The 72,089-nt window shown below is 39.9% G+C and overlaps 4 protein-coding genes and 1 long non-coding RNA gene across 7 annotated transcripts in view; 2 read left to right on the forward strand and 3 right to left on the reverse strand.

Annotated features, from left to right (window-relative positions):
- LOC131245831 (probable serine/threonine-protein kinase PBL26) overlaps positions 1-2,608 on the forward strand; it is a 5,656-nt gene extending 3,048 nt beyond the window's left edge. For both annotated transcript variants that reach the window (XM_058245550.1, XM_058245551.1), the window contains exon 5: positions 2,168-2,608. In XM_058245550.1, the coding sequence (XP_058101533.1) occupies positions 2,168-2,371 (204 nt within the window). In that variant the 3' untranslated portion in view covers positions 2,372-2,608. The remainder of the gene's footprint in view (positions 1-2,167) is intronic.
- Positions 2,609-4,757: 2,149 nt separating this feature from the next.
- LOC131247001 (putative disease resistance RPP13-like protein 3) lies at positions 4,758-6,120 on the reverse strand. Its single transcript, XM_058247449.1, has 2 exons — positions 5,196-6,120; positions 4,758-5,077 (listed from the first exon to the last, which is right to left on the reverse strand). Exons 1-2 carry the CDS (start codon positions 6,118-6,120, stop codon positions 4,758-4,760), a joined length of 1,245 nt encoding a protein of 414 aa, XP_058103432.1.
- A 3,391-nt stretch (positions 6,121-9,511) lies between these two features.
- On the reverse strand, positions 9,512-40,339 carry LOC131245833 (SNF1-related protein kinase catalytic subunit alpha KIN10). Of its 2 annotated transcripts, none has more exons than XM_058245553.1 (11): positions 40,209-40,339; positions 37,315-37,508; positions 29,813-29,997; positions 29,251-29,433; positions 28,990-29,121; positions 28,705-28,890; positions 28,099-28,188; positions 27,930-28,013; positions 27,592-27,732; positions 27,233-27,445; positions 9,512-9,972 (listed from the first exon to the last, which is right to left on the reverse strand). In XM_058245553.1, exons 1-11 carry the CDS (start codon positions 40,322-40,324, stop codon positions 9,859-9,861), a joined length of 1,638 nt encoding a protein of 545 aa, XP_058101536.1. In that variant the 5' UTR covers positions 40,325-40,339; the 3' UTR covers positions 9,512-9,858. The 2 variants fall into 2 exon arrangements, with proteins under 2 accessions (XP_058101536.1, XP_058101535.1); XM_058245552.1 differs by having other exon boundaries at positions 28,699-28,890.
- On the forward strand, positions 32,585-42,477 carry LOC131245834 (uncharacterized). The gene is made up of 2 exons (XR_009171006.1): positions 32,585-32,692; positions 42,100-42,477. It is a non-coding gene; the product is annotated as an uncharacterized LOC131245834 (long non-coding RNA).
- A 28,067-nt stretch (positions 42,478-70,544) lies between these two features.
- Positions 70,545-72,089, reverse strand: part of LOC131245835 (probable serine/threonine-protein kinase PBL26) — an 8,935-nt gene continuing 7,390 nt past the window's right edge. Inside the window, exon 5 of the mRNA XM_058245555.1 lies at positions 70,545-71,071. Within this exon, the coding sequence (XP_058101538.1) occupies positions 70,703-71,071 (369 nt within the window). The 3' untranslated portion in view covers positions 70,545-70,702. The remainder of the gene's footprint in view (positions 71,072-72,089) is intronic.

Consider the following 72,089-nt stretch of genomic DNA (forward strand, 5'->3'; position numbering starts at 1 on the left):
AACCACGTTATTCCACTAATTTTTCTAAGCCCTTTTCATGTTGGGCACGACTCCTAAAACTCAATAGATCAAAAGTTATTATCGAACTAAAACTTACTATAAATAGTAAAAATGGAAATAAAATGGATTTTCGACTGCCGATCTGATGGAATCTCGCAAATTCGGTGTGGGTAACCCAATGGGGTTGGTTGGCTAAAGTAGCTTCTCCTACCCATAATCATATATGGTATGTCGAATAACTCATTCCGGTTTGCAAGATATGCTTGTTTTAAGATTCTGATGGTCCGAATTACTTCCACCTCTGATCGGGCTTTCTCTGTTCCATCTTGGCCATGAAATTGTCTGTGACCTGCTTTACATCATTCATGTCCCTACTCAACATATCAATCTAGGTCTCTTTTAGGTCTTCCTCTCATTTCAGGCGCTTCAAACCTAGTCAATGTTCCCCTCCTTAGCCATTGCTGTTCTTCAACCAAACCATCTCAACTTGCTCTCCCTCATTTTATCTCTAGGACTACTGTTTGGCTGCTTCGCATGATCTAAGGCATCTGTTACTGAACTTTCATGAAATTGCAAAATTCAAGATTGATTTATCGATGCTTTCATCTTCTTGATAACTACTTTTTAAACCAACTAAGAAATCATACATCAATGGTGTTTACTCTGTTTTGTTCTCCAATTTGCATTTGGTAACATTCCAATTGCAATTAAAAGACAATCAGTTCACTGATTTGGTTTTGGGGTGGAGTGAATTTAGTAGTTGTAACTGGAGTTTGATTTTTGAGAGGCCATCAATACCTACTTCAAGAAATTGACAAGTTCTTCATCGTGAAGTTTGCTAATTCCACAAATGTCTATATCCTGGCCTCTCCCACATGCCAACACGGCACGCATTTGTAAGATCTCACACTAAGTAGTTGCCGTTGCCCAAGTACATGCATGTGGCATTAGAAAACCTTCTTCATCATAAAACTGAAACATGGGAAGTATTTGGGATCCTTTTTCTTCTTCTTCTTTTTAATTGATTCACATCACATTCTTGCCTTGTGTTGGTATTGTTATAGTTACTGTCATTTCTCCTGTAAACTTCTTACTTCTTTCAAATTGAGAAGGCAATAATCATGCCCCATTATCTCTCCCATCAGGTTAACATAGCAATCTGATTCATGGGCTTGCAAATAAGGGAATGGTCTAAGTTTAGCAGGGTCCTAGTCAAATTATTAGGATCATGCAATTGGGGAGAATTTTCAGGGTGTCTTATAAAAAGGGCCTACCATGTGAATGGCTTCGATCACCATAATATGGGTCTCACATGCATAATTTGCTAACTGTTTCCTTATAAGGTTTGATTGTAGCTTTTACAACTGAAACATTGGACTTTGAGTGCATAAATCATGAGGCAATCATGCCCCATTATCTCTCCCATCAGATTAACATAGCAATCTGATTCATGGGCTTGCAAATAAGGGAATGGTCTAAGTTTAGCAGGGTCCCAGTCAAATTTTTAGGATCATGCAATTGGGGAGAATTTTCAGGGTATCTTATAACAAGGGGCCTACCTTGTGAATGGCTTCGATCACCATAACATGGGTCTCACATGCATAATTTGCTAACTGTTTCCTTATAAGGTTTGATCGTAGCTTTTACAACTGAAACATTGGACTTTGAATGCATAAATCATGAATGCATGGAGAGAATTTTCCAGGTGTCTTCCACCAAGGAGCCCACGACCATACGTCTGAAATGCCGTTGTGCGCTAGCGCACATATGTTTTGAAGCTGAAAAACGTATGCATGCGCTCAGTAGTTTTTCAGCATGGCTTCAAAGCTTATTACATAAAACATGCTAGTGCCCCTAAACAATATTTATAGTCGTTTTCATGATTCGGAATCAACCTAACTTACTAAGCCCCTATCATAGAGGTGACCAAAGCCGTTCTGGTCACCAAAATATGGGTCCCACATGCATAGTTTGCTAGTAGTTTTATTTTAATGTGTGATTGTGGCTTTTACATCTGTAACATTGGAGTTTTGAGTACATGAATACTTCTTTTTTCTTTTGATTTTCTTAAATAACTCTCCTGCCTGAGTTTTGGAATTCGATTGTACCTTCCTTGAATAGGAGTCTTCCAATTTGAAATGAATTTTTTTGCATGTACATTGTACAGGCTAACTCCATTCTCAAAGACCCAAAGAGGTTCCCAGAGTTGGCTGATCCACTCCTTCGAGGGGAATTCCCAGAGAGTTGTCTAAATCAAGCAGTCACCATTGCCGCCATGTGTGTCCAAGAGGAATCCACAGCCCGTCCCTCAATCACCGAGATTGTTGCCTCACTTAGCTTGCTTTCAAATCCAATCAGCAATGACGATTAGATGTGAATGATGGATACCCAGATCAAAGGCCCCCCGAGTGCACGGTTCAAATTCGATGAAGAATAGTAGCAAATCTTGAAGTGGAAGTATTTTATGCTAATAAATGGTAGGCTCTCTCTTCTGATTTTCTCCATAACTACTTGTCCTTTTCTGTGTATCTGTGATTTAGTACAAGAGTTGTATCTTGGGTGGGAGTAGCATTCTCTTACTAATGAGCAGCGTTTTCAGGTTTTCTCACCCTTTCTATGCATTTTGAATATGTTTTGATACTATATATATATATATATATATATATATATATATATATATAGAGAGAGAGAGAGAGAGAGAGAGAGAGAGGCTCACCTGCTCACCTTCTTACGTGAGCACCCATGATCACCTTTGCACACGTGTCAAGGGCATGTAATCTGAACAGTACACGTGATGCCGCACCCCTTGAAACCTCACAGGCTCATCTTTCAGCCCGATACAAAACTCCGGTAGGCCATGGAAAAAGGAAACGGTTTCCTCCCTTGATTTGCATTGCTCTTTGCTATGGCCCACTGGAGTTTTGACAATAAATTCATACAATACCTTATCATATGCTCCTTCATCTACAAATATTCCTAGTTTTCTAAGATTAGTGAGCTTTCCCAAGCAACCCTCCATCCATTTGCCAGCCTTTGTATCTGCTAAAGTCTGGAGGCTTTTTATCGTGGAGTCTTGGATTCCCATCTATCACTGCCCTACTTCCCATCACACTTTGTCCCTTCACTTGAAGATGTCTTAACTGTTGCATCTTCCCAATTGTGCTTGGTACTTGGATGTCACCATCTAAAAAAGATGCTACAAATAGAGTTTGTAAATTGGGTAGATTGCCTTTTGACAATGGGCGCCTTCCAATCATAGTCTCAGTACACCCAAGGTATCTCAGGTGGATTAGTTCACCTATTTCCATTGGTAGATTCGCAATGAATGCACCGTGTATATATAGCACCCTAAGCAACTTAAAGCCTCTACTGAGAAACTTATCTTGTTCACTTTGAAGCCACGTATAGTGTTGGGTGTATGACACGGGATGGACGTGATGAGGTCAAGCACGGTCTTCGAGGATAATTATTCTAAATCCACGGAGCTACTCTGGACTCCTAATAGAGATACCTCAAATCCACAACGAAAATAAGAAAATAGAAATGATTCTAGAAATTCATAATAAATTGATTGATGATTTTAAAATTTAAAAAAAAAAAAATTTAAAAATAAATAAATAAGATAAAAAAAGAGCTTACAACCTCTTAAATAATAACCCTAGGAAGAACTTTCAGAAGCATACTATAACTAAAACTCCTAGAAATCGTGACTTACTATAAATAGTAAACTTTCTATTTATAAACTGTCATTATTACTACTAGACCAGTAAGTGTCTAACCATGCTAGTCTCCTAAGTTTTCTAAGCACTTTTCTCGTTGGATGTAATTTCTAAGGCCCAACAAATGAAGAGTTATAATTAGCGGCATACACAAACCGAGTTAGCTCAGTTAGCTCGCTCGATTCGGCTCGGTTCGAAAATGAGTTCAAGCCAAGTCGAGCTGATTTTTTGTGCTCGAAAAAATTTCGAGCCGAGCTCGACTCGACTCGGATCAAACCCCAACTTGAATTGAATTCGGATCGAACCAATTCGGTGACTCAGTTATTTTGATATTGATGTTGCTCAGCAAGTATTTGATGAAATGACTCAACAAAGTGTTGGCTGGTGGCGAGGAAGGTATGGATATGAAACAAATACCCTTGTATCTTGATTTTTATGTTGCCTGTTGAGTGTTTGATGAAATACCTGTAAACCGATGCTGTTGCTTTACATTTCATGAGAAATTGAAGGTGCACTCCATGTGTTTTAGAAAATGCCGCAGAGGCTCGATCTTGGCTCAAACTTGACTCGAACTGGCCTAAGCTACTAACTGAACTGAGACAAGCTAGCCAGTCAGGCTCGAGGACCGAGCCAAGCCGAGTCGAGCTGTGCCAAGCTCAACTCGGTTTGACTTGTGTACACCCCTAGTTATAATCAAACTAAAACTTACTATAAATAGTAAAAACGAAATTAAAATGAAAATTTGACCGTTGATCTGATGGAATCTGGCAAATTCGGCATGGGCAACCCAGCGTAGCAGGGTTGGGTGGCTAAAGTAGCTTCTCCTACCCAAAATCATATATGGCACGTCGGATAACTCATTCCGGTTTGCGAGATATGCCCGTTTTAAGCTTTTGACGGTCTGGATCACTTCCACCTATGATCGGGCCTTTTCTGGTCCATCTTGGCCATGAAATTGTACATGACCCCGATCTACATCAGTGTAGATCAACACAGCCCGAAGGTTTGGAGTGGAAGATTTTAAGGAAGTGTACTCACTTAAGTTTCTGTGGTGAATTGCAAGTCGACGAGCTCTGGTTTCAGGAGGATTTGCAGTCCCACAGTGAACTTCAAGAAACATACTTCCTTGGCTTCTGATAGGGAGAGATCCCACAAAAGATGGTGGATGCGGCAACTTTTAATACCTCCGCTTGAACTTCTTTCTGCAACTTGAACAATACTTCTTTGAATCAACTCCTTCAGATAATCCTCTCCAACCTCTTCCAATGTTAGCTCCCCTCTCTGTTGAAGTAACCCTTCTGCAGCCCTTATTCGAATCAATTTCTTGGTTTGGAACTTGTAGTCCTCTGGAAATTTTCCTAGGTAGAGAAAACATGGTTTTAAGTAATAAGGCAGCTCTTTATAGCTCAAAGATAATATGCCAGAGATTTTGTCTTCTCCCTTGACAAATTGCCAACTGATGCTACATTCTCCCACTCCCTTCTTTCCACGATAAGAGTCCCCCAATAACTACAATTGCAAGAGGTAGACCATGACATTTTTCCACGATCTCTGTTCCCAAGTGCTCCAAATTCTGAGGGCAACCATTATCTTGTCCTGAGAATGTTTTCCTACAAAACAGATCCCAGCTCTCTTCATTGTTTAGAAATGGCAGTTCATGAGGCGGGCTTCGAGCATCTGCATGTAAAGCTAAGTCTTTGTTGCGCATGGTGAGCATGACCCTACTTCCATTATTCATGTCCAGGAAAGCATCTTTGACGGCATCCCATGCTTGGTTTGTCCATATATCATCTAATACCATCAGGTATCTCTTCTCTTGCACATACACAGAAATTTGATGTTTCAGCTGAATGACGCTTGCTTTCTTGAGCTCCTCTTCTGATAGCACCATATGGCAATTTAGGACGTTCTGCAGAAGATCTCTCTCACCATACTCTTGTGATATAGAAATCCATGCACAAGATTCAAAATGAGTCTTAATACTATCAGTGTTATAAACTTTCTTGGTAAGAGTGGTCTTACCAAGACCACCCATTCCGATGACAGAAACAACACGATGTAGCAGCTGTCTGTCATCGATCAACCGCAAGACCAACGCCTCAAAGTCCTCAAAACCAACAAAATTTGGTTCTTGAAAATAAGGAGAAGTGAGCCTCCATTCTTGGAGGCTGAGGCCTGAAGAGCTCGTCCCCGCTACGTGGCCTGTATTTTCAATTCCATAATTCAACCTACTTTCGGAGGTGGCACGGATTTTATTCTTTATCCATTCAATCTTCGAGCCCACCTCATGTCGAGCTATCAACTCACTGAAAATGCAAGCATACCTTTTAATGCAGCCCACAAATCCACTTCCCCTTAAGGTTGCTATCTTGAAGACAGGTTTCGATGACGTCCTCAGCATTGTATGCAACGTCTCTCACATCCCGCACCCAGTTCTTTACTCTCCTATCTCCTTGTTTGGCGTCTGCATCTTCCAAGAAGCATTGCATCCACCTTAATTCCGCCTCCAGCCATACGACTTGATCACCAACGCCATGTAAGAAAATGGCTTCTCGAATGAGTGGGTCAGCTAGTTTTTGGAGACACCCTGATCCATAGCTCAAGTGGCAGACTGAGTGAAAGATACCTCGTTTCAACACTGAGGTCTTGGCATCGATCCCTAACGGGGGTGGCTAACAGTGGAGTGTGAACTAACAGTAGGGGTACTAACAAGCTAACAAAAAAAAAAAAAAAAAAAGGCTAGTTTTTGGAGTAGTAATTCTACAACGGACTCAACAACGGCCATCTTTCCTACCTCTTTTGAGTTCATGTTACATTTATCTCTATCAATTTTATAGGGGCCAACTTGGCCATTCATATATATTATTGATGGGGGGGGGAAAAGGATTTTTGAAATTTTGTAATATAAAATGCTTGCTTGATTCCCGCCAATGTCTTCAATGGTTGGAGATGTGAGAACATGCATTTCGTGGTGTTGAGTGGGAGCGCTGATGCCGCTGGATCAAGGGCTAGGATTTTTGGTGCATGTGAATATCATGGTTCGCTAATCATAAGGCCCACTTTTATAAAATGCAATCCCACGTGTTTGGAACCATCTTGCAATAATCCTTGCTGCTCCACAATTCACGTGGTTGTACGGTTGGTGAATACGAACCATCCATAGGTGGTGAAATCCCAATACGGTATTACTGTGGGCCCCAGGACCTTGGGTGACATCGTGCCACGGGAATATCCCGTGGCTGGTGCAACAGGCAATCCGCTTCCTAGAAAATACATTAATACGTATAGAAATCCTCTGTAACAACTGCCACACGAAGACCATGCGACACCCAAGTTCTTTGGCCCCACCTGATGTGTGTTACATCCACTGCGTTCATCAGTTGACACATCTCATGCTAGGATCTGCATGGAGATATCAGGCCGCTCATTGATTCTCTCATCCTCGAGAGATGCCTATCCCTATCTCACAATATGCCAGAAAATTCAGAAAATTATATATATTTTTATTCAAAAAGTCAATGTAGAACACGTAAATCCGGCAAAGGTATGTGGAAGAAATATCGAGATGGCAAAACTCAATACCATGGCTTAGGCCATGCTGTGCATGGCCCACTATATATGTCTTAGAATTGTTTTAGCACACGACAAGAAACTTAAAAAATGGGCAAAAGATACGTCCGGCAAGTTTCAGTGAAATCCTCTTATACATTGCTAAGCGAGGATGATAGTCCAACAGCATATTGGCGTTATGATGCTCCTCCAAAGATTGTGGGGAGAAAGAAGGTGCTAACAATAAATAATCTTCACAAGAGCAAGTTGATCCTTTAAAATGTTTGTTTTTTATGCCTTTAAGATGAGGAATTACTGAATCATCTTCCATACATTGTTCGTTTGCAAAGAGATTGTAGGATAAATTTTTTCAAGTTGTTTGGTGTAGCATGGGTGTTGCCAAGACCCATTGATAGTTTCTTTCTCATGTGGCATAGTGGAGGGAAAAATCAGGAAGGAATTTTGGCAGTTAAGCCTCTTAGCGGGCATATGGGTCCTATAGTTTGAAAGGAATAGACCATGTTTTAGAAACCTTAGGGGCAGGTTATAGAGGTGTTTAGAAGGGCTAAATTCCATTTAACCGAATGGTCGATGGCATTGGCCGGAGGTGCAAACCTCGTCTTGTATATTTGTAAATTTTAGGCTTTGGCCTTTTATTAATAATATTATCACGTTCCAAAAAATAACATAAAAAATTATCTTATAAAACACTTAAGTTTCGCAAGTTGCTCTACCTGCACACCACACAATGTCTGTGGCCACCACATGCAACCGACCACTTGTTATTTTCTACATAAATTGGGATTTTTTTAAAGGGGGAAATGATTAGCCTAAACCATGACTACTGAGGTGGAAAACACCATGCCATGCACTACTTTAAAATTGCAAAAAAAAAAGGGATAAGGAAACAAGAATTAAAAAAGAAAAAAGGGTAGAGCAAGTTCTTGTAATGATTTTGCAAGTTTTTGAGTTACCAATATATAACAGGTGCGTTTGGCTGCACTAAATACCATGAAATTTCATGATTAACCAGTGTGATTTGGTGTAAAACATAATGCAATTTCTTGATATTTGGTACAGCCAAAAGTTTCCTAAAAGTGGATCCTTGCTCTTGCTCGGGTGGTAGACTCTCGGGAGTTTCAACACCCGGTCAAGGGTTCGCGTATCCATAGGTGGTGAAAGCCCACTTCGGCGTGTGTGTGGGGGTGTGTGTGAAGTTCCCAAAAAGTGAGAACGCAGATTTTTAGAAGGCACTGGGCGTGTACCTCAAATCCAAACCACCCAACAATGGTCCTGCTTATTTAGATGTTGGTGGTATCCCCAAAATCTGATTAACGGACGTTGTCAAACTGACTGATTGCTCCTTGGAGATATTGACGGTCTACTACATGCACACCAATCTACAAGGTACGACCACAGTTTTAAGTGTAATTTTCAGATTATGACCCATTTACAGGACCAGTTCAGGTTATAACCCATTTACAGTGGGTCCCACTACTTGCACTGTCTGAACTCAAGGTGAGTCTCACACGATCCCCATAGGGCTGCTACTGTGGCACTGTAATTGTGGTGTAACATAGAAACCAGATTCTTCCAATAGGTGAAATGAGAATTTCCAACTAATAACCAATAGTGCATGCAACGAGGAGAACCTTGACACAGTGGTGAAGTATATTGGATGATACACGGGCACTGAGAAAGTGTATACATGGCATACAAGTACTTCAAATTAAACTGCCCAAATTATGAGTCCCATTTTAGATCATATCATAAACCAAAAATTAAACTTATTATTTAATAATACTATAACTATCGGATTGGTGAAAATACCCAACAGTTCTATAAAGGAAAAAAGAGTTCAATACACCGATCCATGTAGCTCAAGTGGTAGACTGAGTAAAGAGAACTTCGTTTCAACACTAAGGTCTTGGTATTGATTCCCAAGTGGGGTGTGGCTAACGGTGAGGTGTGTACTAACAATGGGGTGTGTACAGGTGTGGCTAACAGTAAGGTGTGAAGCTAGGATTTGCAAACGATTCTGATTTGGGAATTGTTACTCAGTTACATTGAACCCAAAAGTTTATGCAGTTTGATTTGAGTTACTATACATGCATACAACTCTCAGCGCCTGCATATCAAGCATAGTCTGTGGAAGTATCAAATGACCCCCCCTTTTTTTTTAATCAAGGGGCGCTAATAACAAAAGAAAAAGGAAAAAAAAAAAAAGCAAATAGAGAAGAAAATAAGAAAATTGGCATACGACCATTCGATTAATTTGTTAGACAGATTCCATGATACAATCTTGGAGAAGCCAACTTACCACAGCTCCAAGGGAAGGAGTGTCCAGCTCAGCAGCTCCGGACTAGTTGCTGTGTCCACCACAGAGCAACAGTGATGGCCTAAGATGGCTCACCTGCTATGGGTTCTTAATTCAAACACTACAAAGAGTGCAGAAAGAAAAAGATAAAAGCAGAACAAAACCCATGAGACTCGGTAAATAATTTACAGCATACAGCATTATGCACAAGTAGGTTATGGTTTTCAGCATCATGAGAAACAGGCTCAAAGAACTACAATTAAAACCAGAACATTAGAGGACCCGAAGCTGTGCAAGGAATGCGGCACAGAGATCAAGGAATAGAAACTGTGGCCCATTAACCCGCTGTAAGTCGAGGAGGTATTTCTCCTCCCTGGTCTTGTAGAGCTGTCAAGGGAGCAAAGGGGTATGCATTAACAAACACTAAAATCATAATAAGCAAGAAAAAAAAAAATGCTGCTAAAAAAATAAGCACCATAAACTGTTTTCAAAACTTCCCTATTAATATTGCAAATCTCATATCTTTCAATGATGATGATGATGATTATGAAAATCCCAAATCATTTTCTGCTTTAATTATTACTCCGAAGTCAAAAGGATCAAGCTAAATATTAAAGAGAAGAAAACAAAACAAAATTAGGAAAGCAGCAACAGAGCCGATCTAGAGTGATCCTCTTATCACTCCATCTTTAGCAACGGAATAAGCAGTTTCATTAGCCTACCTCAGGAAATTAGGAAAACAAACAAACAAACAAAAAAAAAAAAAAACCAATTGACCAAAATAGACCTAATTTTGGCTTATACAAGAAACGTATTTCCAAGGACCACTCAATTGTATTATGAGAATCACCCTTGATAACAAGATTGCCATATTATGAGGCAATCCAAATACAAAGCGCCTCCCTTAAGGCCATGATTCCACTTCATGTTCCCACCTCACTGGGCCCTTAGAATTTCACCCCCATCATTTCTCAGGATCCCTCCCAAACTAGAAAACCTGGTAACTTCCTAGGAGAGTAACCATCAAAATTGAGTTTCAAAAACCCCAAAGGAGGTGGCTTCCACACACTGCTGACCGCCCTTTTCTCCATAAGGAATGGTCACATTCCAGTAATGAAGAAGATCATTTTTTGTGAGTATCCTTATCTCAGGTCTAGCCAGTTCCCGCTTCATCATAAGACATTGCATATGGCCTATGGTACCATTTTCCACAGAATTTTACCTCCAATGAGAAACGCCATGTTCCCAGCTCTTGACAAGAACTCCCACCAAACCATTAAGGATCCATAAGACCCCCATAATTTCCAAAGAAATTACTCCAAACCGCCTTAGCAAACCTTCAATGGATAAAGATATGATTTGACTCTCTCCATTATTCCAAAACATAAGAATACAGACGTTTGGCGTGGAAACATTATTCTTCCGCAAATTATCCATCATTAAGATTCTGTTCCCCATTGCTATCCAAGAAAGGCCTCACTATTCCCTTCACAGAAAGCCATCGAAAAGGATTAGGAAGGCTGCCACTTGGGGTTCATTTTCCATATTTTCAAAGTTCGGAGAAGATGCATCAATAAAGAGATTTTTCAACACATTCAAACATACCCATAAAGTTCTCAAACTCATTGTCAATGAGGTTTCACCAAAGCTCAATATTCTAATTGTAGCAACTCCCAATTTACTTACCAGCTTCAAGAGCTATGAGCCTTTGCTTCTAGTCACCATGCATGAAAACCAACCTTCCTCTTCACCACACTTCATTGCGATAACCTCCTTGCATTAAGCATTCGACTCCTCTCAAAATCCATTTCCAAGAAGTGCCAGGTTTCTCTCTGATTCCTCCTATTCCAGTCCTTTCATCTTTAACTTCTGCACATCCCTCCAAACTAATGAGGTGAAACTTATGCTACTCCATTGCCTTACCAATGAAAATTCCCTTGCATATGTTCCAACATTTTAGCCGCCGCCACTGGGATTTTTAATTTTTATTTTTTTGGAATGGTAAAAAACTTTATTAAGAAAGATTGTGGTCGAGCCAAGATCTGTCTACGTTCTCCCAAGAAGACCATCTAGAAGCAACATGGAAGAAGAAGAAGATACTACAAAGCAGCCCATAAATCGGGCAAATGGAAATCCTCCTTTGACACTTTAAGCCATTCCACCACTAGCACCTTTGCTTTACTGAAAAATTCCTCTGCCCGCCCCTCACTAGCATCTCTAGGGATCTTGTTGAGAGCGAAAGATTGGGAAGGAGGGGTAGGTCAGTTCCTAGATGAAGATCTTATCTTGGAATGTTGGGGGGATGGGATGCAAATGAAAAGGAGGGCAGATTAAAGACTTAATGCAAAAGGCAGATGAAGATCTTTGCTTGTTCAACAGGACGTCTCCCAACTACATTCGTTGGCCTTCCGTAGTGTATTGGGAAGCCCCCAAAGTCTTTGTGGGATAAGGTTATTGACAGGTTCAAGATGCACCTAGCAAGATGGAAATGTAGATACTTATCCCTAGGCGGACATATCACTCTAATAAAGGTAGCGCTTTCGAATCTCCCCCTATACTTCATGTCAGTGTTCAAATGCCTGGCTTCGATACTGGCAACACTAGAAAAGTTAAGACGTGACTTCCTATGGCATGGGATGGAAGAGAAGAAGAAATTCCACTTGGTCGATTGGAAGGAAGTGTGCAAGCATGTCCAAGAAGGTGGGGAAGGCGTAAAAGATCTCAAAAGTATGAACCGAGCTCTGTTAGGCAAGTGGAGTTGGAAGCTAGGGACCGAGAATGGGACTCTTTGGAATATGATTATCAAAAGTAAGTATGGGCGCTCAAAGGGAAATTGGTGGACCAAGGACTCATCCAACTATAGAGCATCAGCTCTTTGGAGACGTATGGTATCCATAAAGGAGGTTCTGAAAGCATTTGGTATTGCAATAGGGAATGGCGAAAGCACTCGCCTTTGGGAAGACATTTGGGTGGGACATGCAGAATTGAAAGAGGAGTTCCTGCATAGCTTCCGTCTCGCCCCAAATCAGTCCATTGCAGTAGCGGATGTTACTCTGTAGTTGGGGGAGAAGTTGTGTGGAATCCTCTGTGCATAAGATATCTACAGGATGAGGAGGTTGAAGAATAAGTGGCCCTTCTTAATCGCATCTGTAATTGCCAACCGGACCAGCCCAGTGCAAATAGATTAGTTTGAAGAATTGATAAATCTTCTGAATTTTCGGTAAAGTCTTTCTAAGAATTTATTGGCAAGGATTTCTCGACAAGAGAACAAGCATTGACAGATCATGTATGGAAATACTGAGTCCCGCCCAAGATAGCGGCCTTTGGATGGTTGGTTAGCAAGAAGGTTCTCACAATGGACAACTTGTGTAAAAGGGGTATGATTATCACAAACGTCTGTCTATGCTAGCATCGCAAACGAAGAATCGGTAGACCACCTATTTGTACACTGTACTTTTATCAATCAGATTTGGCAAGAAATTCTAGCTCGGATCGAAGTCCTTTGGTCCTTCCTCTATTCAACAGGAGAGCTTCTAAAGGCTTGGCAAGGAGCAAGATTGGGCAACAAAGGACCACTTTATGGAGAATGTCCCTCCTGACAGTCTAGTGGTCCGTGTGGGAAGAAAGGAATGGGAGATGTTTTAGTGGTGTTACCAACCTGGCAGAGTCCATAGCTCAAAGGGCGAAGTAGTTAATAGTTGAGTGGGCTTCTAATGTCGAAAAATTAAAGGGTTGTAATATTCATTTTATAGGAGTGTAGATGGTTCGTTATCTTAGCAGCTCGGCTCTCTCTGTGTAGTCATTCTGTTTTTGTTTGATTAATAAAATCTTCGTCATCTTTAAAATAAATTTTAAAAAAATACTTAATGCGGAAGATTAAAGGCATAGATCATGTCCTTTCAGGAAACAATAGTTTGAAATTTCAACAAGATACTGATAGGCATTATATGGGATGTCAAAACAGCGAATTGGGTAGCTGTTGACACTTTAGTATCTTCTAGAGGCATGATGGTGGCCTAGGATTCTTTGGTGTGGTCTAAGGAAGATTGGTGGGGTGGTGAATTTATGTCTTAGTCAGGGTGTTCAGTAACGGCCGTGACCGTTACGCATTACAGGGTCATAACGGCCACTCCCTCTTTTTTGTGCCCACAACGGCTGTTACGAGGCCGTAACGGCCGTGACCGTTACGCGTTACGGGGTCATAACGGCCACTCACTCTTTTTTGTGCCCACAACGGCCGTTACGAGGCCGTAACAGCCGTTACAGTCCATAACGGCTGTTACAGTACCGTAACAACTGTTACGGGTCATAACCCTTACAAAAATAGGGAGGAAAAAAAAATGCCTTTCTTTTCATCTTCTTCTCGGGCAGCTCTCTCTCTCTCTCTCTCTCTCTCTCTCTCTCTCTCTTTTCTTTTCGGTTTCCCTCTCTTCTTTTCATTTCGGTCTTAGAAAAACAAATGGACTGCGTGGTTGTTTCACAGCCACACACTTCAAATTTCTTTTTTAAAATGTTTCGTTGTGCACGCTACACAGTGCACTTGCACTGTTTTGTTACATGGGCCCCACCTTGATTTATGTGTAGTATATCCATGTCGTCCACTATAATGTTTATTTTCCATCGACCCTCTTGATAAGGTCACATAGACTTTGACCTTAATGAAGGGAGAACACAAATAACAGCTTGATCCCAAAAAAAAAAAAAGTCTTAAGAAATTTTTAATGGTGGGAATTAAATCATTAGTTTGTGGTTCACCTAAGATTTGGATCAGCCTCATTTTTTGGACCATGCCCTAAAATAAGTTAGCAAAAAGGATGGACCACATGGATATACAACAAATGCATTGAGGTGGTCCCCACTTTTAAAGGGATACTCACTAGTGGTCCACTGAAGATTTAGATCTACCTGAATTTTTGGATCATGCCTTAAAATGAGTTGGCAAAACATATTGATGGCATTGATATACAAATACATCGAGGTGGCTCGCCCGGCCCACTAGCGGTCCACCTAAGATCTGGATTTACCTTTTTTTTTTCCAACGCCCTTAAATGAGTTGCCAGAATGGATGGATGGCATGGATATATAATACAAAATTGAGTGGACCCCAGTACATGGCCCTAAAAATTTATACGTGACGTACATATCAATTCAAAATTAACCAATTAAATTTTGGGATCATTGTTGCTAAGTCACAATCCCAAATTTAAATAACTCCTACAATTTTCACCATTAGTTTGCAAACACTTGTTTTTTTAAATAGGACCATTTGATATTTTTCATTTTTCACTGTCCAATAAATGTCCACCAATCCATTAGTGGGATAAGTGTCAGTAGATTGCATTAATTTGAGGCTAGTTTGGGGCATCAAATGGTCCCCAAATTAGCCCCGAATCGACAACACTATTTACCTCGATTTAATTTTAATTTTTTAAAGATTTATGGAGGAAAATGATATCAAATTGTTAGGTATATGAATTACATAATAGGATGCAAAAGTCCCTAAACTCTATATATTGAAATAAAATGCATGTGAGTCACTAAGTATGCAATGCACTAACACTATAAATAAAAGGAAAAGTTGAATATATAAGATGTTTTGGTATTACATTCATTATAGTAAATTTATATAGATATTATATAGTTAGAAAACTAAATATGAAAGGTTTGAAATTAATTCGAAGTTGTCAGGTTCATAAATCCATCAGACAACCCGATATAGCATTCTCACCAAAGAGTGGACCGTTACACCACCATAAACATATTCCAAATTATAAATGAATGCATATTTAGAATATTTAGAATATTCCGGATTTAATGGATATATTTCCATAATTTTTTGACCAAAAAAAAAAAACAAATTGCACCGTTACACACCCCGTATCGGCCGATACGAGGCGTATCCGTATCGGTAACGGTGGGCACCATTACGTCCACCAATACCGCAATGGAACGCCTTGGTCTTGGTAATTCTCGGGGAGACGACATCAGGATTTCATTGGCTCCTCACTTCTATTTGTGAAGCAAATGCGGAAGAAAGGAGAGAACTTCTGGGAGGAGCTATCGGCATCTCGATCCAGATTCATTGGGTCGTGGTGTATTGGCAATGACTTCAACATCACTTGTTTCACCTCAGAAGGACTGAATGGAGGAAGGCTAAAAGGTGGTATGAGGGCATTTTCCGACTGGATAGATTTCCACAAACTCACAAACTTGCCGCTGGAAGGAGGAAAAATTACATGGTCTAACAGTCAATCGAAGCCAGCTATGTCCATATTGGACTGATTCCTCGTCTCGCTAGGATGGATAGAGAAGTTCCCCCTGATATCTTAACATACTTTACCGAAGCCTGCTTCTGACCACTGTCCAATTCTGTTGGCTATCGACAAAGAAAACCGGGGCCCAAAGCCTTTCAGGTTCAAACTCTCGTGGAGTGGAGGGCTTTTGCCAACAAGTCAAAGATTGGTGGGACTATTTTCAAGTTGAGGGGTTTGCAGGTTTTAAATTATGCCGTAAACTCAAGCTCCTTAAAGAAAAAAAAATTAAAATCTAGAAAAGGGTACATTTGGGTAAAAGGGAAGATGATACAGCCAAGGTGTCCCGTATCCGTTACGATACGATTATATCGGCCGAAACGTAACGGTAACGGTTGACACCGTTACGCGATACGGGGTCGAAACGGCCGTTACAAAATTCTATGACCGTAATGGCCATTACGGGGCCGTTACGGGCCATAACGGTCGTTACAGACCCGTAACGGCTGTTATGAGCCTTTTATTAAAAAAAAAAAAAAAAACTTACCTTTTCCTTTCTTTTCTTCTTCTTCTTCTTTTTCCTTTTCTTCTTCTTCTCGGGCAGCTGCGGCTACGGCCCTGCTGCAGTTGCGGTTGCGGCTACAGCTGCGGCCTTCTTCTTGGTCTTCTTCTTCTCCTTCTTCTTCTCTCTCTCTCTCTCTCTCTCTCTCTCTCTCTCTCTCTCTCTCTTCTTTCCCTCTTTTTTCTTCTCTCTTCTTTCCCTCTTTTTTCTTTTCTTTTTTCTTTTCAGTTTCCCTCTCACTCCCTTTTTTTTATTTGCAGGTGTACCACGCACCAGCTGCTGTAGGTACGTGTCACGCTAAGACGAGCACTGACACTCCTTGAGCTTCGAGATGTACGAACGGTTCGAAGGAGATCAAAGTTACATGAGCTCCACAATGATGTATTTATTATATCTACACCGTTCATCTATTTTCAGATATCATTTTAGAGCACTACCAAAAAAATGAATTATATCCAAAGATCATCTGGACCACACCAAAAATAGCAGCGGCCCACCATAACATTTATTTTCCATCCAATCTTATCAGACCCGAGTGGGCCCCACCATGATGTATATATTTTATCCATGTCGTCCATCCATTTTACCACGTCATTTTAGGTCAGGATCCAAAAAATTAGTAATATCTAAATCTCAGGTGGACCACACCATAGGAAACAGTGGTTATAGAATGCTCACCATTAAAAATTTCTTCAGGTCCACTGCAATGTTTATTTTCAATCTAATCTATTAATTGGGTCACACTGACGTGGATGAAGGGAAAACACACATGTCAGCTTGATCTAAAACTTTTGTAGCCCCCAATAAATTTTTAATAGTGAACGTTTAAGTATTATTGTTTCTTATAGTGCAGTCCACCTGAGCTTTGGATGTGCCTCATTTTTGGGCTCATGCCCTAAAATTATTTGGCAAAATGGATGGATGCTGTGGATATAGCACATTCATCACGGGTGGGGCCCAAAAAACTTTGACACGTGTGCTACACTTCACAATCCGAGTCCCGCCTAATTCGGGCCTTAAAAAATTGTACACGAGATATATATTAACTTAAAATTTAGCAATTAAATTATAGACTGCAATTGCTAACTCACAATGCCAAAATCAAATTGTTTGAATAGTTTTAATTGTTAATTTGTGGACATTTATTTTTTAAAATAGGGCCTTTTGATTTTTTCCATGATTCACTATCCAATAAATGTCCACCAATTCATGAGTAGGATAATGGCAATAAATTGCATGAATTTGAGGCTGATTTGGAGCATAAATTGGTCCTCCAAGTCAGACCCAAATTGGCAATGCCATCTACCTGAATTTAATTTCGTTTTTTTAAAAGAACTATTGGGAGAAATGATATCAAGTTGTTAAGTATATAAATTAGATATTTAGAAAATTAAATATATGAATTTTGTAGTCAAATTCAGGTTACTTGGTTCAAAAATTAATCAGACAGTCCGATACAACTTCTAACCAAAGAGTGGACCGTTACACCACCATAAACATGTTCCAATTTATAAATGAATGCATATTTGGAATGCTTAGAATATTCCGAATTTAATCCATATTTTTTTGGCAAAAAAAAAAAATTTTGCGCCGCTACGGGCCATTACGCCCCCGTATCGCCGTTACGCCCCCGTATCCGTATCGGTTTCGGAAGACACCGTTACGCCAACCGATACCGATACGGGACACCTTGGATATAGCTCACATTCTTTTAGATTTGCAAGCCCTTGACACTATGGCTGAAGTTGGCGAGCTCTCTCTAGGAAACAAAGCTAAGAGGATCAAGCTTATCCAAGATTATTCAACTAGGGTCTTGGAAGATGAAATTAAATGGCAGCAACACTCGCGAAGCATGTGGATTAAGAAGGGTGACAAAAACACAAGGTTCTTTCACAGTATTAGTGGCGCTCGTGCTAGAATTAACAAAATTAGCAGTTTCATCATTGACAGGGAACGAATTGAAGACAGAGATAAGCAATTCAAAGTAGTCCTTTTCTACAAGGACCTGTCATCATGGGAGGGATGGAATAGGCTGGAGATTGGACTTCTTGCAGTTTAAAAGCCTTTCAACTGAAGAGGTTATTTCCCTTGAAGCATCGTTCTCGTTGGAAGAGGTTACAAAAGTCGTGGAGTCATTAGGGAGTGACAAAGCTTCGGGGCCGGACAGATTCCCGATGGCCTTTTTCCCAAAAAAAAAAAAGGGATGTACTCAAAGAAGATGTTACGGGTTCCACAGGCAAATTTTTCTAAATGGGCCAATTGTCAGTTGATCTCGGAGCAACATTTCTAGCTATTATCCCTAAGATTTCACGTGCACAATCATTGAAGGATTTTAAACCTATTAGTCTCATTGGAGAGCCTTATAAAATCTTGGTTAAGGTTTGGGCGAATCGTCTACAAGGTGTGATAGGAAGCGTCATATCTTAAAATCAAAGCACTTTCGTTCCAGGCCGTCAAATCCTTGATGGCGCCTTAATTGCTCACAAATTTCTTCATTCTCGACATAGAGGGTGTTTGAAAGGTATTGTGCAAGCTGGATTTAGAGAAGGCACGCGATCACGTTGATTGGGACTTTCTCAATTATATGATGTAACGGCTTAGGTGTGGGGAGAAATGGTAGAGGTGGATAGGTAAATGCGTAGGATCAGCACGATATTCAATTCTCTTCAATGGATCCCCTAAAGGCTTCTTCAAAAGCTCAAGAGGTCTTCAACAAGGCGATCTGTCATCGCACTTCCTTTCCGTTATTGTCACTGAAGCTTTATCAAGTATGCTTGCCAAGGGACAAGGTCTTATTAGCGGCTTCAAGATTAAGGGTATGCCTACCCCAATCTCCCACCTCCAATTTGCAGGTGATACTTTCTTACTTTGAGATGTCAACGTGCAAATGGTGGAACACTTCGAGAACAATTATTCAATGTTTTGAGATAGTTTCCACCTTAAAGGTTGTACGGTTTGTGCATGGAAAATGAAGAAGTCTAGCTTTTGGCCGATATCTTCGGGTGCTCTTCGAGATCGCTCTCGGCAACCTTCGTGGGCCTGCCTCTTTACATTGGAAAATAGGCCAAACATCTTTGGCATAGGGTGGTGGAGAGGTTCTAAAGGAAGCTCGCTAGATGGAGGAATTGGTATCTCTCAATTGGTGAGCATATTACCTTCATTAAGGCAACCTTATCAAATATGCCTCTTTACTTTATGTCGTTATTTAAATGCCCAGCGTTTATGCTCTCAAGGCTTGAAAAATTAACATGCGACTTCTTGTGGCAAGGAGCGGAGGAAAAAAAAAAAAAATTCACCTACTGGATTGGAAAGAAGTTTGCAAATCTTATGTAGAAGGTGGTGCAGGTATATTAGACCTCCACATTATGAATATGGCGCTATTCAGGAAATGACTTTGGAGATTTGAGGAGGATGGCGCTTTGGAAAGAAGTCATTAAATGCAAATATGGGTGCTCAGAGGAGGGATGGTGGACAATGAACCCCTCTCTTTATAAAGCGTCGATGCCAGCTTTTTGGAAGGCGGTGCTATCTGTGAAGCCGATATTCTTGGATGGTGTTGGGTTCTCCCTCGGGAAGGGTGATAGAATCAGATTTTAGGAAGACGTTTGGGCGGGATCCTCCACCTTGAAAGCGGATTTCCCCCACATCTTGCAACTTGGTCGAAACTCATCTAACCTAGTGAGCGATTGCTTCTCTTCCATTGCAAATAGAACAATATGGGAGCCCCCCATGTAGGCATTTTCTCCGCGATGAGGAGGTTGAAGAATTTGCAGCTCTTCTAGATCATATTAATCTCTATGCTTTGGACTCCTCATCCTTGGATATCATGCATTGAAGACTGGATAAATCAGGATCCTTTTCAGTTTGATCGCTCTATTCTCGTCTATGCGATAATAAAAATCGTAATCCATCAAAGGAGCATACGAAGTATGTTTGGCACTATCAAGTTCCACCTAAGATAGCCGTGTTTGGGTGGCTAGTTGGTAGAAAGAAGGTCCTAATCATAGACAACCTCCGGATAATAGCAATGATCATTCCTAATATATGTCTTTGCAGTATGAAAGATGCAAAGTCGGACAACCACCTTTTTATTCATTGCCCCTCCATTGGGGAGATTTGGGCGGATATCCTAGCTCGCTCCCGATGTCGGCAGGAGATCTTTTTATCGCTTGGCATGGAGTAGGATTGGGAAAGGGGAAGAAGACATTATGGAGAATGTGAATACTCACAGTATGGTGGGTTGTGTGGGAAGAGAGGAATGCGAGGTGTTTCAGCAATGAATCTAAGTTAGCAGAGGGCACTTCTCAAAGGGCCAGATTGCTAGTAATAGAATGGGCTATCAATGTTTCTAACTATCAGGATTGTAATCTTCATTTTCTTGGATTATAGTCAGGTCGGTAGCTATGGGTTGTTCTTTGTGTTTTCCTTTTGCTTCGGCTTAATAAAATTGTCGCCATCTCTCAAATATATATATATATATATATATATATATATATATATATATATATATATATATATATATATATATATATATATATATATATATATATATAAATGCTACATTACCGCCTCAAGGCCTTCCGCATTACCCACCTCAAGGCCTTGATAAATTGAGATATGCCACTCTCCAAAGAATCGAAGTGAGGGGTTCCAGCTAAAATGAAGAATACAAGTGGACCTCAAGCCTCTAGAGCTTTTGAAATAACCAAGCAAGGAGCCATTGATAAGAATAGAGGATGATGAAGAAATACTTGATACACCTAATTCCAACAATCCCCAATCTCTATTCCTTTAAGCAAGAATGGGAGAAAGTTTCACCCCACATGATCATGAGCCTTTCCATGTCTACTTCCAGCCTTGCCACTTCTCCTTCTAGACTCAATGCACTCATTTTATGTTTCACTATTTATCGTGTGATTGCATATCCAATTCGCTATTTCCTTGAATCAAATCTACTGAGCTTGTTGACCAGGTACATATTGTTTATCTGAGTATCACTGACTTGAGGGTCTTCATTTTATCACCAAGTAAAAACTAATCCTGCCCCAGTGCAGCCATGTCTTTTGGGCAGGCCGTGAACTGTTACCAGCATACTGAACTGTACTGAGTATGTGCACTACATCTAACACTCCACTTCCAAGTGGAATGATGAAGGTTGACACAGATACACATTCTGACATGCAAACCGTCCAAACATGGTTGTCACTTGTCAAACATGACCCCATATGTCATATATCATGCTTTCACATTTTTACAATATCAATACATATGTCAACACTTTTATGGAAAAAAAAATTTAAATGGTTACCATAGTCTACATAGTTGTCAAAATCCTACTAACTATTTACGTTGAATCTTAGGCAAAAAACGGTTTGAATCCCGATTTCAAAAAGAAAGAAGGAAAAAAATAAGATTTGAATCCCTTTTTTTAATGAATCCTACGATGCTATGTTTTGAATTCTGCAATTTATGATTTGAATCCCAATTTACAATTCAAACTATACTTGTTCTCTTCCTTTTGAAGTTTCAGATGGCTTTCAATTTTTGTTATGAAATTGGAGGGGGCTTTTAAGAATCCTTTAAAATGTGTCAACTGTTTTATTTTATTTTTATAGAAGATTAAATGCTGGATCTTCTCTTTTTTTTTGAAAGATACTGAATTTTATTGAGGGCCAAGAGGCCGAAAAGGAGAAAAGAGAACAAAAACAAAGAAGAAACAGAAAAATAGAATACAGCAGGGAAAAGGCTAAAACAACCCCAAAATCAGCTATGGAGCCACTCTCTTACAGAGCTAAAGACCCTACTGGTAAACCCAAAAGCCGAACTTTTGGAGTTTCTGAAACAGCGCCTATTACGTTCAATCCACAGATACACCAGAGGACGGCCAGCAAAGATAGATCAGATCACAAGCAGCTTTTTTTTTCAAACCATCCAATAAGAAGATGGATCTTCTTTTCAATCTTAAAGTATGGAGTTTTGTTTAATGATTTCTTACCTCTTAACTAGTGAAGACACCAAATTGATCTATGACTTATCTGGAATATTTTTATGAATGGTTGTGACCATGCTGACCCACATTTAGTGGTAATAGTGGTTTGGATTTGATATCAACTTAAAGACCTATACTCAACTTTTCTTTGTCATGAACCTTGAATTCAAGCTGTGTTTTTCTAGGGTTTCGTTATGTGATTTTGAAAGGTTTATTTGATTCTTTATATAATAATGTCAAACTTGTTAAAATATTTTGTTTGAAGGCCTCAATAGGAACTTGGACTTCATTAGTAATTATTACTTTTGACTTTAAAACATGAAATTGTTTATGCTTTTGAGGGGAACATTATTTTGAAGTCCATCGAGTTGGTGGCAATAAGTTTTAGGTTTAAGTTGGTATGTTAATTATATAAAATTGATGGTTTAGCACAATTTTGAATGCAATTTTTTTCTTTTCTTTACCCTTTTTTTAGTCCCTAGAGTTTATACTTTTTGGAAATTCTTTTTAGACTTCTAATTATCTTGTTCTCTTGATAACGGTACTCTTTATATTGCAATCAAGTTTTTTATTGTTTTCTTTTTTTTCTTTTTTCTTTTTTTTTGAGAGGAAACAACAATTTAGTAAAAAGCCCGCAAGGCAGGAAAAGAACACAAAGCAGAAAAAAGAAACAACATCATGAAAGATGAAGCATAGCATTAGCTGCATCCACATCAGGGACCCAAATCAACAAAAGGTTGATGATTTTCCAAATCAGATCGTCAACGGAGGTGCATTTATCCCGAAAGCATCGGTCATTCTATTCCTTCCAAATGAGCCAAAAAAAAAAAAAAAGAAGAAGCCATAATGAGCAACCGCCATGCTATTCTCCCATATTTTTTAACAAAGCTGCCATGCTAAGCCCAAAGGAGAACATCCACCGACTTTGGCATTACCCAGGCTAAATGCATCGCAAAGTAGTCCCACACTGTCCAAACAAATGGGCAATGAATGAACAAATGATCCATAGACTCCGCGTCCTTCCAACACATTAGACATATTGGGAAGAATTGGGGATCTCCGCTGCAGGTAATCTATCGTCAAGATTCTTTTTCTCCCCACCAGCCAAATAAAAACGGCTACTCTTGGAGGAGCCCCATAGAACCAATGGTGGAAAGGATGAGAAAGGGTTGTGGGAATATTGGTGTTGGATATCGCCTGGACCAACGAACGAACAAAGAACCTCCCTAAAGGATGTACTCTCCAAATCAAAGAATCATCATCCGAAGATGGGACTGAGTACTTCACGAGATCCAACAGAGCAATAAAATCAGTCACCTCAACATCAGACATGTTCCTGCGGCGGCAAGGAAGACTCCACACAACCGCATTTCCCACAACAAAGAAGTAACTAACCACTAAAATATGACGGTTTAAGGCAAGGAGGGCCAATCTAGGAAAAACCTCCTAGAGAGTCGCGTCGCCACACCAAATGTCCGTCCAAAAACAGATGCGAGAGTCGTTCCAAAGAGCAAACGCCACCCTGCTTCAGACTAGATGTTCGGTTGCTGCAATCCCTTTCCAAATACCAGAGGCACGATGAAGCGATGACCGCTTGACATCCCATTCGCCCTCAACTACTCCATACTTGCTTGTTACTGTTTCCCCCCACAACCTCCCTAATTCGACGTCGAATCCCCAATGCCATTTCTCGAGAAGAGCGAGATTCATAACACTAAAGCTTTTAATCCCTGTGCCTCCCTTTGAAATTGACCTACAAACCTCTCCCCAATTAAGGAGATGAAACTTCTTCCCCACATTGGCCCCCTTCTAAAAGAAGTCCCATCTCAACTTTCCTAATCCCTCGACCACCTTGGGCGGGCATTTGAAAAATGACATGAAGTATATTGGCATATTCAAGAAAGCGGCTTTAAGAGTAAGTCTCCCCCATAGGAAATAAACATGCGCTGCCAAGCCAAGAGCTTTTTCTCGATCCTTTCAATTACCCTGTCCCAAAGATGGATCAGCATCTTTCCAATACATAAGGGAAGGCCAAGGTAAGTGGAACGAAATGATCCCACCTTGTAGTCAAAGACCCCAACCAAGAAAACAAGCTCCTCTTGCAGAACATGAATTCCCAACATCTCACTCTTGTCGATGTTGACCTTCAAGCCTGACACTGCTTCGAAGCATAAAATGACCTTTCACATGTTGTCCACCATCATCACATCCACATCGCAAAATAATAAGGTGTCGTCAACATACTGTAAGTGACTAATGGCAGCTCCGTTCGCAACAGAAAAGTCGTTCGATAAACCACATGACTCTGCTCTAAACAGCATTTTGTTAAAAGCCTCCCTAATAACCACAAAAAGATAAGGGGAGAGGGGGTCCCCTTGCCTGAGGCCCCAAGAGGCCTTGAAGAAATACTGTGAGGAGAGCCACTGACCATAACCAAAAAAGATGCGATTTGAATGCAAGATCGAATCCATCCCCTCCACTTATCCCCAAAACCCAAACGATGAAACATATAGTCCAAAAATCCCCAATCAACGTGGTCATACGCCTTCTCCAAATCCACACTAGCCCAAGCTTCCGCTCTCTGTCTCAAATCAATGCATTCGTGGGCCACTAGGGCGTTGTCCAGAATCTGCCTACCTAGCACAAATGCCCCTTGATTCTCAGCTATGACCTTAGAAAGAACTTGACGGATTCGCAACACAAGAATCTTAGCCAAGATCTTATATGAACCCCCTATGACACTGATTAGACGAAAATCTTAAAGCTGCTCCGCGCAATCAGTCTTACGAATAAGAATAATAAAAGATGCCCCCATGTCAGCAGACAATCTGTTGCACCCATGGAATTCCACCACAAAGTCCATGATATCAAAAGTGAGAATGTGCCAAAATAACTGGAAAAGAGCCATAAGGAAACCATCCGGACCTGGAACTTTATCTCCACACATCAAGTCTAGCACCGCTTTGACTTCTTCAACTGAGAACAAAGCTTCTAAGGATGCAGCTTCCACTTCCGAGATTGTGTTAAATACCATATTATTAAGGCATGGTCTATTCCAATTTTCAGTAGAAAACAATATCCTGTTAAAGGAGTCAATAGAGTCGCAAATTTTCGCCTCATCTGAAGTTCTGCCGCCATTTGTAACCAAGTTGTTAATACGATTGTATCTCGCCCGAGCGCTAGCTATGCTGTGAAAATATCTGGTATTTTTATCCCCCTCCTTGAGCCACACATGTCTAGACCTTTGCCGCCACTTTATCTCATCTTCCTTCGCCTAATTAGCATCGGACTGGGACAAAGCTTCCTTTTTAATCCTTCCCTCCTCCAACAGGCTACTCACTTCTTCTAAAATATCTAATTCATGAATTTCTCTTGTCATCCCCTCAAACTCGACCTCACAGGCCCCAAAAAACTTCCTTTTTCTAAACTTTGATGTTTTCTTTCAGCATTCTTAGTTTTTGGAAAAGCTGAAAACCAGAGAATCCATCCACCTCAAAGGACTTCTGCCATTCGGCTACCATCTCTTTTCTTTCAACTTAAAGTTTCGATAATAACTTTAACAAAACCTTTGAAGTATTGAAATGACCTCACTTAGCTTGATTTTTATTTTTTAAAATGTCAAACAATGTGTGACAGTAATATATTCTAAAATTATCTACAAATTATGATGTGGAATGATACGATAATGAATATTTGATCATATCCTATTTTTCAGATTTTACATAAAAATCTTATGATTTTTTTTATTTTTTGAAGATTAGGCGGAATTTTATTAAAGGCTCACCAGCAACAGCTGGTGAGAAAAGAATACAAGGGGGAAAGAAAAAGAAAAGCAACAAAGGAATTATCCCAGGGATTTAATGAGAGAGCTCCACTCAGATATCCACGATTTACGATTTCAATTCTCCTATGATTTTGCAATTCGATTCGACTTTCAAAACATTGATTGTTGAGAGTTGTACCCTTTTCCTATTTTATTCGATTTCTTCTTCACTCCAAAAAAAATTATGTTAAATACCTAACTTATTTAAAAACTCATTGGTTAAGCCAATTTTTTTATGTGAGAATCAAAAAACATTAAATGATGATAAGCAGCATTGCTGCATGTTCATTAGTGATCTTGAGAGTAGGTTAAATGAGCATATTTGTCGATTTTCATATCAAATTTGATATGCTTGATTCTGGAATGAAATGGAAGGTTGGAAGATGCATGTTCTCATCAAACAGCAAAGGATGGTGAAGATTCAAGCAGACCCCATTAAGCAGAAGTCTATTGCCATCCAGTAAACTAATGGACTTCCCAATGTAAATTAGTATCCACTAATATCTTGAAAATGGAAAGAAATTATAAGCAGTCCCAACTAGTCATGGTCAATGCACTGAAATGGGAAGCATTCTAGGTATTCCAAAATGGTTATGTAACGGCCAGTACGTAACAGTAACGGTAGTAACCATTACGGAAAAAAAAAATGACACAACTTGTATTGTAACGGTAACGACGGTGGCTGCTGTACCATAATTGTTATGGAATTCCTTGGAAACATTATTTGGTCATTTCCTGAAAACAGAAAAGTTCTTTTCATAGATATTTCAATAATAATTATGTTCAAGTACAACATTGTTGCCATAATTCACAAATACAGTCATGAATAATGAAAATATTGTCACTGTGGTCATAAATATATAATGTACAAGCAGAATCAGAGGGAGAGGGCGAGGAAGGGAGGTTCTTTTCAAACTTGTTTCATAAATATAGTTATGTTCAAGTAAAATATTGTTGAATGGTTCATAAATATAATGGGAGAGAGAGAGAGAGAGAGAGAGAGAGAGAGAGAGAGAGGAGACCTGCACTTCAAACTTGACCACGTTGGGTGACCTAACAGCACTATCGTTCTCAACAATGGCAGATTCATCGCCAAAAATATGATTAGAATGCCCTGGAAAGCCAGGAAACCATCTGCATTTCATGTTGTAGTGCCCTATCTTTTTCCAACATACGTTCAATTCTTGCAAAGCCTTGAGAACCTCTGTCATTATCTCACGAGGATGAGCTCGGGACTGTCAAAGCCATGAAACGGTACAGTCATGACTGGTGTTGATATACAACATGGATGGACGTGAAGAAATTGAATCATGCAACTAAATAGTAAATACAGCCTCAAAATTGCAATGACATCAGGCAGCAAGGAACAAGAAAAAAGGACCTGGAGACCAAGAGCCCATTTCCTTTCAACAGGGAACTGTGGTCTTAAACCGATTCCTTGATGATCCATATATCCTGGAAGATGGTGCCCAATGGGTGAAGTAGCAGTATCGCCTGGATGCATACGAGGGAAACCACATTCCTGCAGAGAATTCATTAAACATATATTAGGGAAAACTGCACCAGTTCTTCCATTGCATAAGAGGAGGAAAGCAATGATGACGGAATTATTTTTCTTGAATTCAATACACAAAATCAAGGACCAGATATACACCAACTGACAAAAAAATATATATAAAGTAGATCAGAATTATATATACTTTCAGCAAACAAACTCACCATGGATTCCTGAAACTCAGCTCCAAGATAGCCACTGGAAACGCGGAATCGATTGTCCAAAAGCAAATAATACGCAACAGTAGCCTGCAAAGAAGTTTCAATAAGATATACTAGTGTGCCACCAGAAAACAAGAAAGAGCAAGATGCAGTACACGTCGAATTTGGGTACCTCATTTTGTATTCTGTTACGAAGCGACTCAACCAGCTGGTTCCTGTCAAACCCCATTTTAAGCACCTCTTGAAGAATTTCCTCGTCAATCTGAAAGTACAGCAGCACGATAATAGGATTTTATCATGTAAAAGGAAATAGTGTTTATGAAGGTAACCAAAATGGTGCATTTATCACATTAACAATTCATATAATAAAAGGAAACCAAAACACAGCCAACAAAATCCACACCAAGGACAATTGACAGAGTCAACAAAACGCAAACATAAATAACATCATAGTCACCAAGTCCTCTTGCCATGAGAGGATCTTCTAGAAAGCCTGAGTACACATCATTTTATTTAGAGGAATGATCACCTACAGCCTGTCATTCGAGCAAACCTGGCACGTGTTTTGGGAGATCCAAGCCATGAATAAGGTGACCCCACTATAAAGATCATCTGGCACAAAAATAACACCATTATTTTGGGGTGACCATTCCTCTTTCATTAAAACTTGTGCTAGAAACATGTCAAACTTCACTCGGAAACAACTATGCTGCTACCAATTAAGCAAAGCAAACAACATTAATGTAATAATTTCCATTGTTAGAAGGTTCACCCATGCCTTTTTTGCCTGTTGCATCGTATCTGGTGGTGGCACAGCTAAATAACGCGGAAGATGGGCTTGGAACCACGGGTGCTGACGAATCTCAGGAATAGTCATTCGCTTCATAGGATCAACCACCAACATCCTGGGGATCAAATCCCTTGCCCCAGCTGACAAATGACTCGGAAGAGTGTATATTCCACCCTAAGGAACATTAAGTTGCAAATTCAGGGGAGAATACTTTCCCTCTGTATTCAAAAATATGTAACCAAATATCATAATACATTTTGTGGAATTGTGTACCTTTATTTTCTTGAACAGATTTGGGATGTTTTCATCATCGAATGGAAGAGTACCACAAAGAAGGGCATACAAGATAACACCACAGCTCCAAACATCTACTTCTGGCCCTGCATATAGTTTTCCAGAGATAACCTGCACGAGAGATACTTGTTGCATGACCTTGGAACTTCCAACTTTTTACTATAAGAATAGAATCATATATTTTATATGAACCAACTCCTATTACAAGATTTCTAGGTTTTGGTATTACTGGATCCATACCTCAGGTGCAGCATAATTTGGGCTTCCACAGCTAGTCTTGAGGAAATGGCCGTCACGCATGATATTGCTCAACCCAAAATCTGCAATTTTAACATTGCATTTGGAATCCAAAAGCAGATTCTCTGGCTTAAGGTCCCGATGAACTACCATATTTCTGTGGCAGTATTCAACACCGGAAATAATCTGTTCCGGAAAAATGCCATTCAATGTTAGAATCCATCAAAACCAGACAAGCTAAAAAATGACAATCGTTGTCCTATTCTTGGAGTTGAAAAAAGTTTTTTGTTATCTTGTTTTGATGCCATGCCCATAAACCTCTGGTAAGATTTGATTGAATGAAATGAGGGGCTTAACTGTAAATCCAAAAAACTGTTTAATCTCTTCATAAATATAGACATATTTGTATTCAATTCCTAGTCCAGCTGGTTCTGAATTGACAGCTGCAGGAAGCGTTTAAAGTAGCAAGTGATTAAAAGGCTTCAAGTTTGCTAATTATAGAAAACAATGCCGACAAATATGAGAAGTTTCAAATTGTTATAAAATAAAAGGAATAATCAACCACCTGTTGAAAAAAACAACGAGCCTCTTCCTCTTGTAATCTACCCTTCTCTACAATGTAATCAAACAGCTCCCCTGATTTCACATACTCCATGACAACATAAATATCAGTCTGTGTCTCTATAACCTCATACAGGCGTATAATATGAGGATGCATGAACAGCCTCAATATTTTGATTTCACGTCTCACTGCAAAACAAAAGAATCAATCAGCATTGGACATAAATCTTCGTTACCAACATCTCAAGTACTGATAGAAGAAAATAATGTTCTAAAATAGACGATGAGATGGAGATGAAACAGTGCAAACAGTCAATGAAAACAAACAGATCAGCCAAACCAATCAAGAACAACTTCACAGACATGCTTAATGTGGCAGTGACACATTTAAAACCACTAAAATAAGAGTACCTTATTTTATTAAAGAAAAGGCCAAAATGACCAAAGAATTACAATCTCCTCCAATCATTACCAGATAATTCGTGCCCGAATGACATATCAGACAACCAACACTTTATGGATTTTGGCATCGCTCAGACCACCCCCAAATTTTGCAAGATGTCCCATACCCCCTTAAAAAGTAGCAATTGATGAAAAGATGATCAACCGACTCTTCATCCTGCCAGCATAGCGTGCAAATGTTTGTGATATACAAGCCTCTTTTCCTTAAGTTATCGATCGTGACCAATTTGTTCCATCCTGCAAGCCACACGAATGCCACTACTTTGAGGGGGGCGTCATATGACCATAATCCAGGAGTGTGCGCCTTTCGTCCTACCGATTGGAGGACAACATAGCATCTTGTAGAAAGATTTCACCGTGAAGTGTCCCGATTTCTCCTCTCATCAAATGAGGGACTTTTGGGTAGTCCGTTGTTCAGACTTTCCTTTTTTCTTTTGTTGTTGTATAGTCTTTTGCTGTTTTTGCTGTTTAATAAAGTTTTCCTCCTTCGAAAAAAAAAAAAAAAAACTCCATAAACAAAAAAATGTCCAACAGCTTTTTGGGACATTTGTCCTCTACAAGCTTTGGGCGTTAACCCTTTCTAAGGTTTGTGCAACTGCATGTTTTCACACGTGGGGCGTATGATCTAGGCCATCACAACTGGTGAGAGCTTTGATTATTCACTAGTTATTGAATTATTTTTACTTTCTTTTCAAGTAGAAGAATCTCTATGCTTGGATTGGGTGTTTAGATATGATTCAGTTCTAGAGTTTGAATGTTTGATATATCTATGCAGTCAACAATTCTCATTCGTTAGCTACACCAGTTTCCATCCCCACTATTTCATGTGTCGTGACCACTTGAATATAGGATCTGCCTCATTTTTTGGCTCAAGCCCTAACACGAGCTAGCAAAACTGATGGGCGGAGTGTATGTCACACAAACATTGAGGTGGGCCCCAAAGAGCTTTTGGCTACATAGGCTCCCTGTAACATGGTTGTGGGAAATTTGTGTCCGCGTGAGGGATCATGTCCGTTCATCATGGTGGGCTTCATGATAGGTTGGAAGTACACCAAGAATATCAGGGAGCGTGGACGATTCTAAGTATCTGATTTGGATTGCATTAGATGTGGATGACTTGCGGTTGTCCATTTTCATATAATGGGGTAGGATCATTTGAAAGAGGAATATGGGTATGGCCCATCTTATGATGAAGCGATCGAATCAATGGTGGATGTTACTGGATGGCGAGTCCCACCTGTAAGCACGATGTTGGACTATCCAAAATCTATAGGCGGGATTATGACATGAGGTTTGTACAACTCACTAATTAGGGTTAACTCATTCGCACTGTGTACCGGGCCTAGTTTCATAACATGCCAATCCAGACCGTTCAAATTATAGGCCTCACTATGGCTGCGGAATACCCAAAAAATTATAATGATCTTCACCATGCTAGTGGGGCCTCCTCACGGGTGATCCAAATTGCCAATGCAATGCCACACTGCAGTTGATGGAACTCTCTCCAAGGATCTCAACCACGTGGCGATCTGATCCTTAATCGGTGACCTACAACAGTTGGACGATTTGTTGATTATTGAGAGAAGTTCTCACTAGTTGGGGTCCATTGGGATACTAGCTTCAATGACTAAACCAAAGACTCACTTTCAAAAATTGAAAACTTGAGAATATTGTGCATGTTCTTGGGTCAACGATCACACGGTTTCCTCTCAACAGCTAGTAAATCTCTGCAATTTAGGGAATCTTTGATATATGGACTGTTAGCCATGAGACCCATCTTATCAACGATTTGGATCACCAAAGCATAAGGCCCACTTTTTTTATGAGGACATCCGAGCACCTTTTAGAGTTTATCAAAGGAGGAGGAGAGCTACCCCAGTTTTGTTGTGTCTAGATGATCATTACATGGGGCCCAGTATAGCCAATTTATGTTCCTAGCCGCGTTGAAGACCGCGCATTAATGATCGTGCATCTTTAAAGACCCTACACTATGAAGATGCATGTCGGTTGTTTAGTTGAGAGTGTTGGACCGTTGGATTTCGCACATGGACCGTTGGATCATGACCATGGACCATCTTGATTGTGAGATCATCTTGATCGTGGACCCATTGGATATGATGGAACCATTGGGATGGCTTAGTTTAGTTATTTTGTTTATTTGTTTTAGGTATTTTGGTTTATTTTATGATTTAGTTGATATTAGGGGTGTTTTGGACATTTTATAGTATTAAGGGTAATTTTTGTAAAAACACCACAAATAAAACATACAAGGCTTGAACGTGTGAAGCCTAGGGCATTGTTGACTATTTAAATAAAATTTTCTTGTTGTTGCTTTGAGCAAAGAAAAACCTCATGTGATTGGAGCTTGGTGTGAAGCCATGGAATGATTCCAACTATCTCTTCTCTTTTTCTTCTCTTCAAGGTATTTGCTTCACTTTTTTCTTTTTCATTTTCTATATTTCTTTCTTTTTCTTTTGTTTTCTCCCAAATCCCTTCCCCACCATCCCCAAACCTTCTAGACTTAAACCCTACCCAACCGTACAACCGTACGGACCACCCCCTTGTCTGTACAACCATACGGACGCAATCGTATGGCCGTTTGTACGGCCAGCTCCACTCCCCCCTTCTTTCCCTCTTTTTGGTTTTTGATTCACCTTTAAAACCCCATAATCCTAAACCTAAAACCCAAAAACCCTAACCCTAAAACCTAGAATTCCAAACCCTAATCTCGTAAATTCCGTAAACCTTAAATCTCTAAACCCTAATTCTTTCTAACCCTAACAAAGAGCGAGTGAATCCTCAAATTTAGATTGAATCATATGCTAGATGGAAGTTCTACCTTCCCTTGGGCCGTTTTTGATCGATAATCTTAAGATCCATCCGCGGGATTGTGATGTGGCCTTAAATTTGAACATAGTTGACTACTTGATTTCTTTAGATTTGTGATAGATTGGCAATATTTTATATTTTGATTTACTCTGATAATTCATTTAATAATGCATTCGCATCATTATAGTTTAGGCTATCCGTCCTGCATCACTTTTACTAGGTGTATCCAATGGCAGTGCACAAACCAAATACAATGGACCCACCTGAAGATGAGATGAGTGACCTGATTGTAGGCCACCGCATGTTTGGTCCGATCCTTGACTGATGAATGGACTTGATATTTTTTCAAACAATGACGCTTATACAATCTTGTTAGGAAAATATATAAAATAGACAATGTCATCCAAATGATATTTTCAAATAAAATAAACTTCTGAAACTAAGATTTCAGATTTTGCTTTTCACAATAATATAATCATCATCGTCATCTAAGCCTTATCCCAACAGATGGGGGTCACTTACATGAATCTTTTTTCGGCATAAGTTTGATGCCAGCAGCCAACCCGACGCAAGTCGCCTCCTTTATCCAAGCTAGGGACTAGCAATGAGAGCATAGAACACCCACAGGCACAATGTAATAGACTATTACATAGGTTGGTTGCAATCAGGTACTATCTAACAGTCTATTACATAGGTTGGCTACAATCAAGCACTATCTAACAGTCTATTACATAGGTTGAATATAATCAACAAGTTGTCATAAAAATATGCATAAAAAAATCAAGATTGTTAACCAAACGGGGCCTTAAGAATAAATTATCAATGTCCTACATTCATTAAGTGGGAAATATAGAAGGCAAGAAATTGCAAAACCTTTGATGACAAGGTCGTTAAAATTGAGATGGTGATAGGGAGAATCTTATCCTTATATTGGTTAACAAGCATCTTTTTTTTTTCTTTTTTCTTTTTTTTTTTTGAGAGAGAGAGAGAACAAAAAAATTTATAAACAACCCACAAAAGCAGGAAAAGAAGCATCATTCCTTCAGCAAGGAATGCAATTTCATGTGGAAACTGATTTTGCTGGCTTGTCTCATTGGAATGAAAGACCAATGCTGAAGAAGGCATTGACAATTAAATGGTGTAAATCTCCAACGGGCCTTTATAAGCTAAATGCAGCTAGGGCATACCGTGGTGGTGGTGGGAGTTTTAGGGATTGAAAAGGTCATGTCATATTTACCTTTTTTCTCATTTTGACAGGAATTGAATGAATTCTATGGAGGAACTAAGGTCTTTGGCACATGGGATTCACTATTGTTCTAACCTTGGATTGAAAACATTTTAGTCCAGAACAACTCTAAGGTGATTGTGGATATGGTTTGCTCAAATTTTTCATTCTTGTGGTCAATGTGGTATCATCTCTCAGGGCATGGCGGATGGATTCTCATATTTATTGCGAAGCAAATTTGCAGCAGATGCTCTTGCAAATTTGGGCTACGATTCTTTAGATTTGGTCTTTTGGAAAGTAGAAAATCTGTAGTTGAAACCAAATCTAAAGTTTTCCCAAACAAAGCAAGTGTGTTTAGCCTTAGAAGATGGTTTTCGTTATCGGTAATGCACTTTTGTATTTGGTTTTGTTTTTCTTGAGGTAAAGTTGTTGTGTCCCCTTCCTTGTACTCTCTTCATTATAATTAATAAGTAGGTGTCCCATATCCGTTATGATATGGCCGTATCGGCCGATACGTAACGGCAACGGGCGACACCGTTACGCGATACGGGGTCGAAACGGGTACCCCCCCCCCCCCCGATTTTGTGACCGGGGCCGTTACGCCCATTACGGGCCATAACGGCTGTTACATCCTCGGACACGGAAACGGACACACACACACACACCCGATTTTGTGGACCGGGCCATAACGGCTGTTACATCCCCGTAACAGCTGTTACGGGCTAACGAAAATAAGAAAAAAATATAGGGAAAAAAAAAAATCATACCTTTTTTTTTCTTTCTGTTCTTCTTCTTCTTCTTCTCGGCCTGCCGGGGCTTGCGGCTGTGGCCCTGCTACGGCTGCGGTTGCGAGCCTCTCTCTCTCTCTCTCTCTCTCTCTCTCTCTCTCTCTCTCTCTCTCTCTTTTCGGTTTCCCTCTCTCTCCCTTCTTTTTCATTTCGCATCGGAAAAAGAAAATCGGAAGGGGATTTGGCTGTTGTACCACACACCAGCTATATAGCTGCTGTAGATACGTGTCACGCTAAGATGAGCGCTGACACTCTTCGAGCTCCGAGTTGTACGAACAGCTCAAAGGAGATCAGAGTTACATGGGCTCCACAGTGATGTATTTATTATATCTACACCATTAATCTATTTTTAGATATCATTTTAGAGCAATATCCAAAAAATGAATCATATCCTAAGATCGTCTGGACCACACCAAAAATAGCAGCGGAGATAATGATTTTCACTGTTAAACAATTCGTAGCCCCACCATAACGTTTATTTTCCATCCGATCTGTTAATAAGGTCAAAAGGACCTGAATGAAGAGGAAAAACAAATTTCACGTTGATCCAAAACTTCTGTGATCCCAAAAAAGGTTTCAACGGTAGAAGTTCAATCCCCCACTACTTTTTGCACTGTGATCTACTTGATAATTAGATCTGTATTATTTTTCATGTCAAGCCTTAAGACGAGCTCGTCAAATGAATGAACGGTTTAGATATAACACATACCTCATGATCAGAACCACAGGACTTGCTGACGTCAAATAAATGGACTGCGTACGAGTTACGCAACACGTCCCAAAAGTTAATAAAATGTGCACATGCCACGTGGGCCCCACCATGATGTATGTATTTTATCCATGCCGTCCATCCATTTTGCCACATCATTTTATGTTATGATTCAAAAAATTAGTAAGATCCAAATCTCAGGTGGACCACAACATAGGAAACAGTGGTTATAGAATGCTCACCATTAAAAATTTCTTAGTGTCCACGTAAATGTTAATTTTCCATCTAACCTATTAATAGGTTCACATTGACGTGGATGAAGGGAAAACACACATGTCAGCTTGATCTAAAACTTTTGTAGCCCCAATAAATTTTTAATGGTGGTCGTTTAATTATTGTTGTTTCTTATTATGCAGTCCACCTGAGCTTTGGATTTGCCTCATTTTTGGGCTCATGCCCTAAAATTATTTGGCAAAATGGATGGATGGTGTGGATATAACACATTCATCACGAGTGGGGTCCAAAAAACTTTGACACTCGTGTGCTACACTTCACAATCCGAGTCTACCTAATTCGGACCCTTAAAAAATTGTACATGAAACATGTATTAACTTAAAATTTACCAATTAAATTATGGACTGTAATTGCTAACTCAAAATGCCAGAATCAAATTGTTTGAATAGTTTTAATTGTTAATTTGTGGACGCTTATTTTTTAAAATATTGCCTTTTGATTTCATTTTTTTCATGATTCACTATCCAATAAATGTCCACCAATTCACAAGTGGGATAATGCAAATAAATTGCATGAATTTGAGGCTGATTTGGGGCATGGATTGGTCCTCCAAGTCAGCCCCAAATTGGCAACGCGATCTACGTGAATTTAATTTCAATTTTTAAAAGAACTATTGGGAGAAATGATATCAAATTGTTAAGTATATAAATTAAATATTTAGAAAATTAAATATATGAATTTTGTAGTCAAATTCAGGTTATCTGGTTCATAAATTCATCAGACAATCCGATACAACTTCTCACCAAAGAGTGGACCGTTACACCACCATAAACATGTTCCAATTTATAAATGAATGCATATTTGGAATGCTTAGAATATTCCGGATTTAATCCATATTTTTTCATTTTTTTTGGCAAAAAAAAAAAAAAAAAAAATTGCGCCATTACGGGCCGTTTTGCCCCCATATCGCCGTTACGCCCTCGTATCCATATCGGTTTTAGAGGTCACCGTTACGCCAACCGATACCGATACGGGACACCTTGTTAATAACGCCATAGTAGTACCATCCACCTTCTCTAAGAAAATAAATAAATAAAAAGAAAAGAAAAGAAGAGAGAGAGAGAGAGAGAGAATCAGGCATCCATATCAACAATGAAAGCATGAATTAACAATTATTTATAGTCGATATTTTGATATTTTGAATACCAAATTGTATAGATTGTAGGACAGATGGGTGCATATTCAAGATCACGGCATACCTTTTTCTTCCATTTCCATGTTCTTTATCTTACGACGGTTAAGGATCTTGATAGCCACTTTGTGGCCGGTCAAAGCATGCTCTGCAATTTTCACCTTACCAAATGAACCAATGCCGAGAGTCTTTCCAAGTTTGTAATTTGGCAAGAACATGTCAGCGCTGTTGCTTACTTTGCCTGTTGGTCCTTCCATTCTCCTATTGTAAGTACACAGTCAATATTAAAACTAAAAGGAAAGACAGTCTGACCAAACAGAATCCAGAAATGGCCTAGAGTTATGATATAACATCTTTCGAAGGCAACGAAACAAACAAAGGGCATCACTCAAAAATAATAAATAAATAAATAAATATGGCAGACAAAAGGCAATGCGACCAACAACCAAAACAACAAAACAAGCGGAAAAAAAAAAATGGGTATTAGTCATCCGTGTTGAATGCAACAACCCAACTAGTCCAGGGAGATGGTAGGATAAGTTACATGCTCCAAAAAATTCCGTGGGACCTGTCCTAAGTGCACGTCTCCTTACTATTGCTTTAGGCTATTGTCCGCTCATGGCCATTTCAAGAGTAGAGCAAAATAAGTTGAAGTAAAACTTTAAAAATAGCAAAATGGGGCTCTAAAATGTTCATGGTGGATTCTCAAGCAATGACTACCACATCCATCTTAGCTTTACCAGATTGCTCTAAAATGTTTGTGGTGGATTGTGATGCATCAAGGACTGATACTGGCACAATGCTAACTCAAGAAGGTGACCATTAGCTGTTACAAGCAAAGGCTTGTTTAGATGACACCATAATTCGTCCACATACAAGAAATAGTACTTGTAGTTATCCATGTGATTAAAAAAGTGGCAGTCATATCTTTTAGTGCAACATTTACCACAGGCATTAAATACTTCACCCCAGATCAGTGAAATTTGTCATCCAAGTTAATTGGATACAATCAATGTTCAGATCATCATCATCATCGAAGCCTAATTCAAGTTAATGGGAAATGATCAGTGTTCAGAGTATCAGTTTCATTACATGTATTGATGACTTGGGATATGGAAACAAACAGGTATAGATATCATTGATAATATCGCAAATACCAGGTAGAATATCGCCGTCTGAAGGAAACATTGGGAAAAAATCAGGTTAAATTTTCCAGTGAAACTTCAAGAGATGTTAAAAGACATGTTTACACACTTAGGACTCAAAATATTACAAAAACAAAAAACAAAAAAAAAACAAAAAACGTAATTAGTTTCTATCAAACAAGGGCCCAAATTTTGATGTGCTAAGTTTAAGAAATAACGCAATAATTCAGCACATATAATGCACTAATTTAAAACACCCCTAGGAGAAATCACCAAAAAAATTTGGTTTTTGGTTTACTATTTTTTTTCTAGAATTTTGCAGGTATTAAAGCTGCCATTGTCGATAATATCGCATGATAATGATGAGACAATGTATTTTTTCAACGGGATGTTGTCGATATCTTGCAATAATGTCAATACAAGTGATAATATCAACGATATCGTCAATGATATCTTGCAAATTTTATTTTCCCCCCAATAACTGTATAGCTAACCAAACAAAACCGATAATATCATTGATATTATCAATAATATCAGTGATACTAGGAACACTGGATATAATTATGAGATCAGATTAGAGGACAGAAATAAGATGGCTAAAACGTCTTGTTCCAACAACAAGCGTTCCAAATAGCAATATTGCCTCTTGCTTATGGGCATCTCTGGTTCATGGTAATGATTTTGAGTTTCTTTTCTTTTCTTTTGGTGAGAGCGGGTTTTTACAAGAGTGATGACAGTTTTTTGTTGAGATTGATGAGTTCCCAATAGTGGTGATGAGCCTTTGGAGTGTTGTACCAATGTCACATGCCTACAAAACTTAAGAAAAAATTCCACAACACAGCTATTCAATCTAGAAACATTCGAGTACCCATCACACATGAGGGTGAACACACATACCAGCCAATAGCTACTCTAGACAGACACATGATTGAAAGGAACGATAGCGCAGAGACTGGATTATTAGTTTACTAGGCACACCTGCCACTAGAAGTTATTCCAATTACAAAAAAGGATCCAAATGTCAGCTTGCGGGCAAGGCTTTATTTCCAAGGAGGGTGTTAGTTTATGATTATTGTTTTGAATGTGGCATGCATAGACGTGTGTTGGTGGGTGAGTAGGCATGGACTATTACGAGTATGAATGTAGCATTTGAGACCGTTCTCTCTCTCTCTCTCTCTCTCTCTCTCTCTCTCTCTCTCTCTCTCTCTCTCTCTCTCTCTTGAATGTGTGGAGCCTATACAAGTGAATGCAATGAATATTACACTCATTATGTTTGACAGTATGTAAGTATACATACAAACATATATACATGTGGGTGTAAAATTGTTGTTTTGGGCTTTCTTCGATATCAAAGGCACATGGAAACCTATTCGGCCAAGATCTCTTCGGCCACCCACATGCGGCAAACGCCTTCATCAGAAAACCACATCTGGAAAGGTCGGATTCTGCCCTAAAATGCCATCCAGTACGACCAGCAAACCGTATGGAAGCGACAAATGAAACAGATATTTACTGCCACCATGACTGCATATCAGATATACAGAGAGGGAGAGATAATTGGCAGATCGTACGCGGTTCAATTGACGAGAGAATAGAGAGAGAAAGGGAAGGAGATCAGGCTAACTTATAGTTGCCGGATCGAGTGCATTCAAAGACATTTACTTCAATCGAGCCGACCAGATTTCGGGCCACGATTTAGATGAGGCATGGCCAAAAAATCACGATGATCGGGAGTTTTGTTGACCGTTCGTTCAGGGGCCAGTGGGAATTAAATCAACGGATGAAATCGATAGGTAGAGAAGAAGGAAATCCATACCTAGTACCTGTAATAGAAGAGATCGGCCTTGTCGCGCGGAAGAGGATTCGAAGGGGAAGGGATTCGAAGGGGAGGGAATTCGAACGGAGAGAAAGCCCTGTAGCCTCTCCGAGCATAGGAGAAATTATATGGTGGCGAGTTATATGATACTCAGGATGCCCATGAAGCTTGATACACAGGTACTCAGAAATTGTACATGTGAAAATAAATTAACTCAAATTAAACCGACTAAATTGTGGAACCCACTGTCGATAAGTAAAATAAAAAATATGATGTTAATTTAAAATTTATATTATCTGATTCATTGATACTTGTTTATGGAAATAGGACCGTTGGATACTTCAATTTTAACAATCTAAAGTGTGTCCACCAATCTGATAGTCACATGATGTAAATTTTGGTTCATGATACCGCTGAACCAGGAAGCATGATTTGGGTAGTCTAATTTGAGTTATTTGTATTCAAAGTATGCAATTTCCAAGTGCATGTGCATCATCCACCACACTCCGCCGGAGTATCAAACTTCTTCTATTACATATGATACGCGACCCGGAGCTTTGACCGCATACACATGTTTTTCTTTCCAATCTGACAAGTGGAGCCCGTCGTGTAATCTATACCGTTGATCTGTTATCTCCCACTGTGGACGGCGTATGAGATAAAAAATTCAGAATATTTTGACGTTTAATTTTAGTAATTTCCATTTTAATGTGGAGAGTTTTATTTCCCTTTTTTAACCATCTATTATGGACTGTGAAAATGTCATTCAGGAGTTTTTATTCCAGATGTTCAATCCATGTTGGGATACAATAGATCAACGGTGTCGATTAACGATTCATCTGTCCACTTTGTCGAAACTGGAAAAAGGTGTGTAATATTTGAAAACGTTAGGCGTACACCACATAATTCAATCAGCTGGTAAGAGGATTTTGAGCAAATGGCCTCCAAGTATGACTTGAGCGAGGTTTTGACCTCTCACTCAGCAACCTTATTTTTTTCATCCTTAGGGGACTTTTTTTTTGTTTTTTTAAGGATGAAATTGCCTTATGCCACATGCCTTTTTGAATAGAGGATTGTGGGTCTGACAAAGTTATAAATGGGTCCACTCCTTTAAAGTTTTAATCCATTTATTTGTTTAAGGGCATGCTGGGACATTGGAGGTCGTTAATTTCATCTTCATTCAAGCCTTCTGTGGCTCTTAATGGAGATAATGGTCTTTCTTTTATAATTGTTTCCTCTAGTGTGGTCCATTCCTAATTTTTCTCTCATTCTTGGGGCCATGCCTTGAAATTATTTTTTCAAGCTAATGGTATAAGTGAATTTTAATGGAGATATATGGTGGGGCCCACAATAATAGTCTGAAAAGCTATATGTGAGGTTAGACCAAAATTCCAACCCATTTTAGGGATTTTATTTTTATTTAAAGGTTTTGTAAGAGAGAGGATCACAACCCGTTTGAGAGAGGGGGGACCACCACTAAAGAAGGTGGTTAAGATCGATGCTTACACCTCCATGGAACCCACTTCGGCAATCTTCCAGCGTGTTTACAGTCATAATCCCTTCATTTCGACAACATTTTGAAACTTGTCTTCATTTTGGCAATCTGTTTCAAGTTTTTCTTCAAGGGAGTGTGACTGATATGTCAGATACAGATAATAATGTGTAATTGGTTTGTTTTTTGGGCAGGTGGCCATTGTGAATCACATGTGGGTACTGTGGATCACCCTGGCCAGTGTTGATCCCACCTAGGGCACCCTGTGGATCCTACATAGGCACTCTCTGAAGCCTACTTGAGTAATGTGGATCCCACCTAAGCATACTATGGATCCCACTTGGGCACTTTTTTTTGTGAATGTTAAATTAATGAATGTGTATGTGTATGTTATTGTAGGTTGTGAATGTTGAAATATATGAATGCAAATACGAGTGTGATTGTTAATGTAGAAGTGGATATGGATTTTGAATTGAATGAATGAGAATGTGGAAGTGCATGTGGGTGTGGAAGTGCATATGACTGTTGATTTGTACCAACGAAGATGTGGAAGTAGATATGGATGTGGAAGTGGATATGAATGTGGAAGTGGTGGATTTGTATGAATGTGGATGTGGAAGTGTATGCAGTTGTGAAATTTAAATCGTATGGTGTAAAAATATGGAAGTGCGCTTGGATGTGGAAGTAGATGTTAATGTTGATTTATATGGTGTGCATGTGAATGTAGTTGTTAATGTTGAATTGTATGAATACAAATATGGTAGTGCATGTGGTTGTCGAAGTGAATATGAATGTTGATTTATATGGTGTGGATGTGGATGTGATATAAATGTTGAATTGTATGAATTAATGTGAAAGTGCATGTGAATATGGTTGTGGGTTGTGAATGTTGAACTATATGAATGCAAATGTGATAGTGCATGTGAATGTTGAACTATATGAATGAAAAAAATGGGAACATATGTGGATATGGTTGTAAATTTTAAATTATATGAATGAAAATATGAAAGTGCATGTGAAATATAGTAGTGGATGTGTATTTTGAATTGAATGAATAAAAATGTGGATGTGAGTGTGGATGTAGAAGTAGAAGTATATGTAAATGTTGAATTGAATGCATGAAAATGTATAAGTGAATGTAGATGTGGATGTAGATGTTAATGTAAATCTAAGGGATGTATCCCCTGAGCATAGTGGATCGCATTGGAGGGGGAGCGGATCCTCTCTGAGCACTGTGGATCTCACTTGGGGGTGGATCCCCCAAGCACTGCGGATCGCACCTGGACCAAGTGTGATTCATAATGCTTGATGGGATCTTCCTATACTCACATCTTCATTCACATACCTATCCATATTCATATCTTTGTTTACATCAACATCTTCAATTTAACATTCACATCCACATTCACATCTATATTTTTATTCATTTACATTCAACATTCACATCCATTTCATGCATTGTACAATCGCATCCACATTATGATTCATTCAATTTAACATTCACATCCATTTATTCATTCATTTTATTCAACATTCGCATATCTCATTTTTTCAAATAATATGATTTATTTACAAATAGTGTATGTGGATGTGGGATGTAGATGTGAATTTGAAATTGTCTGAATGTAAGTGTGGTAATGCATGTGAATGTGATGTTGAATTATATTAATGTAAACATGAAAGTGCATGTGCATGTGAATTTTGACCTGCATGAATGAAAGTGTGTAAGTGGATGTGAATTTTGAATTATATGAATAAAAAATATGAAAGTGAACGTGGATGTAGAAGTGGTTGTGGATGTTGAATTGTATGAATGCGAATATGAAAATGTATATGCATGTGGAAGTGGATGTGAATTTTGAATTGTATAAATGAAAATATAAAAGTGAATGTACACGTGAATGTTGAATGAAATGAATGTAGAGGTGAATGTGGACGTAGGGGGTGAAGCATTGTGGATCGCACCCGATGCGAGGTGGGGGGATCCCTTCCGAGCATTGTGGATCTCACCTGGGAGTGGATCTACCCTACCCCGAGCACTGTGGATCTCGCCTAGGGAGGAGGGGTGGATCTCCCCTACCCTGAGCATTGTGGATCTTGCCTAGGGAGGGGGGGTAAATCACATAGTGCTTGGGGGGGGGGGGGTGATCGGAGTCACCCCTACCCTGAGCAGTTTGGATCCTCCTCCCAAGGTGCGATCCATAGTGCTTAGGGGGATCCACCCCCTAGGTCCAAATTCACTTCCATATCCACCTTCACCTCCACCTCCACTTCTACATCCATATCCACCTTCACATTCACTTTCACATTTTCATTCATTCAATTCAACATTCATATCCACTTTCACATTCACGTTTTCATTCATTCAATTCAGATTTCACATCACTTCTGCATTTTCATTTATACAATTTGAAATTCACATCCACTTTCATATGCACATGTACTTTCACATTTGCATTCATACAATCCAAAATTCACATCCACTGCCATATGCACATGCACTTTTACATTTGCATTTATACAATTCAACATTCGCATCCACTCATACATCATAAACATATCATATTCTTTAAAAATATATGAGAGAAGACATGAATGTTTAATATAATAAATGGACATGTGGATGTGAATAATGAATCAAAATATGAATGTGGACATGGAATGGATAAAGCGGATGTGAATAATGAATATGAATGAATGAAAATGTAAATGTGGATGTAGATGTGGATGTGGATGTGGAGGTGAATGTGAATGTTAAATTGAATATGTAGATGTACATTTAGATAGAGATATGAGGGTGGATGAATCCCCATAAGCGTGGATCGCACGACCTCTTAGGTGCGGTTCACAGTGCTTGGGGGGATCCACCCCCCTCAGGTGTGATCCATAGTACTCAGGGGGGATCTACCCCTCACGTTCACATTTACTTCTATTTCCACATTCACCTCTACCTACACCTTCACATCCACATTCACTTCTGGAGTGGGTCTCACATAGGCGGCAACAATAGTCCTAACTACCTTGTAGGGTAGTGGTCCCCTCTCTCGAAAAAAATAGCTTCCACAATAATTCAAGTAGGACTTTCTTGTCCTACATAACACTTTTTGGACTATTATTGTGGGGTTCCCCATGCATCTCCATTGAAATTCACTCCAACCATTAGCTCGAAAAAATAATTTTAAGGCATAACCTCAAGATTAAGGGAATAAGACATCATGAGTGAACTACACTAGATGAAATAACTCCGAGCAGAAGTCTGCTATCATGCCTATTTGGGTGCAACGGAGGTCTCGGATGAAGATGAAATCAACATCCTCTAATGCCCCGGGATGATACGAAACAAATGAATGGATTAGATATCTTAAGGAGCGGGCCCATTTGTGGCTTCGTGAGACCCACAATCCCCTCTTCGAAAGGGGTTTCTTCAACTTATGAGTTATGAAAAAGAAAAGAAGAAACAACTAAATGGCCTTATGTGGCAAGGGAACCACCTTTTGAACCTGTCTTGGATCTTATGTAGGGCCCACTAGATTGTCGTGAAGCAAATTCAACTCATCCACATCAAAGGGGCTCTAATTTCATGTCATCGGCCCAAGTTTAAGGGCAAAACTCATTACGAATGGACTAAATCGGATAAAATAATTCAGAATTAACGAACAACATTTATATAGTTGTGGGCCACTTAGAGCTTTAACAAAAAACTAGAAAAATCCTTTTTATGGGTTAACATCCGTCCGTTAATGTGAACGGATCAGATCTACTAAGGGATGGGCCCAATCATTGTTTTAGTGGGGCTCACAATCCATTTTGAAAATGATCTCTCAAATTTTTAAGACAAGTTGGCTTCTATGATGGAGTAGGTGGCAAAAGGGCAAATTTGGAGTTTTTTTTTCTACTGTACGCCTCACTTTTAAGCCACCCACCTTTGTCATTTCCTCCAAACTTACTTTACCAAACTAAGCCCTTGTTGTACGGCCACACTTTTACTAGACCAAAATGCCTTTGCTATATCAGAAACGTAACTTCGAAAGCTGCTGTTCACCTCACGCCGTTTCACCCTAGCAGTAAAACTACCATTTTCTGATTCTTCTCTCCTCTTTGTAATTGTCTACCCTAGCAGAAAAACTCTCATTTTTTATTTCTTCTCTCCTCTACGTGATTGTCCACTCTAGTAGTTAAATCTCTATTTTCTAATTTCTTCTCTCCTCTTTGTGATTGTCCATTCTAGCAGTAAAACCCCCACTTTTTTATTTCTTTTATCCCCTTTGTGATTGTTCACCTTAGCAGTAGAACCCCAAATTTTTGTATTTTTTTTGTCAAGAATACACTTGCAACATATGTCATTTTCGAGTTTTGTCAACCCAAGATAGGATGAAAATGGTGCCCCCATGAAAGAAGCTACGAATGGCAGGTATATTTCAAATCCTTAACTTCGTTATGTGGACCCCATCGTATTTTATATGATATATCCGCACCGTCCACAATCCAGTTATTTTATTTAAACATCCTAGGGCATATCCTGAAAAATGAGGCAAATTCAATGCCTAAATGTCCCACATTGAGGCTTTTTAAAAAAAAGAACAAAGACTGAAGTGAAATTGAACGAAGACCGATGTGAAATAGACTGAGGATCGACTGAAGTTGTTTGCGAACTAAATTAAATTGACCACGAACTAAGTTTTGATGACTGCGAATTGAATTAAATTGACTGCAAACTAAGTTAAATTGACCGCGAATCAAGTTAAAATGACCATGAACTAAGTTAAATTGATCATGAACCAAGTTAAATTGACCACGAACTAAGTTAAAATGACCGCAAACTGAGTTAAAGTTGATCACGAACTGACTTGAATTAACCGCGAACTGAGTTAAATTGACTGAGGACTAAGTGAAATTGATCGATGGAGGCTTGAAATTGACATCTTGACCGAGAACTGTGTCAAATTGACCGATAACTGCTTAAGTGAGTTCTCAGTCAATTTCACTCACTTATCAATTAATTTCATTTAGTACATGGTCAATTTCACTAAGTTCACGGTCAATTTGACTTAGTTCGCTGTCAATTCAACTAAGTTCGCGGTCAATTTCACGATGTTTGCGGTCAATTTAACTGAGTTCTCGGTCAATTTCACGATGTTCACGGTCAATTTAACTTAGTTCAAGATGTCAATTTCAAGCAGTTATCAATCAATTTCACTTAGTCCCCGATCAATTTCACTTAGTCCGCGGTCAATTTCAATAAGTTCGCGGTCAATTTTAATCAGTTTGCGGTCAATTTAACTTAGTTCGCAGTCAATTTCAATCAGTTTGTGTTGAGTGTGAAATATTACATATTTTTTTCTATTTATAATTTGGATTTATAAACATGATAGTGCTTAATTGATTTAATTATGCATGTTTTCATATGCGAGATGATTTCGAGAATTTAAGGTGAGATCGATATCAAAAGGAAGATTTATGTTTAAAAGATTACCGAATAAAGATTTAGAGGTCTGTTAGTCATTGGTGAAGAATTCACATGCCAAAGATCCAAAATAAATAAGTGAGGAATGAAGAGAATCAAAGATTTGAAGTGAAAAAAAAGAATCCTGAAAATAAACATATTCCTGAAATTGTCCTAAAAATATATGTTTTAAAAATCTGAGTCTTCTTTAGAAAACTACGCAGAGTGCGTAAATTTGAGGCGGTTTAAACTCTGAGTCTATTTTGAAAAGCTGTACAAAGTGTGTAAATTTGAGGCAGTTTAAACTCCAAGTCTATTTTGAAAAACTGCGCAGAGTACGTAGATTTGAGGCGGTTTCTAGATTTTTTCAATTCAGTGCAAAAGTTGGAGTTCCACAAATATAAATAGGACTCCCTAGGATGCTCAAAGTATCCTCTAGGGTTTGAAAAGGTCTCACTGAGCATAGCACAAGGGTGGAGTAGTTGTTAAAGAGTTTTTCTTCTTCCCTAGTTTATTTTTCATGCTTTGTTTAAGAGCTTTTGTTTCATTCATGTCTATGGTTGGCTAAACCTCTTAGCTAGGGCTAAGAGGTGAAGCTTGTAGCTTGTTTTGATGTTTATTTTGCTTTGATTCTTGTTCTTATTGAACCTCATTGATTTATAGTTTGATATTAAATGAATATTTCAGTTTTCTATAATTTATTATGACTCAAATAATAATAGATACTGTGATATCTTTGGATTTATTCTCTTCCTATTTTGAAATAGCAAGATTAGTAAATCCCGCTGTTCACCATTGTCTCATGGACATATTAGGGTGATGGAGTCCCTTCCAATCATCACAATTCTCCTCCATTGAGAATTAGGTCAATGAAAAGTTTAGATTTGATTTAAATTGCTTCATCTTCTAATAGAATATGATATGACTCTAATTCCAATTGTGTTCCTTGAATCAAGTAAGGTAGCATCTTGATAGCTACAAGTGGATCCTTGGATACCATAGTTCCCACCTTTAAATTCATAAGTTTTAATCAACACTATTCACTATTGCTCTCAATTATTCAGATTTCAAATTAGATCTTTTTCTAGTTGTAGTTGTAGTTATTTTTAGAATACGTACAAGTTTCGTCCATGTGGATACGGCCTGTTTGCGGTCAATCTCACTCAGTTCGCAGACAATTTCACTCACTTCGTAATCAATTTCACGATGTTCTTGGGCAAAAATGCAACATATAACTCGAAAAAATGACCAATAATTGAGTGAAATTAGCCGCAAACTTGTTGAATTTCACCTATGAGTCAAGTACTTTGACTTGGAATTCGTTAAAATGACCGACGATTTGGGAAACTGACACTATACTTTATGATTTCTTACCACAATAAGTCAACTTTCACACTATACTTCATTAAATATTGAACGTTATTGTTAATATATTTTTCAATTCATCCTTGTAGTTTGCAAGTCAAATTGACCGATAACTACTTGAAATTGACATCGTTTTGACCGAGAATTTGTAGAAATTGACCGACAGTTTCATGAAATTAATTGAGAAATGAGTGAAACGAGCCACAAACTTATTGAAATTCACCTATTAGTCGAGCACTTTGACTTGGACTTCGCCAAAAATGACTGCCGACTCGGGAAACTGACATTATACTTTATGATTTTTCACCGCAATAAGTCAACTTTCACAGTATGTTTCATTAAATATTGAATGTTATTGTTGATATATTTTTCAATTCATCCCTGTAGATGGAAAGTGGTGGATTTGTAGGTAGAAAGAAGAAATATTCTAAACAACCTGTGAGACCCGACCCGAGTTCGCATGTGTGCATGTGTGTGTGTGAGTATGCATTCCGTCCATCTTGATCCCGCGGTCCTACCGGTGGAATCCCGGCGACCCGTGACCCTTGGATAATGTTTGCGGTCATCCGTGAGCCCAGTCATGAAGACCCGACTCGGATCGAGTTGAGGCCTATACCATTGTGACCGCATCGTCGTTGCGATTCCAACGACGCGTCTTGTGCATTCATCCGACTTATAGATCAAAAGTTGTGAGCATTTCATCATGTGGCCCACTTTTTGTACAAAAGCATATGGACCACTCTCAGGCACAAGTTCCCATGCACACCACCCACACACACTACAATTCCCATAGAATAAACACTACCAATCCTAAACACTACCCACACCTAACCTACCCTAGCAAACATTGTTTGTATCACCATAGGTCATGATTTCTTTCTCTAACTAAGGAGGGAGAGTAATGATGACTCCCCTACAACCTTCCCTTCCTCTCTCTCCTCCTTCATTCTCTCATTTTCCTCTTCCATGGAAGAATTTTCAGCCCTCCCTCTCCCAATTTCCAGCAATTTTCCCTTCCTTTCTTCCTCCATCTAGCTACCACAAATTCATCTTGACCATTAAACCTTTAAGCTTGGAGCTTGGAGTACCTAGTGTTGGTGGTAGCTTGAAGATTCAAGGTGGGTGATTATAATTGTTGATCTTATTTTCTACCCTTTGATCTTTTTTTTCTTTCTAGATGGATCATATGGGACCCACCAATCCATGGTGGGGATCCCATTTGATCCCATGGATGTGGCCCTTTGGCCCATCCTACATGCATGTCATGATCCATGATGGGGCCATTCTCCATGGACCCCATCATGATGTATTTTATAATCCACTCCATCTTAAGGTTATCTATACCCTAAGGATCATGTTGGGATGACATCCCAACCATCCATAACAATTATATATCATGCATGTAGTGATTTTATGTTGCATGTAAAATCAATGTAGTTGTATGGGTATGATTCACTCTTGGGAGGGCCCACTAGTGGCGGGGCCCTACCCCCATGACCGGATTACTCTCTTTCCTTCTTTTCTTTCTCTGATGTATGGATGATAGTGTGTGTGTGGCCCATTTATAGTGGGCCTTGGATGTCCCAAATAAATAAAAATAAAAATCCAGCAAGGTGGGATGCTCTTATCACCTAACTCCATGATCATCGGACACCTTAATCAAATGCATGCAAGTGTCCTAGTTCTAGTATGTGATCTGGACTTATGTGGGACCCACTGAGGAAGGCCACACACCCTTTTTATGGCTGGGATTATTGAGATATAGGCTGATGTGTCCAGCCATGTATTGCTGTCCAAAAACTTGGACTGTTGCGTGGATTGTCATGTTCAATCTTTGGCATGGATTTTTGGATCATGATTGTCATTATTTTCTTTATAAGTATGGAGTGTAATGAGAAGGTGTGGACCCCACCATGAGGTGTGATGGGTCATACCTCAGATGGTCCATGATATGGTACCCAAAAAGGAGGCCCATAGGGGTGGGCGGTCCACCTTGTTGGGCTGTCCAACCCACATGTATGGAGGGAAAACATACACTTCAGCTTGGTTTCTCTGAAGGATGGGCCACTTTTATGGACCCCACCTTACTTTATTTTATGAAGAAAATACTAAACCTCCATTTTTCCCCTCTTGGATGAAGGTTGGGCCCACCTTATTGGGTAAACAATGCATGGACAGCAACATCCCTTCCTGGACAGATTGAAATTCTTAATTTAATTAAAATATTTATGAGTATCCAAAAATCATAAAATTTTACAGAGAGGTGGTTCACTTATGGTAGGACCCACCTACAAAATTTTGGGGCCAATGGACACCTGTACACACCATGGTGGTGGCTGGACTGGCCCATTACAATACGGTGTCCAGATCAGTCCGATTTTTAGGACAGATTGATTTCTTTAAATAAATTAAAATATTTATATATGTCTAAAAATTCTGAAATTTTGTGGAGATATGTTCCACCCATTCTAGGACCCACTTACCAAATTTTAGGGCCAATGGACCTCTGTGTACACCGTGGCAAGGGCCGGACTGGCCCACCACGTTGGGACGTCCAGGTCAGTCCGATTTTCTAGACAGTTTATTTTATTTAAATAAATTAAAATATTTCTAAGTGTCCAAAAATCTTAAATTTTTGTGGGGGTATAGGTCACCTATGGAAGTATCACTCTGTAAAATTTCAGATCCAAAATACATTTGAGTTGCCCGTGGTATGGCTGGAAGTGGTTTGCTAGGCAGGGACGCCCAGGCTGGGGCATCTAGCCTGCTTCGTGGGCCCACCTCGATGTGTTGAATGTCCCACCACCCATCCATGTAGGGTCCTTAGGGGATTGATCATACTTGCCCCCTTTTTATTCAATTAGAACACATTAGGTGGATTTTTGGGCCATATACCCCAGGTCCATAGGACTGCCTACACATGGGACATCCCTGCCTTAGGCTACTGCTGGGCTTGCATTCTAACAGTCTGGCCCATTTCATATATGTATTGTATATCCTCTCTCATCTGGTGGGGCCCACAGTGATGTGTGTGAGCCATCCAGAATTAATTATACTAAGAAATACTTCTAATGCTGAACTCCAACCAACCCAGAAATTTGGGTGGGCTGGAATTTGGCATTGAGCCCAATAACTGTTGCCTATAGATGTTCTTTGGGGCAATATGGCCCACTAGATTTGAGGAGGATTTATGTCAGTATCTTATCATCTTAATTTTTATTTTTTTGGGGCTTAATTAGTGTATGATTAAAGGCCCATCCCAAATAGGATTCTTCTTGGGCTAGTCTCTTAGTTAAGTAAGGGCCTTATAGCCTTGGTTGGGCTGGAACTTTTGATAGGCCCATTGAACCCTTGGGTCCTATATTTACCATGTCATTGTGATGGGCCTTATGGGCCAAATACTCAAGTAGTTGGGCCCTTGTTTGCCCAGTATAATAAATCCATACTTGGGCCGAGATGTGAGGCCCAACTTACATGTGTTAAAAATTTAAGAATTTCCCATATGTTGGGATAATGGGCTGCCCATTAGGCCTACCACAATGAATGAACCTATGACCCTTATGGTTGGGCCCTAACCTTGCTTAAGGGCCCACCAGGTTGCCTTTGTTTTTGGGCTTAGTGTATGGCCCACTAGGCCATAGGTTGATTGTGCCTTGGACCTTTCTTTGCATATATAGTAGGCTACCTTTTGGGACCCAGTTGAGGTTGAATGTCCTCCTTGGTGGCCCTAAGGTAGGCCCATAGAGGCCCTTATAGGTGGTTAAAGGCCCACCTTGGGCCTGGCTAGGACTGTTCCTCCTTAGGATTTTGACTCTCTTAGTTTGTGGGTCATCCCAAAGTACTGGGCTCCCACTAGAGGACTTCTCTTCTTCTTAGAATACCTGTCGATGTGCCTAGATCTTGACCCTCCTTGGGACAGACGATTTCATATTCCTCAGGTAGCACACTTACATCGTTGCAACCCATATGCATCATCTGTATGAATTGATTGCATTGTATAGTGGTCATTCAGGGATGGAGTTTCTTCCCTTTTGCACATTGAGTACTTGAAACTTGTGCATGATTTGTGTGTGTGACTCATGCATTGGCATCGCATTTCATGAGGATACCGCCCTTGCTTCATCAGGGCCTTGCCTCCACAGGGACATTTGTGGATGGCCGCATGTGTGGACACCGGAAATATTACTTGAGCATACTGGGTGCGTAGGATGCCCATGGGTGAGATTCTCAAAACTTTCATGGTACCAAGGATCTGCTCCAACGCCGTGACCGGGTGGAATACATGAGCGCATGAGGGCCTTATACCGTTAGGCCGCGACTCCCACTGTCGTGTAGTCGGTTGGATAGGGGTGTGGCCTTACCTGCCTGGTGTGAGGAGGCATTGCTAGGCTGAGTCTGACCAGCTCGTAAATGGGTCCGCTACCTTCAGGCCTTGTTGGTGATTGGTTGTCCACAAGCGGGTAGTGAGGTCTCTTACGCTCGTTTGACTGGGTCTGCAGAGCGGCGGTCATTCAGCAGTGTAATGGACCCCGGTGATTTCCTTATGATTGAAAATGTACTTGACTTATGGTTTGGATATGAGCACTGACATTACTTACATCGCATTAGCATTGGCTGTACAAGCCCCCCTTTCATACATTGCCTTGGTATGGCACTCATTACTTATTGCATCGCATACATGGTAAGCCTTGGTAAGACTAGTGATATGTTCATTGATTATGCTTCTCTCCTTATACCTCCTACTATTCTTCTGTGCACCATTGTCACACACTTACACCACCCTCTAAGCTTCTATAAGCTTATGCACGATTGATACGTGCAGGAGACTCTAGGTAGGCGCCGTAGCAGCAGAGCATGGAGTAGAGTTGAGCAGTGAGGACTCCAGTGTTGCTGATTTCTCTCTCTTTTCCTTTTTATTCTCATGTATGTCCTTTTGGACCTTCTGGATGATTGTAAAAGTTCAAATTTTTAGTGGATTTTGTGATGTGTGCCTTTGTTATTCTCAGATGTACTTGTTGTGATCTTGGGTATGCTCGCATTGGAAGTGATTATATTGTTATGAAAATCCTCCTTGTAAGATCCCAGGATCGGAACCTACCTCAGGAGCCGAGAATGGGGTACTACGGAGGCTGTTGCGGCCAGAACCGGCCATCGGGTTCCTTGTGAGTCCGGTTACCGAGTCTGGGGCGTGACACAACCTTACCTCTCATAGTCGCCATATCAGTGAAATTCGTGTGGAAGAAGAAAAAGAAGAGTGCGTTGAAGTGAAACACGATTTTCGGAGATAAGCCTTCAAGATTCCACATTTAGGATGGAAGATGGCAGATGATAGATGTAAAGTAGTGATTCAATAGAGATTTGATGAAGAAAATGGGTGAAAATAAGGAATATTTTGATATAGATGAGTTCAGACATTTTTTTGGGTGTGGGTGAGTGAAAGGAATGCAAGTAATAAAGCAGGGGCATTTTGGTCTAGTAGGTAAAACTGCAGCCGTACAACAGGGATTTAGTTTGGTAAAGTAAGTTTGGAGGTAACGACAAAGGTAGGTGGCTTAAAAGCGAGGCGTATAGTAGGAAAAAACTAGCAAATTTGTGCTGAAAAAGAAAAGTCACCCAAGTTTAAAAAGGATGAGCTTTCTCAGTGAGAGGTCAAAGCCTTGCTTACATCGTACCTGGTGGTCATTATATTAAAAATCCCCTAGAGAAACTTATTAATTAGTGAATTATCACATAGAATTTGTATACATGGCATTTACTTAGCTTAGATTAAATCGTTTAGAAATGGGACCCTGTGTAGATAGGTCATAATCACAGAATAGACTTGATTTAAACGTCCTGGCTAATTAATAACGACCATTTATTTAGTGCATCTTAACCATTGATTTAACATCATTTCAGTACATTTGGTTACACCTCTGCTTCACTTTTCTTGGTTACTACACATGAATCATCGCACACTGCTACAATATCTCCTTGGCTCATTTTGACGAGCTACGCTAATTCCCATGCATGTCTACATGCGACTTTCTCGCCACATGTGAATAGATTGGTGGTGCACTAGACGGGCCCCACTATGTGCTTCCAAATACACATTACATTGTGACCCAACACCAAGTAGCTCAATGATGTTAGGATGTGGGTGATGAGATTTGATTTGATTAGACCCATCCCACTATTAGAGATGGGCCGTCCAGTGGGTACTCGAGTTAACAACTTTGGATGAAGATTATTGGTGACCCAAAGACTCCATAGTTTGGTGGTGTTGGGCACATAGCAAGATTTGATTGGACCATGTGCCATCATTGAAGAGGACCACACAAAGCATGCTTGAAAGTTGTTAGCTCACCTCTAACAATACCATGTGATCCAATTAAATCCTGGTACATCACAACACCATCAAGCTCCATGATGTTTGGGTAATCATGCATCGAGTTAAACAACTTACAAATATGCTTTGCATGGGCTCCATATCTGGTAGGAGCTCATGGCCTTATTAAATCTGGTGTTGAGGTCATCATGCAATCCACATCCATCTGAAACCATGCCTTTGAAGGGATGTGGATTGCATGGTAACCATAACAACACATACCTCAGTGGTGTTGGGACATGATGGGATTTGATTGGGCCACATGCCACTATTAAAGATGACTTGATTGAGTACCCACTTGACCTAATAACTTTCAAACATGCACCTATCTCTGACAATAGTACACGACCCAATCAAATCCCTCTACATCCCAAATCCACCTAGGCATGTGGTGTTGGGGTCATTAAGTAACTGGTGTCCTTTTCAAAGCCAAAATGCAAATGGGCAGGGCAGTTCTTGCCATCACCATCGCCCAGGCCACTTATCCCAACCATTGCATGCGTGCAATGCCGAAGATGCTCATCTAGCTGTTGTTGGCAATTCAATCAAACACGGTGCTACACGTGTGAGTGAGGACCTGTATTTAGATTTTATGTGCGATTATGATGTGTGGGCATGCTAGAGTCATACTTGACTCAATTTTTTATTGAACGTTGGTGCCCCTGCGCCAAACAAATGCATAGGACCGAATTCGGAAATCCAGTTATCAAATCAACCACCAATTGAAATCAATGTTCGGGTGATTTGTGAAATTGATAAGGATTAGTACTTTCTGATGGATTCTTTTTGCCTTATGACTTCATAACTTTTCTTTCAGCAATGATTGTAATTAATTTCAAAAAAAAAGGACGAACAGATAAATAAAAAGAAGGCTAAATAATGCCGATTTTTATTAATAATTAAATATGTGGCCTATTACAATCGACCAAGTATTAAAATAAAAAAACAAGAGATAAATACCCGATCCATTTGTATGAACAAATGATTAAGGTGAATGATCAACAAGATGTGACCAGAGGGATGTGACTTCCTAAGAACTCAGTTGATCGGGATCCAACAACTTAGGGCTATGGACATTCAATCTAATCCTATAGTATTGTAACGATGAGCATTGGACAGTAGTGGTCTATGCTAAGATTAGGCTATGCTATACTATACTAGGATAATCAAAAAGATAAATGTAAAGAAGATGAATTTGTGTTTGGTGTGAGTCTCAAGGTCTTCCTCGTGTGCTTTTTATTTTATTTTATGTATATAGGTTGTTAATGTGGCTAAACCCTCATTGGGTTTCCTCATTGATCCTAGATCCTCCGTGTTTACGACATGCATTCAGGATAGGAAGGTCTCTGCTTTTACATAGATGGTCTCCTCTAGAAAACAACTGCATATAGATTTGGGATCGAGGACATTGGCTTTTAGATCTTTGTGTAAACAGTATCTTGGATGATGTTACATATAAAAATAGACCTATTAGGGGAAGCTTTACTACTAATCCCGAACCTGAAATCAATCATGATCACCCATATGGTGACCTAATTAAACTACCTCCTATAGGACTTTGAGCTCTTTCTCCATTTTGATTGTGGTCCTGGAGGGGTCAAATTGTTCAGGACACTATTGCATTAAAAATAACTTTGCCAAAGTTGAAATTGTGTGGATAGTTTACCACGACATGCGTGGAAGTTTGGCGGAGCTTAGAATTACGGCTAAGTCTTTGAGGGGGTACATAGGACCAGTTAATTTTATTTTTTTACATAATTAACTAATTTACCAATTTAATTCAATAAGACAAATAACACTCGGGCTTACAAACAAAGTGGGTCCAATCACATTGACTACAATAGATGTAACATTATAAACAATTATCTATAAAGGAGATAGTGATCTTATGAGTGAGATGTGATCAATTAGATTCCTAACATTCAATCCAAATTAAGCAATTAAACCTACAAGTATGAATATAAATGTACACAAATGACAATGTCAAACACAAACATATATAGTGGTTCGGCTACTAACCTACTCTACTCCCGGTGAACGTACTCTCTTCGAGTGTAACAAAATTTCACAATCGGAGGTTTTAAATTAAGTTCACCTTTAACCATTACAATGGTTTCTCCTGCGCTAACCACTAACCTACACGTACACTCCCGTGTTGGAGGAACACGTTTCTACCCGTGTCAGTGGCTCCCATAGAGACTTGTTAATTTTCTATCAGCTAACCAACAACTACCAGCAATCCTAATCTAAGGCCCTACGTACACTCTATCTAAAAGTTTTCTATGGAGACTAACATGTATGCACCCATGTCCGGTGAATGGGGTCCTAATCCAAGGCCTTACGGACACTTGCTGGAGGCTCCATATAGAGATTAACACTCACGCACCTGTGTCCAATGAATTCAATCATACACAAGAACCTATTTGAGTTTGGATCACAAACTCTACATTCAATCCTGCGTAAGGGAAGAGTGTGAAATAAGCTCTAACAAATGACAACCTTACTTGTCAGATTTAGTCATTTTGTAGCGCCTTCTTAAGATACTTCTGTAATACTGTCATGTGCTTGAATTAGTTTCTCAATTGCTCCCATGATAGTTGATGTCAATGGTTTAACTCTATGATCAAACACATTGCATGCGATGTACCAATGAGGTGACCAAAGTGACAGGAAGATGGTGGAATCTCCTACAACTAATGATAATAGTTGGTTCCCATTAGGGATTCACTTAGATGAGTGTTCTAGAGAGTTTAAACAAGGATATGCCTATAGGTTTGCGTTTAATCTTTAGAATAAGGTGGAGATCAAGTTCATCTTCCTAATGGAGGTTAGAATCCTCATTATAGTGGTAAAACTCAAGAAGATGACTTGAATCTAATAGGTTTAAAGGTTTATGATGAGAGATATGAGTGGGGAATCATATAAGCTCTAATTGGATAACAAATCCATCCAAATGCCTGATGCTCGAATGCTCTTTATATAGAAAACAGTTTGCCACGACTATAAAATAGGTAGAAAAATAGCATCCTTGATCGATTGACCGAGGGCCTTCGATTGATCGAACATCGTCAAAATATGCCAGAAAAACTTGTTGGACAATTTTGGCCATCTTCAATTGATTGAGCTTTGCTCGACAATCTGCTTTTTGAGCAGTTTAGTCTACAACTTTGAACATCTTTTAGCCTTTTAATCATGTTTTAAATGAACTCCTAAGGCTGATGGATGATCAATTAAAGGTTTTCCTATTAAGGAATGGATCATTTGGATGTTAGATTGTTTTGGCTTTAAGATTAGGGTCACCAAGGCACCTTGTGAATTATCCGTTGTTCACTCCTTTGTGCTTCTTGTCCTCTTATGTCTTTGATTTTCATCTTCCAAGGGTGTCACGCCCCAGACTCGGTAACCGGATTCACAAGGAACTCGATGGCCGGTTCTGGCCGCAACAGCCTCCGTAGTACCCCATTCTCGGTTCCTGAAGCAGGTTCCGATCCTGGGATCCTACAAGGAGGATTTTCATAACAATATAACCATTTCCAATACGAGCATACGCAAGATCATAACAAGTAAATCTGAAAATAAAAAAAGGCATATATCACAAAATCCACTATGAATTTGAACTTTTACAAGTTTACATAAGGTCTAAAAGGACATACATAAGATAATAGAAGAAAGAAAGGAAGGATGCAATACTGGGTCCTCAAGCTCAGCTCTAATCCAAACTCTGCCACTGCGACACCTGCCTAGGATCTTCTGCACGCATCAATCGTGCATAAGCTTATAGAAGCTTAGAGGGTGGTATAAGTGTGTGATAATAGTGCACAGAAGAATAATAGGAGATACAGGAAGGAGACATGCTCAATGAGAATATCACTAGTCTTACCAAGGCTTATCATGAGTATGATGCAATGAGTACTGGACGCCATACCAAGGCAATGCGTGAAGGGGCTTACATAACCAATACTAATGCAATGCAAGTAATGCCAGTGGTCATAACCAAATCGTATGCCAAGTATATTTCCAATCATAAGGAAATTACCGGGGTCCATTACACTGCTGAATGACTGCCGCTCTACAGACCCCGTACAGTCAAACGAGCGTAAGAGACATCACTACCCGCCTGTGGACAACCAATCACTAGCAAGGCCTGACGGTAGCGGACCCATTCACGAGCTGGTCAGATTCAGCCTAGCAATGCCCTCTTACATTAGGCGAGTAAGGCCACACCCCTATCCAACCGACTACACGACAATGGGAGTCACGGCCTAATGGTATAAGGCCTTCGTGCGCTCATATATTCCACTCGGTCACGGCGTTGAAGCAGATCCTTGGTACCATGGAAGTTTTGAGAATTTCACCCATGGGCATCCTATGCACCCGGTATGCTCAAGTAACATTTTCGGTGTCCAAACATGGTCGTCCACGATGTATCTGTGGAGGCTACAACCCTGATGAAGTAAGGGTGATAATGCTCATATATTATGCAATGCCAGATGCATGAATCACACAATCAACTATGCATCAATTCCAAGCATCCAACATGCTCAAGAGGGAATATTACGTCCCTCGGGAAGACAACATGCAATGCCCAATGACACAATCATAACCACACACATAGTGTCATCCAAGCATACAATGATGCACATGGGTTATGAAGATGGGTCTAGGCGCATCACGCGGTGATATACAAAGTAAATTACATTCCTCCTATCCAAGAAGGAACCAAGACTAGGTACTTAGACAATATCCATAAGGAATCCCACCTCTAGTGGGGGCCCATTTACCTGGGGTAGCCCACGAGATTAAGCATACAACTACGGGTCTAAGTAATATAGAAATGAGCCTAGCAACTGTCTAAGATAAGTATCCAATCACTCTTAAATACAACCGGACCTAAAGGGGTCCATAATGGGGACATTTAACCACCATTCCCCAAAAAGGTATATCAACCATGAACTATATGGATAAAAGGCCCAAGGAATACATTTAAGATAAAAATAAAAGTAACCACATACATATATTCCTCATAATAGGCCATAAAAAGATATAATACCACTTTTAACAACATGGGCTCTAAGAGGGGAATTAAGGCCCAAGGCCCAATTCCCAATGGCCATAGAATCCATGCATTAAGTTGGACTTGGTGGGCAGCCCGTGTACACAATGTACGGCTAAAAAAAATAGGTTTAAGTTTGGATGAAATGGGTCCCACTACATCAGCCCAATAACTAGCGATTTAAGTAGGCAACTGAGGGCCCAATACTATCCTTACCTCAGCCCACAAGTCCATCAAAATGGTGGAAGTTGGCCCAATGTATGGTTGGGCCAAACTGGGATGTCCCTGCCCAATCTGGGCTCATTGGATGTCCCAAAATTCTGATCTTAAGATGAGGTCCTCATAAGATCACTAAAAGTGACCCAAAAGAATGCACTGCTTAAGCCCAAAGATTATAAGAAAGCATAAGCATGTAACACGTACACAAGTTCTCAATATGGTGAGCCCCACAGCCAAATAAAGTTGTAACCATAAAATTGTACATCGAAGGCCATTTGATAAACTTTTGGCCCGTTTGACTTCCTGGGCCTGCTAAGGTCCAGAAATTAGTTGAGTATGTGGAAATAATCTCATGAAGGCCAACTATACTCACTGGGGGACCCCACCAGATGGAGAGTGTGTATATATCATGAAAAGATCGAGTGGGTCTGCTACTGGATTGTGAGTCCAGCAGCAACCTAAGGCAGAGAGTGCTTCCACAATCGGGCGATCCAAGGCTTGGATGGCCTGGACCAAACATGCATTAAGGTAGGTTCCACATACATGCACATTGAGCCTTAAATAAATGGCCTAAGGTCTATGGTGGGCCTTTAACTACCCATAGAGAAACCTATGAGCTTACCTTAGGATCACCCAGGAGGACATCCAACCTCAACTGGTTTCTAAGAGGTAGCTCACCACTACCCATATAATGAAAGATCTAAGGCCTAAGCAATGTGTGGACTAGTAGGCCACACACCAAGCCCAACTAATAGGCCATATAGTGGGCCCTCAAGTAAGGTTTGGGCCTAACCACAAAGGTCATAATTCCACATATTGTGGTGGGCTTCATGGGCAGCCCAGTAATTCATTTTCATGGGCAAGTTTCACATTTAACACAAGTGAGTTGGGCCTCACTTTTGGCCTAAGTACAGGGTCAGTTTAGTGGGCAGCCAAGGGCCCGACTTCTTGTGTATCATTGCCCCTAAGCCCATCACAATAAATAGGAGAGTATAAGCCCAAGATCAATGGGCCTATCCAAAAGAACTGAGTCCACAAGGCCTACTTGCTAATACAAACATGCATATACTATATCACATAATGGGCCCTAAAGAAATGGCCCAAAACAAAAGTCATCCAATTCATACATTATGGTGGGCTTGAGGGCAGCCCATAAACCCAAGAATACACATGGGCAAGGCCTATACTGACAGTGTGGGCCTTGCCACATCAGCCCAAAGACTTAACAAGGCCCTCCACACTATACATTTATGTAGGCCCCGCAAGTCAGCCCATAATTAAGCATTTCATGAGGGCATCACGACTAATAAATACACATGGTCAGCCTGTAGACGGCCCATTGGGCCCGTAAAACAATAAGGTCAGGCCCTGCACGATCTTGGGCTCAAGAAATAGGTTTCCAGCCCATTGGGCCTATAAACTACCAAAAATCTGGTTAAGGCTAACCCCCAACATCACCACAAAGGTGGGCCTTAAGAGGAACTAATTATGCCCAAAAATGTCTAAGAAAATAAGGCAAGGAGTGTGTGCAATACTCCCTTAAATCTGGTGGGCCACAACAGCTCCAAAACAATCAACTATGGAGCAAATTTGGGCCCCTTACTGGAATTCCAGCCCACCCACTTCCTGGGCCTGCTGGAATCCAGAAATTTATGTAATTCAGATGGGTTACCAGCCCATGGTGACCCACACATATCACAGTGGGTCCCACCGGATGAGAGGGGAATGCACAACACACATTAGAAGTGGGCCATGCCGCTGGAATACAGGCCCAGCAACAGCCCAAGGTAGGGGCGTCCCGTGGTGGGTAGTCCTACGGGCCTGAGTATCTGGCCCAAAACTGACCCAAGTTTGCAGGCCACACCACGGTCAGTACAGGGGCCCGATGGCCATGAAAATTTACAAGATGGTCCTCCCATAGGTGGACCACGAATCCTCAAAATTTTGTGATTTTTGGACGGTCAGAAGTATTTTAATTAATTTAAATAAAACAGACCATCAAGAAAATCTGGTGAATCGGGACACCTGAACGTGGTGAGCCAGTCCAGCACTTGCCACGGTGTGCACGGGGCTCCATTGGCCCCAAAAATTTGTAGGTGAGTCCCACCATGGGTGGAACACCTCCCTGTAAATTTTCATAATTTTATCGTACTCAGAAGTATTTAAATTAATTTAAATAAGACAATCTATCCAGGGTGAAATAGTGCTGGAATATAACTGTCCTGAATTTGGGCCATCCAATGGGTGAGTTCTGGGCCTCCAAAAATCCTGAAATTTGGACCCAAGGTCCCTCATCAAGTCTAAAACAAGTTGGGATCCAAAAATATGGCCCACCTTCTTAGAAATTATTTTTTTAATATTATTTTTATGGGACTATGCTGCTGGACTGCACAGCAGAAATTTCTGGCAGTCCAGTATGTTGGCCCATCCTTTTGGATGCCCAAATAGGATTCCTTGGCCCTGAAATTGTGTGGATAGGTCCCACCATGGGTGGGACACCTCCCTATAAAAATTTAAGATTTTTGGGATAGTAAAAATATTTTATTTAACTCATGCAATTTATGGACAGCAAGGTCCAAATTTTTATTTTCCTGCTGCAGTAATGCTACTGTCCCTGACTTTAGCACCCCATTTGAGTGGGCCCAGGTCTATGTAAATTTGAAAAAATGCAAGGCCAACCTTCCTATACAAGTATACAGTAAGGTGGGGTCTACAAAGGTGGCCCACCATTTCAAAATCAGGCTGATATTTATGATTTTCCAGCAAACAGTGTGGCTGGACAGTCTAGAAAAATCTGGACCGTCCACCCTCTTTGGCCCACCCTTTTGGGTGATCAAATAGGGACATTTGAAGGTGAGGTTTAACATACTTTTAGGTGGGGTCCACACGTCAAAGAGAAGTCTAAGAAATCAGGAAAAATAAGACCACAAACAAGGCCTACAACCCATACATTACAGCATAAAAAAAAAAAAAAATTCCAGCAATCTGGATAGCAACATGTTGCTGTCTAGATCAGCCCAAAAAAATTAATAAATGGGAAATAAATCATAGATTCTACAAGGTGGGGTCTACCCTGATGTGTCACACAACTCCCAGGCCCAGCCCCCCCCCCAAGAAAATCCATAAAATCAGGCCCAAAGGCTTTCCAAATCAAGCAGCAAAACTAGGCAGCACAGTTGGGCCTGGGTGTCCAACAACTTGGGCCAAGATGTCCCAAAAATTTAAAAATTCTGGTTGTATGACACATCAGGTGGGCCACATGATCATTATATCCAAACCTTAGAAAGGGGAGAAGAGGAGAAGAAATGAAATCTCATCAAGATGGGGTCCATGGAGAATGGCCCCATCAAGATCACATGCATGCAAGTGATGGCTAAAAAGACCTTATCCAAGGAGTGGTGGACCTTCACCATTGATGTGGTGAGTCCTACACTTTCCATATGAAGCAACAAAAGATCTATGACAATAAGAACCATGCAATCTATCCTACATGCTCACCCACTTGTTGGATCTTCAAGATTCTTCAACCACCATGCTCCTTAAGCTTCAAGGAAGGAGGTTCAATGGTGATGATGGATCTTTGATGGTTAGATCTAGGGGGAAAGAAGAGGAAAGAGGGTTGAAAAAGTTCAGCAATGGAGGATATTAGAGGGCATTTGCAAAGAGGAGAAGTGAGAAATGAAAAAAGAGAGAGGGAGATGAGAGAGTTTTTAAAGTTGAAATGATTACTTTCTTAGAAAAAGATGAGTTTTTGAAAAGAGAAAATAATCATTGCTCATGGGATAGGGTGGCTCATCATTGCCTAGAGAAGCTAATCTCATCATGGTTTTCTTGAGAAAAGAAGCCATCATTGCTAGGCTAAAGGTGGCTTACATGGGGAATAATGCACATGGGAAATGTGCAATCAGTTGGGTCCCACCAAAAATGCAATCAACAGTCCAAATAATGCGCGCCCCATAACTTTTGATGGACACGCTGGATTTACGCATGAGACGCGGCACTGGAACCACGGTGACAATGCGGTCGCAATGGCATAGGTCTTGGGTCAATCCGAGTCGGGTCTACGTGAACAAACTCAAGGGTGACCGCAATCACTATCCGAAGGTCGAGGGTCGCCGAAATTTGACCGGTAGGACCGCGGGACCAAAATACACGAGATGCATACTCACATACACACATGCACACATGCGAACTTGAGACAGGTCTCACAAAGGACTCAACTGACTCACTTAGGACTCACGTGATTTACAAATAGGTGCACAAATAAGTGTACTAATAAGAGTTATCTCCACCATTATTCCCACTGTATCCTCTTTGATCGTTAAACTGGTCAGACCTGATTTTTCATCGAGCTCCCCCATTCTCTTAACTTTGATTATTGTACGGATTGGGGCTTGATTTGTCTGATGTCCGCTTTCTCCTGATCTGAGTCCGAACTATAACCAGATTTTCTTGGATTTCGGTTCAATTTTTAGAATTTTTGCGATCTTGGCAAACTCTCCAAGCATCTATGGGAAATATCCAATTTCAGAAGGATTCTGAGAAACAACCTTATCGAGTGTATTATAACTGAATCCATGATATGATTTGTTCTCTATATGGGTCTTTATAGATGTGCCAGACATACTATCTCATTAATTAACTCCCTGATCGTGGCTACATGGTATGCAATGGTTCATTCCCTTAAAGGCATGTGTAAGAGTCTATCCCTCTGCATTACCAATGGAATGCATATTGCCAAAGGAATATCAAATGAATATATCTTCAATTGCGAGTATGATTTATGTGAGTATCAAACCCATAATGTCCACACATGACAACTTTCCATTGGTTCACGTCACGGTGCTAAAAATGGGCATAAACGCTAGCAATCCAAGCATGGACTAATTGACGTGAAATCGGTAAAAAAGAAAAAAAGAAACCTCTCGATCCATCCAAGATATCGGGCTTTCGATTTTCTACTGGGCCACACACTCGAGCAATCCGGAAAGCTCGATGGGTACACAGCTTTAGGTTTTGGCAAGATGATCCATACCATGTGTCTCACTAGATATGTGGTAAAATGCATGGTAAGCAGAAGTAGAGTTGTCTCGTGTGGCCAACAAACTTCCCAACATGAACTTTGCAATTCACATGATTGAGGATGGTTTGATGTGCCTCATTTACAAAGGGGTGGGAGCATGTGCTAAGGCATGGAGGTTTGCTAGTGTGTCCCTATTCATTGCTCTAGGATAGGCCTGGACTATGTCGAAATCCAAACCGCTAATCTAGTGAGATGAACGGCTAACGGTGCTGCCTTGATAACCTTTAAATTCGGAGACGCTGAACTTGTCCCACCAAACAGTGGTTAAGAAGACAACTCGTATTAAGGGAAATACACTTAAATTAATGATCAACAGGTTAAAAAACTCTGATCCAAGAGTGCTTTCTTGTGTTCCTCCAATCGAAAGTAAGGTATATCAAACGAACGGTTTGGATCACTGAGACATGATCCTAGACCAATCAGATTCAGTCTTGACAAATCCCACGAGCGCATGTATTGAAATAGACTTGTGAGCTGTCTGGTTCATTTTGAAGGTTGGTGGTAAGGGGCATTTGGATCATAAGTTACTTTGAATAAGCTACTTATGTCATAAGTAGCTTACTGTGGTTTCTACTCATTCGGTTCATAATTATTTTTAAGTTTGGTAACCAATGGTACTTTTCAACCAAAAGTAGAAAACATATTTAGCTTCCAATGTCATAAGTAATTATGCTTCAAATTTGTTTGGTCCCCCTCACATCTACCATCCATCACGAGGGGCCAACTTTGATATGGACCATTCATTGTGTGAGCCCCACATTTGATGTGGGTTGTCCATCATATGGGGCCCACCTTAGATGCGGTCCATACATCATTATGGCCCAACCTTTAATATGCATCATTCATTATGTAGGACCACCTTTGATGTTGGTCATCCATCAAGTGGGTCCACTATCAATGTTATTGTCTATCATGTGGGGCCCACCTTCAATATCTGTCGCCCATTATCTGGAGACCACCTTTGATGTGGATTGTCCATCATGTGGGCCCTGCCTCTAATGTTGGCCTTCCATCATGCAAGGCCTGCCTTGGATATGGGCCTGTACCATCCATCATGTGGGGCCTACCTTAATGAGGACCGTCCATCATGTAAGGCCCATCTTGATGTGGACCATCCATCATGTGTGGCCCACCATTATTAATCAACCATCATGTGGAGCCCACTTTTGATGTGTATTGTCTATCATGCGGGCCCCACCTTCAATGTGGGTCGCCCATCAAGCAAGGCTCGCTTTAGATGTGAGTGATTCATCATTAGGGGCTGACCTTTAATGTGTACTATCCATCGTGTGAGGCCACTTCAATATAAGCCATCCATCATGTGGGGGCCAAATTCATTATCTATTGCCCATCATGTGGAGCCCACATTTGATGTGAACCGTTCATCATGTAGGCCCCACCTTTGAAGTGGGTCGTCCATCATACCAGCCCACTATGGACGTGGGCCTTTTATCATTATAGGCTGACCTTTGATGTTGACCATTTATATGTGGGCTCACATTAATATAGAGTCAATCATTGGCCCACTTTTTATATGGACCGTACACTGTATAGCTCCACCTTCAATGTGGACAGTCAACCATGTGGGGCCTCCTTTGATATAGACTATGAGAGAGAGCCTTCTTCGATGTGGATTGTGAAATAGAAGTAGAAAAGCCATATGTTAAGGGCTTGTTTGGATACCACCAAATAAATTACTTTTTCTACTTATAATAGTAGATAAGTAACTTATCTTAGATAAGTAAATTTGGTTTATGATCTGTTATAAGTAACTTTTTTACTTAAAATTACTAAATCACTCTAGTTAATTTTTTAAATTTTTGCTTTTTTACTTTTCATAAGTTGCTAAAAGAGAGGCATCAAGAGAAATGAAAGAGAGGAGAAACTGATAAGTATATTGTTTATCAAAGATAAGCATATTGTTTACCAAGCATACTTATCTACTTAACAAGTAGAAATTAAGATAAGCAACTTGAAGCATGACTAACTTAAGTAACTTATGATTCAAATACTCTCTAAAAAGCTAAAACTAATTACTTATTAAGATAAATAGCTTTTGGCACATAAGTTACTTTTACCATGATGCTTATTAAATTAATTTAAGCAAAAAAAGTAACTAAATTATTTAACATAAGTTAAAAAGTAACTTATTTGGTGGTATCCAAATGGGCCTAAATGTTTTTGTTTTCTATTTTTATTTTGTGCATGTAATCATGCCTATATAGCCTATCCTACAATGCAGTGTATGAGGCCCATCATGATGTTTGATTGAAATCCAATACATAAATCTTGTGTGCCCCTATAAACAGAAGGAAATCATGTGTGCCCCTTACAAAAAAAGATGACCCTACACTCAAACAGAAAGTTTTAGTGGAGGACTTGCCCCTTATAAATTGGACGACCCTACACTCAATTAGAAAGTTTCAGTGGTGGACTTGATTTTCTTCGCCGCTAAAGGAGAATATATTTACAACCTTCCGGGGACTTTAACAATAACAATATGTACGTTGGGTCCTCGCTCTTGCTCTAGTGGTAGACTCTCAGGAGTTTCAACACCTGGTCCAGGTTCGAGCACCATAGGCGGTGAAATCCCACTTAAGGCGTGAGTGTGTGGTGGTGTGTGCGTGTGTTGAAAAAAAAAGAAGAAAACAATATGTACGTCCTTCTCGTACTCTCCTCTCTTTCTCAGATCAGCTATAGAATGCTCGCATGAGCATCTTTCATTGTGGCCATTAGTTTGGAAGAATGGAGCCCACAGCTACGTAATCCAAACCGTCAATCTTATTTGTAAAATGTAAATGTTGATGTATTTTATTTCTTAACCGTCTCTTCTTGGGCTACCATTTTTGCAGTTTGGCTGATTTCTATTGCAGTTACCACGAACAGTGAGACCATGATATCAACGTTTTTCTGGATCATTGTACAATGGCCCACTTTTATTAACTGAAATCCAGACCGTTTATTGTTTGATGGAAAGGGTTCATATGCTCCACATGTGTACTGATGCTTTTTGCTAGCTATTGCACGTTTCGACATGCAGACATCAGAATCATTAATCTAGACCGGTCATTATGTACGCCCCACTTTCTGCAAAAAGGATGAAAAAGCTCACAATGATGGAAGGGAGTTAAATCTTCGAAACAACAGAATGTTCTTTTCACAAACATCAGTTTGCCATGCCACGTATAAGAGGGTTATAGTCACCAATCCAAGGGCTAGACTCAAAGGCAAGTTTTTCACATTCTAAAGATGTTAGTAGTTCTACAAGTGCACAGTAACTGCAAAGTAATTTAGATAAAGGAATTTCATAATGGCAATGGTAGCCATAACAGCCACCACATTATCATTCCGATACTTTAAAGTACTTTAAAAAAAAAAAAAAACAAACTAGAGAATGTTGCAGGGCGGTTAGCCATTATAATAGTGTAACATCAAGGTGTTCTGTAATGGTAACAGTGGCCGTGGCCACGACCGTTACCTTTACGATATGCGGCATATAAGTTGTTACGGCCCCGTAACGGCTTTCTCTTTCATTTATTGAAAAAAAAAAAAACTGAAAAACCTGTATTTGCCTCGTAATATTGATTAGAAAGTATGAAAAACTTGTATATATCTGGTAAATCATTACCGGACTATTACGGCCATTACAGGGGATGTATCGTGCCGTTAACAGCAATTACGGATCTTTTTTCCCATAACGGCTGTTATGGCCATTACGACCCGTAATGTATAACAGTTGCCACCGTTACCTTTATATAATGGCTTTCATGGCACACCATGTGTAACACGTAATAGTTGCAATTATTACTGTTGCGTAACAACCCCTTGATTCGGACTGTTCGAATCACTGACCCAACTGTGAACTGATTGAAGTGGAAAACTCTTGCAGCCATTTGAATTTGGACCACTCACTAATTTACCTTTAACCTTGGAAGGTTATGATGGATTAATCAGTGTGATTTTGAAATGTGATGGTCGGAATGGCTATACATCAATGCCATATGTGAGGAGTACAAATCACCCCCATTTCTCAAATTGTTGAAAACTATATAGAGTCCAGTCCCTCATCCAAAGTGGACAGGATCCATTGGATTATTGCTATTGATTAGTAAACCTTCTTGGAGTCAAACTGTTAATTTTTACACTGCATCAAACTCTTTTTTGCATGAATTTTCTTTTTACAATGCCCAACAAAAGTAGGGCCTACTTAATAGACAGACCAGATGTACAATCTACACCTTCGAAGGAGTCTTGTAAAAATGCACTCAAAGCTCCATTCTTGCAGTTGTACAATCCACAACTAAACCTTCGAAGGAAACAACCAGCGAACTATGCATGTGGGACCCATCTTATGGTGATCATAAACTGTTCACATGATGGGCCCCTTGGTGGAAGATACCCCCAAAAATTTCCACCACCTCATGATCCTAATCATCTGATTGGAACCCTGCTAAATGTAGACCATTGCCTTATTGCAAGTCCATGAATCAGATTGCTAGGATCATTTGATGGGGGAGATGATGCGGCATGACCATCCAAGATGGAGCTCACCTGATGATTGGATGAAATTGCTAAAAGGCGAGCCCACCTACACCGATACTGCATTGGAGAAAAACCTTTCTTTCGATCGAGCATCATAAAACACCTGCATACCTTATTGCTAATGGATTCTCAATTTGAAACAGTTACTATTAGACTTGTATTTTCGGAGGAAGCACTGGCGAGTGTACTGGAAATCAAAAAAAAAGATGAAACAAACTTACCATTTTTCATGTTTATGATGAAGAAGGTTTTCTAATTCCTCATGCATGTACTTCTCAGCTCCCAACATTTATGTCCTAGCCCAAGAATCAAGGCAGCCAACTCAGTGAGTGGGCCACGTTGCATGAAACAAATGGATTGATTTATTTTAGCCATCCATCTGTTTTGTACATTGTAGTCTGCCAAATGAGTAGACATGCCTGAGCCTTGGGCTAGGGCATCTGCATAGTGGGGCCCACTTGGGTCTTGCACACATGTGCCATGTTAGGGGAGCATGCAGAGATGCCGGATATACACGTGCGGAATTAGCAAACTTCACCACAGAGAACTCTTCTATTTCTTTTACACATCCATCTAAGTAGGCATTGATTGCCTCTCAAAAATCAACCTCACAGTTACTGCATTCCAGCCCAAAGCAAACTCAGTGAACTGATTTGGGAGTAGCACCCATACAGGCCCTTAGTCAATAGACCAAAATGAAATTGCTCTTAGCATGCCAAAGCAAAACACATATATTCAAATCATTCAATATAAAATGCAAAACCAAAAGCTATTTGCAATCATTCACTTCACTTATATTATAAAGAGAACAACAATACACAAAGTCCTGCATTTTCTTTTATGACATGCATGAAATGGGTAGGGAAGGTTCAATTACAAAATCCTGCTTCCCACATATGTAAACATGTGATGATTTTACAAATAGCCGCTCTAGCCTTGAGATCTCATTTGGAGATCTCTCGAATTCGAACCCCACTCCATGGCCTCTGCGACAGCCCGCTGGCGCTCGTCCATGCTCTCTTCACCTTTCTCATGATCATTGTCACTCATCATTCTCTCTTGGCTGGGTGGAGCAGGAGTTGGCAGGGGACCAGAGGTCCCTCCATCTGATGGAGCCGTTGCGAGGAAGCTGAGGGCAGTGACGACATCGGTTATCAAGGGGCGAAGTATGCCCTCCTCTTGGAGACACATGGCAGAGACAGCGACTGCTTGATTAAGGCCTCTCATAGGGAAGTCCCCTTGAAGGAGAGGGTCAGCCAACTCCATGAACCTCTTTGGATTTTTGAAAATGGGTTGAGCCTGTAAGAAACAATAAGAGCTCAGTGTCACAGACTTGACATTTGCAAGAGGATAAATCTAGGACTTCGCCAATTTGTATTCTTCTTGTACGTTAGAGGCTATGTATATAGCCTGTAGAAAATTACAGAGAATTTTAAAGAGGGCTAAAATTATGTAGGGTAGTGTAGAGGTCTTTGGAATGTTCTAGAGTTCTCTGTTGTGTTTTTATAATAAAAATAAATTTTAAAAATAAAAGTTTATTTTTAGTAAATAAATAAATATATTGATTATTAAAACTTTTCATAAAAAGAGTGTATAGCAAGTTGGTAAGAGAAGGGGTTTTTGCTTATGCAATCAGGGTTCAAATCTCCGCGCGTGCGCTGCTTGGGTGCTTTATTAGGCGCACTTAGCACCTCGCACGTGCGCATCATCTCATGGAGCCAAAAGAGCCTTAGTCTTTTTGGTACATGGTTTAATTTTTTTGAGCCATAGTGCAACTTGATTTGAACTAGGGTCTACCCTGAAGTATCATTAACCTTAGTGTTGATTGAGAGTGACTGTGACATGGTTGTACATGTGGCACCTATGACATATGTCGCTTATATGGGAACAATTAGGATGATTAGGACATGTGACTACAGTTTTAAACTGTTGGGTAATTGTTTATCTAAAAGGGTACATAAATAAGTACCATAGGACAAAAGGTCATGTCCTTTTATGGAAGAATATTGTTTGCTGTGAATGGGTGTGGATGTCTTGAAGACGCACATGAGTATCTCTTCAGGAAGAACTCCATAACCATTCAATTGCTATAAATCTTGGATACTATAATCCAAAAGATATTCTCTCAATTTTCCAGCCGCGTTTTTTCTGAACTCAAGTAAAGGCAAATCGGTGTCAAAACTAGAGATTTGTTCAACACTTAAATGTTCAAATTTTTGTGTTGAAATTTGGATTGAGAGTTTATTGTATCGTGAAGACAATTTGCAGATTTTATTTGTTTGCATTTGCTGGAACTACCAAAAAAAGGGTAGTAAAT

The sequence above is a fragment of the Magnolia sinica genome, chromosome 5, assembly GCF_029962835.1.
Source record: "Magnolia sinica isolate HGM2019 chromosome 5, MsV1, whole genome shotgun sequence".
Lineage (NCBI taxonomy): Eukaryota > Viridiplantae > Streptophyta > Magnoliopsida > Magnoliales > Magnoliaceae > Magnolia > Magnolia sinica.

Coding starts and splice junctions, on each gene's coding strand:
- LOC131247001 (XM_058247449.1), bottom strand. CDS start 6,120: ATGCTGAGGACGTCATCGAAACCTGTCTTCAAGATAGCAACCTTAAGG. Junction 5,078..5,195: donor CTTATCGTGGAAAGAAGGGA/GTGGGAGAATGT, acceptor TTCTCTACCTAG/GAAAATTTCCAGAGGACTAC.
- LOC131245833 (XM_058245552.1), bottom strand. CDS start 40,324: ATGCTCGGAGAGGCTACAGGGCTTTCTCTCCGTTCGAATTCCCTCCCC. Junction 29,122..29,250: donor CAAATTATGCTGCACCTGAG/GTATGGATCCAG, acceptor TCTCTCGTGCAG/GTTATCTCTGGAAAACTATA. Junction 28,891..28,989: donor ATCTGTTCAAGAAAATAAAG/GTACACAATTCC, acceptor AATGTTCCTTAG/GGTGGAATATACACTCTTCC.